The sequence below is a fragment of a genome, unplaced genomic scaffold (genome assembly GCF_019419815.1).
Source record: "Pyrus x bretschneideri cultivar Hongxiangsu unplaced genomic scaffold, Pyrus_bretschneideri_v1 Contig20, whole genome shotgun sequence".
Lineage (NCBI taxonomy): Eukaryota > Viridiplantae > Streptophyta > Magnoliopsida > Rosales > Rosaceae > Pyrus > Pyrus x bretschneideri.
Genome location: NW_025999502.1, coordinates 826,432 through 898,520, shown reverse-complemented (window position 1 = coordinate 898,520; position 72,089 = coordinate 826,432). Strand labels below are relative to the sequence as shown.

Sequence of the window (72,089 nt, the reverse complement as noted above, 5' to 3'; positions counted from 1 at the left end):
GAGTTGGAAAATTGTGTTTGAGTGAACACAAGGTTTATTCCCCTGACCAAGAGATGTATTAGGATTATGCAATCATCGCTGAGAGGCTAACCTCTAGACCCAAGTAATGAGGTTTTTTTATCTACATATGAACAACAACAATGTTATCATACGCAACTTTCGTACAAGAAAGTGTTCAAAGATAGCTGGAAGGTGTCTAGTTAGTAGTTTTTACTTCTCATTTGTGCTCCCATGGTGACCAACGCCAGTTCCCAGCCTTCCACAAGATGCCCATCATCAGTAGCGGAGCTACAGTGGGGGCATTAAGTACCCATGACCGCAACAACTCAATTAATCCTCTTTGTTAATTATCTTTTCTCCTATATTTTCTTCTTTCTCTTCTCTTCTTCTTGAAGCCTGAACTCAAATCTCCTTTTAAACTTTGTAAAATCTAAGAAAGAACATTCAACTTGTTACACTTTTATTAAGGCATATGTTAAAATCACTCTCCACCCTTGTTGACAAAATATCTTCTCCGTCCTTCTTTATTGTTTGAACTCTTCGTTAAACTAAGAGAACACATCATCAACAATATAAATAGAAGTATGACCAATTTTTTTGAAGCTTATATTATGACCTCATTATTGTAGAATTCTGACTCCGCCACTGCCCGTCAGCAAGCCCAATGTGAAGGAACTAGAAGCTAGCTAGCTAGCATATCTATATGAAATGTGAAGTACTAAACTTTTATTTGTTAAACTTGGATAATTACTTCTAGTTGATCATATGTGTTAGCTAGTAGTAGTGCACTGGTAATAAACTTTATGCAGAAGACTTGTTTCATTTTGTTGTGTTTTTCTGTTAACTGTTTCTTCCATATTATTATGGCAATATGTGCTCACAAAAATGTGATTTTAGTTGTCTAGATTTAGAAGTGAGGTGTTTCATTTCTAATGTCGTTGCTTCCGAATAGAGCATGTCAAACTGCTTTCCTGCAAGCCATGGGCATTGCTCAGTTGTTCATCTGTGTGTATGTTTATGGCCATATAGGAATGTGTGAATGCATCTAGATTTACATGATTCATGAACCAAATAATTGATCTTCAATTTCTACTCAGGGTTATTATAAAAGAAATTATTTTCATTGTTTATAAAGAAAGTTGAGATTGTATCATAAAACTAATTGTCAATATGGGAAACAGCTGAATTCTTTTTTTCCCGATGTGGATTCATACTCTCATCACGCTCTCACATGTAGCGAATTTTCAAGTCTAACACGTAGATAACACAAATTGATGTGCCATGGAGTACGCATGGTAGTTGGGTTTTACACATAAGACAACTTACTCTAATACCATGAATAAAGTTGAGATCTTACCATAAATCAATTGGCAATATAAAGAGTTGTCAAATTACTTATAAACACATGTAAAGTTCCTTTTTTTTCCAATTTAAAATTCATACTCTCAACATTTTTAGTTAAAAGAGCTCTATGTGGTGCAAACATCTACACGCATTTTAAATGTGAAGCGAATTCCACACCTGCTTAACCTTAAGTTGTACTACAGATACACTATGGCAGACCGCCGGTCTGTAGTCGGATCGGAGCAACAAGTGGTTCAACTCGAAACGAAAGTGTGTCACATGCTTTGAAGTTATTCCTCTCCTCCTAACACTTGGTTCGGCTTCGGCTTTCGGCTTTCGGCTTTCGGCTTTTGCTTTTTGGTTGGCCCACCGTTTTGACCCATATTCTACTTTGGTCTTGTTTCAACCCATATTTTTAACGAGGAAGCAGCAGGCCGACGCGGTTTGCATCCCTCCACTAAAATCTTCCCACACAGAATATTAAAGGTTTTTAAGTCAAGACCAACCAAATAATATTTACCTAACCTTCAAGTAACTAGCCATCCATATCTGACTTCTTACATTTTGTGGCACGCCCATTAGTGCTTCTGGTTTTTATAAAAAAGAAAATGTTTTTGTATAAAATATTTAAACGCGTTTTCTCGTAACTGAGAACACTATATTTACTCAATGACTTTCACTAATTATGATAACTACACACTTTTTTTTCTATGCATCATTGTTTAATTATGTGTATACTGTTGCCCAAAAAAAAAAAATTAGTACTGCATGTTTTTCTTCCATAGGGATTCCATGACGCAGCTTGGAGAAAATTTTTGGCATGTTGGGGATATCACCCGATTAACCAAATGTCATAATAATATTAATTGAAATTTTTTTTCAAGTTTCAAATATGCCTAAGTTATAAACAAGTTAATACAGGATTCCTTTGCTCATCTCTCTTCAATATTACTTTATGGGCCACTATGGAATTTGGCTGCCCAGACTCCAGAGAGCCAAACCAACTTGTGGCACAGGTGGGAACAACTTGAACTCTAGAACTCATCCTTTTCCTATGGATTCTAGGGATTTTATGATCGTGATCGTTCATCGTACATTGTATATCGTATGGTTAGTTTTCGTTAAGTACCATTTATATTTAATTTTAAATTTTGAAATGATTTCTATATCGTATGGTTAGTTTTCATTAAGTACCATTTATATTTAATTTTAAATTTTAAAATGATTTCTGACCGCACGATATACGATGAACGATCACGATTACGGAATCCTTAGAATCTCCAGAAAAATAATTCAACAAGGATCCTTTTCCCTTTTTCTCTAGTTAATCATTACGCACGTGTATTTGTTTTCTTATAGTGTCCTCTTCCTCATTTTTTTAATCAAATATTATAAATCAAATCATGAATTTGGAAATAAGAAATGATATTATGTAAAAAAGAGTGTTATAGGTATCACATTTGGATAAGGTTAGCTCTCACTTATGCATGAGCCTATAGTAGAGAAGCGATATAATGTGATATCCTAGATACATTAAAAAATTCTTACAATTATTGACCCAAGCCATTAGCATTAGCATTGGAATCCGCGACAATCATTCTTGGTACCAATTTATGCGACCAAACATGAGAAAATAAAATAAAATTAGTTTTAGTAACTTTCCTAGCATTACTAACCATGAAAATGAATATAACATCCCTAACTTCTATATGCACGAACTTTTCACAATTACGTAACGTTTTCTTGATTAAAGGAAACGTTTGTTTTGAAAAATGATGTACAACATCAATTTTTCTTATATGGTAGTATTACTAAGTGATTCAGAAAATCAACTATTTAGATATTGCATAGAAACTAATAAAATTTTACAACTGTTAAATTTTACATAAAATTCGTACCATTAAATATGGTATAACATAGTATTATAACCAGATTTGTACAACACATAAAATGTATAGGTATTATAATTAGGGAAGTGTTATTGACACTTCAAAAATCTCATTCTACACTCATCACAAATGTATTTTTCTTTCCAAATATAGAAAATTTGGAGTGTAGAATGAGATTTTTTAAGTATCAATAATAATTCTTTATAATTATATGGATTATATACATGCAAAGAAAACAGTTGAAAAGGGATGGTTTAGACTTAAGATAGATTAAAAGCTATACACTTTTGTGGAAAAATATCAATTCGTCGTGGGTTGGACCATGGGCGTCAACATTCAACTTTTGAAGGAGACTAGCGCACAGAAACGCAATTGCAATTTTCTCTAATCAAGGGGAAAGGCCTCCACCAGATGAACCCACGACCACACGAGATCCATTTTCAAGAATTGTGCAGAGTGAGAATCAAAGATGTAATAATTTAAAAATGTGTGTCTTACTTTTAATTGTCGGATCGGATAGATCGAAGAAGATTCACAATTTTTATACTCTAAAACATTGTAAACTTTTTATATCAACAAGCGGCCACATTTTCAACATTGATAACACGTTATTTTTAAAAGAAGATTGAAAGTAAATACTACAGATATGGATTCAAAGATTCAAAGAAATTGTGAACGCTCAACATTCGACCTTAATTATAATAGATGGTTATTTAACTTTTTTGTTGTACTTTTTCCTTACTATTGAATTAAAATTAGATGTTAAGCGATCATAATTTCTTAAATCGTAAGCTGAAAAACAGAACTCTCTCTCTATATATATAATTAAGAATATCCTCTTTTTTATATACGAAGGGATCATCATCGTATCATTCATGTGTGTCATACTCAACTCGGCCAACTCTTGAACTGTATCTCACAATAGTGATAGGGATATTAATTTACTTTGCTTGGACCGTGAGCTCTCCAACTTTTGCAGCAAATTGATGGGCGGTCTATTGCTATTGGCAACAACATGCTAGTTGCTATCCCGTCACTGCTTTGGATTGGTAACCCTTGGGTAACACGATAGCGACAGGTGGCTAATGAACATCTTCATCTTTAATCACCGCAAGCTTAACATAATTTGTAACACTTGATATCTGTTGCATTAGATTGAACTCATGTAAATGACGAGTTATCTTACCTTACAAAGAAAACTAAAACTTAGATGCTTCAAACTCTGATATTGGTGTATGGTGTAAATATAGAAATGTTATTACATTTGAGCTTAATGGCTATTGATTAAAGACAAACACATTGTAGAGGAATTCTTATACAAAAATAGTTTGTGGTCAATTCATAGAATTTTCTGCTTATAATTGAAATTAATTGTTTATATTATTAATAATTATTTCTGCAAAAGTACTTAATAAGATAAGAGATCGTTTAGTCATCGAACTGTATAAAAATTATGATTGGAGTCTGTAAAAGTATTACAAACTGTCTTTTTATTTGCTCCAATTGACTGATTAAACGACTTTAGTTTTAATTGATTTTTTTAAAATATTACCTTTACAAATTGTTTTATGACACTAACAATTATGATCACAAGTGCGAATCGGTCACAAACTGTTTTGAGGACTTCCTTCGTAATTTTGTGGAGCCAAAGTACACTTTTGATATCGCATTTGTGATGGGTTCACGAAAATGTATTGGAAAAACCATACAAATATTGGAACTTAGTACTTCTCATGGTGGAACTTGGTACACTGTTGATTAAATGATATCACATTTATAATGGATTGAACGGATCACGAAAATGTATCTGAAAAAACCATGCAAATATTGGAACCTGGTACACCTTCTCATATTGGAAAAATGTGATTTAATTTTGGTAGAACATTGGTTGGAAAACCTACAAAACTATATTTAAATCATTTGAAATTTCCTTTTCTTTTCTTTTTTTCTTTTTTTTTTTTTTAAAAAAAAAAAGAAGGATTAATTGATGGTTTCGAAACGATAGTCCATCCTTTCGGGGGCTGGAAAGATTCATTGAGGCATTTCAGGCTCCCTCTGAACACCATCATATGATTTACTATCGCTAAAATCGAACTCAAGACGTATTGTATAAAATACTAGACTGTTATTTGTTCACAACCACTAAACCACCCCATAATAGATGAAAAGTTCTTTAGTTTCCATACAAATGGAAGCTTTTGGATCCTTAAGAATTTAAACAAACTTGGGCAAAGCCTTTAGCCAAGAAAATAAACTCACAAAATTTGAGGCAATGCACATAAAAAATCTAGATAAAGACAAGTGGAAACAAAGGTTGGATTATCCCAACAATCTTGAGAAAGTTTAACTTTTTTGAGAGATTTTTCAGTGTGATTGGAACACGGGAAGGTACATCACGTGTCATTATACAAATAGTAAGATATGTGTGTTAAAAAGTTTATAACTTAAAAAATAAAATTTTTCAATATTTATATAAAAACACGTCGTGTATCATCCGTATTCTGATCAAATGAAGAAATTCTCAATTTTCTCCTTTTTGAAAGAGAAGGCCAGGGCAATGCCTCCGCATTTCAGCCATGAAATCACACGATTGAGAGTCCTTATGTCAAGTTTACGTTCAAGACAAACCCTAATGCACCTCTCAACGAAAAAAATAAAACCCTGCCTACGTTTATGTCAATGTCTACAAACACCCCAAGGTATCTTACAGTGACCCTCGTCACATCATACATCTATTCTCCATCTTCCCTTTCAGTGGGCTCCACCTCTTTTCAAATGCAATCTTGCCCTTGGATTGCCACATGTCTTGTCAATATCAAATAATCGAATCTCAACCACAAATAAATTTTCGGGGTAGCTGGACCTTACGTGATTTTCCAATCGAGCATTTCACACATTTCACATTTTTTGTGAGAGTAAACCGTCGATTTTTCTCTTAAATTTTCACTTAATTTTTAATTTTTTTTTAAATTTTTAATTGAAAAATTAATGACTTAAATTAAATTGTTTTGCCGATTTTCTCTTAGTTTTTTTTATTCATTTTATCCAAATTTCTATTAAAGGAAAACACGTGCACAACATGTAAGGGTAATTCGATCGCTTCGTTTTTTAAAAGAATTGAAGACCTTAGATTTCTAAAATTTTGACCTATGCAAATCTGTGTAATTCTATAGCTTTTGTGTCTGAGATTCTAACGAAATGACGTTTTTGTTCTCAAATGAGAGTCACGTGATGTGTACGTGATAAAAATTAACGTTAATTTGTATGAAATCTATAAAAAACTAACGGCATAGAGGAAATCGGCCAAACATATTATTTGCCTTCTACTTAATTTACAACACATGCATTTTTATTTATATTTAAATAAAATTGAAGTGCTATAGATCAATGACTTGGGCTAGTTATATATAACAATATACTCAACATTTTTATAAATTATAATTTTCTTACATTTTTTGGAGTTGATGCGAAGTATTTGAGTCTGCGAGTAAGTAATAACTTGTCAACATAGAGTCCTTATTGTTGAAACCAAAATATTTCTTGCTTCTTCAGCATGTTTATAATTTATTGGCATGTGACTTTTAACATTAAAGAAAGCACTGCAAACGTACATGCATTAGCTAGCTATTAGAGATTAAGTATCTATTTTCCTAATGTCATCTCAAAAATTGATATGCTTCACTATTGATGTAGTGTTTTGTGTCCATACAATTTTTATCAAGGATCATTGTAAAAAAAAATAATCTTGTTAGAAACACTTCTATTAAGTAAACTTTTTTTAATAATACGAGTAAACTTGATGTAAGTCCAATTTTATGAGTTGTTATTGGGTTTAATTCACTTTGTTAGATTAGGTCCATTAACTGATTATCCACATCAATTTTTTTATCATTATCCTTTTGTCAAACTGTGATAAATATCATCCCTTATCATAAGTTTATATTTTATTCAATTTGATGATTAAATATAAGAATTAAATATTGTTTCTCATTTTTCGTGCTCTAATTCATATCTCAATTTTTCTTCTACATCCATCAAGTTTAATTAGGTTACCTAATCTATGTTGCAGGTACTATATATATTATGACACACCCCGACCGAGGTAGGAGCGTGCTGGCCGTCACACGAAGGCGACGTAGCCATGTGCACGTGCGGAAGCTAATAGAGTAGTAATATAAAAGTACGAATAATTAAAAACTAGCATTCTAGTACTAGGATAAGTGCTAGTTAGTGTGATACAAATTCAGAGCAGGTCTATAGCAGTCCAAATAAAATAACAACCGTAGTACGCCCGAAGGCGAACCTACAATGTAGAGTGTCTGTCAGAACGCCGAAAAGCTCGCAAGGGAAACCACCGCAACGGCTAAGCAACTAGAACCTGGAGGGGCGCAAAACAAAAGCGTGAGTGGGCAAAAACAAAGCTCTTTGAAAACCATTTAGCAAAACACAATCTAACCCCTCGCCGTAAAACCTGTATACGTCCCAGAAAATAACATATGTACGTATGTATAGATATGCTCAAACATGCTCAAGGGTATGCCAACATGCTCAATATATGCTATGACAAAATCTCCTAATGATATGCAAGTGCTCAGGTGTAAGTCGTATCAATCACACAATCCTCTGGCAGCCGGAGTCACCTAACGTGACCTGTACGGCTGTATATAGAGCTCAACTGTCAATCTCAATAACTAAACCTGCCCACGAGTCGGAACCACCTAAAGGGTCTGTACGACAGGCCTGGGTGTAACATGTATATACGCTCTAGTGCTACGATCACGTGAAGGCTGTGCGAATAATCGCGGGTCACCTACGAGTCGGAACCACCTACTGTGGTCTGTACGACAGGCCTATGCACCTAACTTGGATCCAAGCTGAGCGTATGGTGCGGGAGGTGAACAACACGTGAAGGACTGTGCCCTACTCTGGGCAGAAGCACTAACACCGGGGGTGCAGGTTATGAGCTCTCTGATCATCTCTAACCACTATTTAATGCAATCGTTAATTAACGCTTACCTGGCACTTACCTATGCCTCCACAGCACCCACACATAAATATATATATGACATATGCATATGTATATGTACGCCACAAATGATGCATGCAACGATGTATAAACGATAAATAATAAAGTACATGGCATAAGGCAAATAACCCTTTTTAAATCAATTTCTGGGAATATAAATGTATATAGGTATATACGGAAAACAAAAGCCCACTCACTGGTATGTAGAAGGGTCGTAGCCCCCCTGCCTCGAATGTGCACGCTCGTCCTCGGGATACGTGTCACCTGCAACAACGATCCAAGTTCGGCCAACTTTGAAACTAAGCTTTCCCGACGTCCAAATTCACCCAACGAAGCGTTCCCAAGCTCCTTGAGGTCTCTCTAACACAACTACAAGCTTAAAAAGCCCAAAAACACAATGTATAAAACTTGCATGAACAGTACTCAATTCGGCCATTGTTGAATCGACGTGAAAACGAAGTATTCCTCACCTGAAAATGGTATGGTTGAGCTCGCCTCGACCTTACGAGTTGAATGGTGTAGCTGGTTTCCACGATCTGTTAGGATTGTGTGGGTTGTGGGTTTGTCCGTACGTTTTCAAAGGGAAGGAGGAGAAATGGAGCTCGGGGGAGAGAGAGAGAGGAAAGTCAGAGGGAGAGAGAGATAGCAAGTGTGAATGTGTGTGTGTGTGACCCCCACAACTGTCCACACCACACAAAACACCAAAAACCTAATAGAACAAACTAGGGGTAAAATGGTCATTTCACACGTACGGTTCGATCGTTTCGGGACGGGATGTCACAACCTTCCCACCTTAAAAGAATTTCGTCCCGAAATTCAAAACAACCAAACAGCAGCCCCTACTGGCCAAAGAACAAACGAGGGTACAAATCCCTCATTCGACCTTCTGTCTCCCACGTAGCTTCCTCGACGGAATGGTTCCTCCACAAAACCTTCACTAATTTCACTGTCTTGTTCCGCAGAACCTTCTCCTTCCAATCGGTAATCGTCACCGGTTCCTCGTCATACGTCAAGTCTGGATTAATTTCTAACGGTTGAGGAGGTATCACATGAGATGGATCAGCAACATAGTGTCGGAGCATAGACACGTGGAAAACGTTATGCACTCTGGCTAGCTCCGGAGGTAACTCCAACCTGTAAGCTACCTCACCAACTCGCTCCACGACCATGTATGGTCCGATGTACCGTGGACTTAATTTTCCCTTCTTCCCAAATCTTACTACACCTCTCCACGGCGAAAGCTTCAAAAATACCCAATCTCCGACTTCGTACACCCTGTCTGTAGCATGCCGATCCGCTAAACTCTTTTGTCTGTCCTGTGCCGCTTTCAAATTAGTCTTGATTACTTGGACGTTCTGGGTAGTCTCCTCAACAATCTCCGGACCTACTAAGACTCTTTCTCCGACTTCTGACCAACACAACGGTGTGCGACAAGCTCTACCATACAAAGCCTCAAATGGTGCCATGCCAATACTTGAATGAAAACTATTATTGTAGGCAAATTCCATCAAATCCAACCGCTGGTGCCAAGCATCACCAAACTGCAACACCGAAGCTCGCAGCATATCCTCCAAAGTCTGTATAGTTCTCTCTGACTGTCCGTCGGTCTGTGGATGATACGCCGTACTATAAAGTAATCTCGTGCCCAAGGCTTCTTGGAAAGCTACCCAAAACTTCGATGTAAATCGTGGATCTCGATCCGAAACAATACTCACAGGGACACCGTGGTACTTCACAACCTTCGAGATGAACAACTCCGCTAAACGGCTCAAAGAATACTTCTCTCTCACTGGAATAAAATGAGCCGACTTAGTGAGTCGATCAACGATCACCCAAATGCCGTCAAAGCCATTATGTGTACGCGGCAACTTGTACACAAAATCCATGGTGATATTTTCCCACTTCCACTCGGGAACTGGAAGCGGCTGCAACAACCCAAACGGCTTCTTCCTTTCTGCTTTAACTTGCTGACAAACAGCACAACTGCTCACATACTCGGCTATCTCCCTCTTCATACCAGGCCAATAATAAAATGGTCGAATGGTATGATACATTTTAGTAGCTCCTGGATGCATGGCGTAAGCCGAGATATGTGCTTCATCCAGAATTTCTTTCTTTAAATCCACGACATTCGGCACGAACATTCTACCCTCTAGCATCAACATGCCATCCGAATCACGAACTCTGAGGTCTCGCCTCCTTCCTTGCTCTTGAGCTTGGATTAATTCTTGAGTCTGCTCATCAGCTACTTGAGCCGCAAGCACCCGATCGACTAAGATAGGCCTAACCTGAAAATTAGCAAGTAAAGCCACATCTCGATCTTCAACTTCTAACCTCACTCCTGTAGCCCGCAAGTCCGCCAAAAGAGGAATACGGCTTGCATACAACGCATTAATGCGGCCTTGAGACTTTCGGCTAAGTGCATCAGCAACTACATTCGCACGACTAGGGTGATAATCAATCGTACAGTCGTAATCGCTGAGCAACTCCAACCACCTCCGCTGACGAAGATTAAGTTCCTTCTGAGTAAAGAGATACTGGAGACTCTTGTGATCTGTAAAGATCCTGCACTTTTCTCCGTAAAGATAGTGTCTCCACAACTTCAACGCAAAAATAATAGCAACCAACTCCAAATCATGTGTAGGGTAATTCATCTCATGAGGTTTCAACTGCCGCGAAGCATAAGCAATCACCCTACCCTGCTGCATCAATACACATCCCAAACCATTCAAGGAAGCATCGCTATAAACCTCGAAATCACCGCTATCGTCTGGGAGTGCCAAAACAGGTGCATGAGTGAGACAATGCTTCAACTGTTGGAAACTCTGTTCACACCTATCATCCCACTCAAATTTAACATCCTTCCTTGTTAACCTCGTCAGTGGTAAGGCAATCACCGAAAAATCCTTAACGAATCTCCGATAATACCCTGCCAATCCAAGGAAACTTCTCACCTCGGTGACGGTTCGCGGTTGCTCCCAATTCTCTACCGCTGCAACTTTCTGAGGGTCAACCAAAATACCCTGAGCAGAAATGACGTGCCCCAAGAACGCAACTTGGTCTAACCAGAACTGGCACTTGCTAAACTTAGCATATAGTTGGTGTTCCCTCAACCTCTTTAACACCAAAGTAAGATGTCGAACATGCTCCGCTTTCGACTTAGAATACACCAGAATATCGTCAATAAAGACAATGACAAATCTATCCAAGTAAGGCTGGAATACTCGGTTCATCAAATCCATGAAAGCGGCTGGTGCATTCGTCAACCCAAATGGCATAACCAGAAACTCGTAATGACCGTAACGAGTCCTGAACGCCGTCTTAGGGACATCATCCCTACTGATCTTCAGCTGATAGTAACCAGACCTCAAGTCTATCTTAGAGAACACGCAAGCACCTCTCAGCTGATCAAACAAATCATCGATACGAGGCAAGGGATAACGGTTTTTAATCGTCACCCGATTGAGTTGCCTGTAGTCGATGCACAGTCTCAAGGTTCCATCCTTCTTCCTTACGAATAACACTGGAGCGCCCCAAGGTGAAGTACTAGGCTGAATGAATCCTTTATCCACTAATTCTTGCAGTTGCCCTTTCAATTCCCTTAATTCAGCAGGTGCCATACGGTAAGGAGTCAACGAAATAGGATTAGTACCTGGAAGCAACTCGATAGTGAACTCCAAATCTCGATCTGGTGGTAATCCAGGCAATTCCTCGGGAAAAACATCTGGAAAGTGTCGGACGACCCTCACGTCCTCAACACCACAAGGAGGAACCTCATCCAACACCACATGGGCCAAATACCCCTGACAACCCTTAGTCAACAACTTTTTCGCTCGTAGCGCCGAAATAACACCATGTCTCACCCCACTCTGCTCACCAACAAAGGTAACCACGGGTAGTCCAGGACGACGAAATGTAACTACCTTCCCGTAACAATCAATATTGGCACGATTGGGGTGCAACCAATCCGCGCCCAAAATCACATCAAAATCCACAATATCTAACGGAATAAGATCAGCGGGCATAACCACGCCCTCCACTATCACTGGACAACCTGGGTACACGCGATCCACAATACATCTCTCCCCTCTAGGCATAGCGAACTCTAAATCATACCCTAGGGGTGTGGGGCGAGGTTGCGTCACTTGAGCAAATGTATGAGAAATCACAGAATGTGTAGCTCCACAATCAATTAAGACTCTAGCAAAATAACCAAGAATATTTAACGTACCCATAATCAGATCCGGGTTGTTTTGAGCATCCTGCAAAGAAATGTTGTGTATACGCCCCTGGCCCTGCTGCCGTCCACCACGACCTCGGTTCGCCTGAGCACCACGACCCTGCATACTACGCCCCTGACTGGGCTGACCAGTCTGTCTCGAAGACCCCGCACTACTGGTAGCAATCTCTCCTGTCTGAAACTGTCCTCCCTGATACCATTGAGAAGTGCCGGCTGGAGCTGGAGGATACGGCATATAGCCGCCCGAATACTGAGGGTAACTACCCTGGGAGTAGGGGTCCTGGGGATACTGATACTGCCCCGGAGCATAAGGGACAGCATCGCCCTGATAGTGGTAAGCACCACCTCGACTCGTCTGGCCGTAGCTACTAGGACCCTGGATCTGCTGGAGTGGTGCAGGTGGTGGCATAAAGGTCTGCTGTGGTTTCTGTTGCTGCTGGCCCTGGGGACAATGTGCCGCTCTATGTCCCACCTGTCCACATGTGAAGCAACCGTTGCTACCACGTCTACACTCACCGAAATGCCGGTTGTTACACCTACGGCAAACTGGGGCTCTGCCTCGCCCACCATCGCCCTGCCTCTGGCCTCTAGCGCCACCAGAAAATCTACCTCCACGACCCTGCCCAGTGGCACTGAAGCCACCACTCGAAGAACTAGAACTAGCTCCACCTCTCTTGAAGTTCTGAGTCTGACGGGGCCCAAGCGATGCTTGACCTTTACCTTTGTCATCTTTCTTCTGGTTGCCGTCCTTTTCTTCATCAGTATCGCTCGACATATTCTCCGAATCTTCGATCCTCAGCAGTATCTCATAGAAGTCCCGGTAAGTCTCGCTGTGGATTGCAGACGCCATAGAACGCCATTTCTTCCTAGTGCCCAAACGGAAAAGACGGAGCATCTCTGCCGGATTACCAGCGACATCAGGGTGGTAACGGGACAAGTCCGTAAACTTACGGTAGTACTCATTCGCTGACATCTTCCGCTGTTTCAGTTCGGAAAACTCCTGTTTCTTACGGTCAATATACTCAGGGGGCACATACCTTCTCCTAAACAACCTCGTAAAAACATTCCACTCGACCCTCTGATCCGGAGTCAACCTACGAAGCTCCTGCTCCCACCAAGCTGCCGACTCCGTATCAAGAAACCAAGCGGTCGTCTCAACCCATCTCTCCATAGGCAAGTTCCCCTGATTATGTAGCACCCGAAAAGTCTTCTCTATGTGTTCTAGCCAGCGCTCCGCGTTCTCGGGTCCCTCACTGCCCTTAAACTTATCCAACTTCAGATTGTACATAGTTTCCAGAGGAGTCCTCTGGGGAGGGCGCATCACTGCCTGAAGGGCTGTAGCAAAAGCTTCCCCCAATTGAGTAATATCGGGGAACATAGGCTCAGAAGAGCGACGGGGTTCCCGACGAGGCGGCATAGTTCTGACAGAAGACACCAAAATTATTAGAATACTCACAAGGACACAGGACTGCCAAACCTAGGCTCTGATACCAAACTGACACACCCCGACCGAGGTAGGAGCGTGCTGGCCGTCACACGAAGGCGACGTAGCCATGTGCACGTGCGGAAGCTAATAGAGTAGTAATATAAAAGTACGAATAATTAAAAACTAGCATTCTAGTACTAGGATAAGTGCTAGTTAGTGTGATACAAATTCAGAGCAGGTCTATAGCAGTCCAAATAAAATAACAACCGTAGTACGCCCGAAGGCGAACCTACAATGTAGAGTGTCTGTCAGAACGCCGAAAAGCTCGCAAGGGAAACCACCGCAACGGCTAAGCAACTAGAACCTGGAGGGGCGCAAAACAAAAGCGTGAGTGGGCAAAAACAAAGCTCTTTGAAAACCATTTAGCAAAACACAATCTAACCCCTCGCCGTAAAACCTGTATACGTCCCAGAAAATAACATATGTACGTATGTATAGATATGCTCAAACATGCTCAAGGGTATGCCAACATGCTCAATATATGCTATGACAAAATCTCCTAATGATATGCAAGTGCTCAGGTGTAAGTCGTATCAATCACACAATCCTCTGGCAGCCGGAGTCACCTAACGTGACCTGTACGGCTGTATATAGAGCTCAACTGTCAATCTCAATAACTAAACCTGCCCACGAGTCGGAACCACCTAAAGGGTCTGTACGACAGGCCTGGGTGTAACATGTATATACGCTCTAGTGCTACGATCACGTGAAGGCTGTGCGAATAATCGCGGGTCACCTACGAGTCGGAACCACCTACTGTGGTCTGTACGACAGGCCTATGCACCTAACTTGGATCCAAGCTGAGCGTATGGTGCGGGAGGTGAACAACACGTGAAGGACTGTGCCCTACTCTGGGCAGAAGCACTAACACCGGGGGTGCAGGTTATGAGCTCTCTGATCATCTCTAACCACTATTTAATGCAATCGTTAATTAACGCTTACCTGGCACTTACCTATGCCTCCACAGCACCCACACATAAATATATATATGACATATGCATATGTATATGTACGCCACAAATGATGCATGCAACGATGTATAAACGATAAATAATAAAGTACATGGCATAAGGCAAATAACCCTTTTTAAATCAATTTCTGGGAATATAAATGTATATAGGTATATACGGAAAACAAAAGCCCACTCACTGGTATGTAGAAGGGTCGTAGCCCCCCTGCCTCGAATGTGCACGCTCGTCCTCGGGATACGTGTCACCTGCAACAACGATCCAAGTTCGGCCAACTTTGAAACTAAGCTTTCCCGACGTCCAAATTCACCCAACGAAGCGTTCCCAAGCTCCTTGAGGTCTCTCTAACACAACTACAAGCTTAAAAAGCCCAAAAACACAATGTATAAAACTTGCATGAACAGTACTCAATTCGGCCATTGTTGAATCGACGTGAAAACGAAGTATTCCTCACCTGAAAATGGTATGGTTGAGCTCGCCTCGACCTTACGAGTTGAATGGTGTAGCTGGTTTCCACGATCTGTTAGGATTGTGTGGGTTGTGGGTTTGTCCGTACGTTTTCAAAGGGAAGGAGGAGAAATGGAGCTCGGGGGAGAGAGAGAGAGGAAAGTCAGAGGGAGAGAGAGATAGCAAGTGTGAATGTGTGTGTGTGTGACCCCCACAACTGTCCACACCACACAAAACACCAAAAACCTAATAGAACAAACTAGGGGTAAAATGGTCATTTCACACGTACGGTTCGATCGTTTCGGGACGGGATGTCACATATTAGCATATATACTATTATAGATTTATAAATGGATGGAAGAAGAAACTTCTTTGAACTATTTAAAAAAATGATAGATAGATTAAATTTTATTTATTTTCGTAGATACATCTATCATAGTTAAATGTGTTTTATCAACCTATGATATGGATATTATATATGATGACATATAAATTGTCTAGTAGCCATCTTTCATGGAAGTGATTAAATTTTCATATTTTAGTATTTAAATTAAATATATGAGTAAAGATGCATAAATTATAAAAAGGTAAATTACACTTTACTATCTCAGGTTTGAGATCTATTGCAACTTCATACAACATCTTCAAAAAATTCCACTTTCACACCTCACATATTATTTTATTTCAATATAATACATCCGTTACATTTTCCATGCATTGGTCCGTTAAGAGCTGACATGACTGCCAAATTTGTGCCATATGGCAAAAAAATAATTTTTTATATATTTAAAATATTGTAATAATTTACCCTATTTATAAAAAAACCCAAACCCACACCTAGATCCCCTTCCTTCCCCCTCACCTCTCTGCAACCCCCACCCTCTCTTCCCTCGACCCACTTTTCTCTCCACCTCTCTAATGGCTTCCTCATCCCTATCCCTCCTCTCCCCCCACAATGCCTTAAGAAGCTCGTCATCGACAAGGTTGTCGAGTATGTCACATTTGGAATGTTCCTTGACCTCGGCATTGGCTCCACCACCTCCTTTGTGGTCTCCAATCTCGGCGAGCTCCTCAAATCCGGCAAATTGAAGGACATTATTGGAGTCCCGACTTCCAAACGCACAGAGGACCAAGCTCGCTAGTTGGGTCAACAGAGCCGATATGGTCGACCTAAATCTCAATTTGGTCAAAGGGTGTGGTGGAGCTTTGCTAAAGGAGAAGATGGCGGAGGTGGTGTCAGAGAAGTTTGTGGTGGGTTTTGGGTTTGGGTGGTGGGGGGGGTTGGGTTGGGGGGGGGTGTTGCGAGGGAGGTGGGGGTGGGGTAGGATGGGATGGGGTGTTTGGCTTGTAGAGAAAGGGAAGGGCTTGGGGAAGAAGATGAGTTTTTTTTATAGGGTAAATTATTATAATATTTTAAATGCATAATTTTTTTTTTGCCATGTAGCACATATTTGATAGCCACATCAGCATAAATGTGGATTCCATATTTGCCATGTCATCACTTAATAGTTTACTTAACAGATTTTCTAACGGATGTATGAAATTGAAATAAAATGATAAGTAAATGTATGAAATTGAAATGTTTTAAAGATGTTGTAAAGAATTGAAATTTACCCCAAACCTGAGGGGGTAAAATGTAATTTACCCATTAAAAAAATTTAATTAAAGTTGAAAAAAAATTAGACTAAATCCAACAGCAACTCAAACTAGGAAATTTTAACGAAAAACCACATTTTTACCTTTCCTAATACCATTCACTTACACCTTTAATTTTCATTTTTCATTAAAACTAAAGTTTTTTTTTGACTTTTCGTTAGTTTTCCTCAAACTTTTGAAACTAGATCAAAGTACCCCTAAAATAGTTTAGTCCGAACATTATGGCTGTATAGAGGTTTTAGTGTAATATACAAATAAATTACCCTTCTCGAGTAGTACTAAGTGGACTAAAAATGTAGATCACATTTACAAATCAAATGATATATCACCAATAAGAAATGAGTACGTTAATGAACACTAAAGTAATTATTCAATTATCAACTTTCATGTCGTTTCGTTTTTTATCTATAAATTTAGTATGAATTACTTAATCCCTGAGCTTTGGAAGGAAAGATCTAGAGAGGATCTCTTTCCACCCTTCTCTATCATAAACCCAAGTGAAATTAATGAATAAATACAGATATAAAAATGCAAGGGTGTTTTAGTAATCTGGGAGAAAAATCAATGGGCCATACAAATTAATTTTGCAAGAGAAGGGAAGGTCACAGTTTTTAAGCTGCTTCATTTACCCATTTCTTGATCTCTCTCTGCTTTTTGGTTTCACAAATTCAGGTATAAGAGAGAGAGACAGAGAGAAGGAGTCAAGCAAGGAGAGCTCATCGATCCTAAAGACTCTCTCTCTCTCTCTCTCTCTCTCTCTCTGGGCTTCTGCAGTAGTGAATACAAAAGCCAGCGAAAGACTCTCCCCTTCACAAATCTGTCGCCATGATGTCCTTGAATAGAAGCTGTTTTCTGGTAATATAAAGCAAACCTATTTGTCAGATCACAATTTCATGCGCACCCACTTCACAAGATTCAATCACAAAAAGATAAAATCCAATTAAAATTCAGAAGGAAAAAAAAAAAAAAATCAGTTTATGGGTCTTCCTTTTTCTTCTTTCCCACATTGAAATTTCAAATCTTTCCAACTTTCTGATTGCCAATTTCTTGGTGAATGAAATTTCCATTTCTGGGTTTTCTTTTTCTCTTGCAATTTTTCGTTCATTTTTTTTATAATTAATTAATTAATTTTATTGCTTTTGCAGGGGAACCCGGGCATTTCTGGGTCTTCAAGCCCGTTCTCTCAGAGCCAGAAGAGGCGGTCAGCATCGCTAAAAGTGGTGGCTGTGGTCCCAAAAGTCCGGACAGGCGACCGAAACGGTAGCGTTGTGATGGAGAACGCATTGCAGGAGGTGAAGGCCGAATCCGAGGTGGTTGAGCTGAAATCTACCGTCCATGGTGGGGTACAAGACGTGTACGGTGAGGATACTGCCACCGAGGACCAACTCGTCACGCCTTGGAGTATCTCGGTTGCTAGGTGGGTGAGAGCAAAGATCGATTATGCTTACGATTGTTATTGATATTATCATTGTTTACTGTTATTGTGGTGTGGTTGTTTAAAATTATTTTAGTTTCGATGAAATCTATGTTCTTTTTGTATTTGTGGAAGTCGCATTATTTTATGTTATTTTAAGTGATATCTCTACATGATGTGTGTTGCTTGCTGAATTGTTTGAGCAGCTGCTTGATTGGTTAATTTGTGTCACCCAATGGTGATCTTGTACTTGTAAGTTGGAGGTTTTAAGTTGGACACCCGTGGATAACTGAGTTTGATATCAAATTAATATAGTTGTCCATTGTGTTGCTTAGCCTAAATCGCCCACCTCTTTATGTAAATATGTCGTTGAAAAAAAAAAAAAACCCAAATTAGTTAATGTGTGTGTATGTTTATATTGACTATGAATGAAGTTTCATAACTACCCGAACCGAGACCTCCATGAGAATCACTTCATAGTTGTATCTCTAACTAATTATGAATTTATATATTTGAGATATCACATATTTTGTAAATTGTTTTATTGGAACCTTTATGTTTATTTTTTTAATATATCGAATGAATTGCTGATTTGGTTCCTTTCATAATTAATGTATTCTGGGATTTTGATAGTTTTGGATTACATCCTTGATTGTGAATCCGTGTTGGATGTTACAAATGCGATTTTTCTGTGAGGAAAGTAATGGATAAATTAATTAAGTAATCATTTATGTTTTGGGCTCTTTCAGATTGTTGTTGATGGCTTTTTGTTTTTGTACTTGTTAAATTTTTTGATTTGGTTCTTTTACTAGGTAACTGAATTCTGGGTATCAGATTAGCCATGTACGAAAAAGTAGTAGTGACACATAGAAACAAAATGTCATTAAGAATCTTTAACAAGCTGCCAGAAAGAAAGTCTAATGCAACCTTCTATGGTTGTGCTTCGCTTGCCATATTGGGGGTGGGGCCGTGATTTACATGCAGCATGATAAAAAAGCTCCACGTCCACCTCATTCAGGCGGAATGTGTTGAATAATTTTCTGGTGAAAAAGACGTGTTTTGTTTGCTCATGATGTTTTCGTTCCTTAGTTTAAGTTGCACGAATTTTCCCTTTGGGGTTTGTTTCAAAGAAATGAAAGGAATTAATTTTACGTAATATGCAATTTTGTTCCCAACCTCTCAATGTAGTTCTGTGGTAAACTTTATATATGTTAAACAGAAATTCTCTTTGCTATTTGTATTTTTGGCACCTTTGTATAAATCACTCTCTTGGCTTTCCTTGCAGTGGATATACGTTGATACGATCTCCACACCACAACAAAGGTCTTGCTTTCACAGAGAAAGAGAGAGATGCCCACTACTTGCGTGGTCTTCTTCCCCCAGTTGTTATTTCTCAAGAACTTCAGGTCTTCTAATCAGCTTGTACATGCTTTCAGAGTTCCATGCTTTTTGTATACTTATTTTATATGAAAATGATAATCATTTACACTTTATCTCTAATCTACTTGACAGGTTAAGAAAATGATCAACAGTATCCGTCGGTATCAAGTTCCACTGCAGAAGTATATCGCTATGATGGATCTTCAGGTTACCAATAATCATTTCAATGAAATTTTCGTTTGAGACCCCAACCTTTTGCTGCTGAAATGGCGAGATTTAAACTTTCAATTACGTATGCTTCCAGGGGAGAAATGAAAAGCTATTCTACAAGCTTCTTATTGAACATATTGAGGAATTACTTCCAGTTGTCTATACTCCTACTGTCGGTGAAGCTTGCCAGAAATATGGAAGCATCTTTACGCAACCACAGGGTCTTTTCATAAGTTTGAAAGAAAAGTATGTTTCATTGCAATTTAATTTTGTTCTCTACTTTGATGGCCACTTCCAAATTGGGTTGAAGCTTATTGCTATCCTTTTTTTCCTTGCAATCTCTAAGGGGCAAGATTCTTGAAGTATTGAGGAACTGGCCTGAGAAGAATATTCAAGTCATTGTTGTCACTGATGGAGAGCGGATCCTAGGGCTCGGGGATCTTGGCTGTCATGTAAACACCATTAAATTTTTTTACTAGTTGTGGTGATAAAAGACAATATGAGATACCTTGCCTTCAAAGAGAATATTGCTTGTTCTTGCTGTACTCCCTGTCCCTGTAAGTAGTCAACTGATAACAATATGTGATATTTTCTCAGGGAATGGGTATTCCTGTGGGTAAACTTGCTCTATACACGGCACTTGGAGGAGTTCGTCCTTCTGCTGTAAGTATCTGTGATGACCAACGCTATTCCTTCTAGTGGTGCTGAGTTAAAAATCCATTGTATCTCAAAGTTACTGTAATGCATTTCTTTTGTTCAGAAATATGTTTAGAAGTCCTCGACATTTGAACCATTTATCTTTAATATTGGTTCTAATATGATTTCTTTGCCATGTTTTTCAGTGCTTGCCTGTAACCATTGATGTTGGTACAAACAATGAGAAGCTGTTGAATGATGAGTTCTACATTGGGCTGAGGCAAAAAAGGGCTACTGGGCAGGTTTATGATATGTTTGCTTTACATGTTTAGTGTTCGAATCATTTGAGATGAGTGTTTTTTTTTTTTTTTTTTTTTTTTTTTTTCTGCCTTACCAAAGTGGGGTTTTCTCTTCTTTCTTTAGGAATATGCCGAACTCCTACATGAGTTCATGACTGCAGTCAAGCAGAATTACGGGGAGAAAGTTCTCGTTCAGGTATTTGGTAGACAAAGTCAGTTTTCAATTATTTGGTTATTGCGCTGAACTTAGTCATATTTTGTTTTTACTCAAGCGTTCCTAAGTCCATTTGTCATGCTCTGTAGTTTGAAGACTTTGCAAACCACAATGCTTTTGAACTGCTTGCAAAGTATGCCTCAACTCATCTTGTTTTTAATGACGACATTCAGGTAAGTTGCAAGAGATTTTTAATAATTGTATTTGTAGTAATTATTATGAGTAATTGAGGAAAGAACATCTCTAATGCTTGTGTAAGCAATTCATTCCAGGGGACAGCGTCCGTAGTTCTGGCCGGGCTTCTTGCAGCTTTGAAGTTAGTAAAGGGATCTTTATCTGAACACAGATTTTTATTCCTTGGTGCTGGAGAGGTGAGTACTATCCTTAGTCAAGGGATCCTTTTCATTAATGTTAAAGAGTAGTAGAAAGGGCATCCCGCAACCAACACTCACCTCTTTTTGATTTTTTTTTTTTCATGTATAGTTTCTTTGGTCCTTGTTCTCTAACCCTTACTGATGTCCCATGTGCTAGGACTTTATGGTCTTGTCTCACTCACTTGTTTAATGGTTTCAGGCCGGCACTGGCATAGCAGAACTCATTGCCCTTGAAGTTTCCAAGCAGGTTATAAGCTACTTTTTGTTTCTTTTACTTTGTACTAAAAAAGATGCTCAGTATTAATTGTAAAGAAATGTATTAGAATAGTTTTTGATGCATAGCACCTGAATTATTGCAGACAAATACCCCAGTGGAAGAGACCCGCAAGAACATTTGGCTTGTGGACTCAAAGGTACGGGGAGCTGATCTAAATTCTTTCTGTCCGCAATGGAACTTTGTTTTCTTTCCAAGAGTTTTCATGTGGTAAGAAATTCATTTGCAGGGATTGATTGTCAGTTCTCGGCTGGATACACTCCAACACTTTAAAAAGCCCTGGGCTCATGAACATGAACCAGTCAGGGAACTTGTAGATGCTGTTAAGGTGTGAAATCTCTGTCTCTCTCTCCCTCTGTCCACTCTCTCTCTGTCCACTTTCTCTTTCCATCTTCAAACACACAGAGATGCACATTTGTTGACAGTACACAAACAACATAGTAGGGCATATAAAGCCGAAGTTTTTTAAGCGACTAAACTGTTTCTTCCTTTTTAATCAGTCAATCAAGCCAACGGTGTTGATTGGAACGTCAGGAGTAGGAAGAACGTTCACTAAAGAAGTGGTTGAGGCTATGGCCTCCCTGAATGAGGTAACTCTTTTCCATAAATTGTTCTTTAGATTTTTATTGTGTTTGCCAGCATCCATACGGGGACCAGAAGTTTAGAATTTCTTCTGTTCTTGTTGGTATGGATTTGAGAAATCAGTTTGTTTAATTGCCATGCTGAGAAATTGCATGTTACTTAATGGCCTTAGTGCAAAATTGCATTTCTTCTCTCTAGAAGATAAGGGCTGACCGTTTCTTTTTGTAACCTTGTAATAGAGACCTATTATTCTCGCTCTTTCCAACCCAACATCACAATCTGAATGTACTGCAGAAGAAGCATATACATGGACTGAGGTAATTCAACCCTTGCATGTTTTGCTTAATATTGTGTAATTCAGGGTACACGTGATGGTTAGAGACTGACATTTCGTTTCCTTTCTCGTATTTCAGGGTCGTGCCATGTATTGTAGTGGAAGCCCATTCCCACCAGTTGAATATAATGGGAAGGTTTACTATCCCGGCCAGGTATTAAATTCTAGAGAAATCCGATTATGTCCAGAAATAACATATATAACACCTTGTGGAGTGACTTTGGCATTTATTTTGTTGTCATTCAGGCAAACAATGCATACATCTTCCCTGGATTCGGTCTGGGTTTAATAATGTCTGGTACTATCCGTGTTCATGACGACATGCTTCTGGCAGCCTGTAAGTGCACAAAAGACATTAATGTAAAGGATTTTTCATTTATTTAAGCTTTTAGACCTTATGCTATGTTTGTTCCTTGGAACAGCGGAAGCGTTGGCTTCAATGGTGACCCAGGAAGATTTTGACAAGGGACTCATATACCCTCCATTCACAAACATCAGAAAGATTTCGGCGCATATTGCTGCTAAAGTAGCTGCGAAATCATATGAACTTGGTTAGACTTTTTTCCTGGGAATTTTTCTCGTCAGGTTTTAATGCGACCTAACTGCCTGATATTGGGCGCATATTGCTGCTAGTGCTACTAGGCCTAAATGTCTGGTATTTTTCATTTGGCTTTTGTAGGTTTGGCTACTCGCCTCCCCGAGCCAAGAGATCTGGAGAGGTATGCTGAAAGCTGTATGTACAGCCCTTCCTATCGAAGTTTCCGGTGAAGTGTTTGAAGTTATCTCGGTTGGTTGTACTGGGGTCAAGAACTAGAGTTGAAAAGGATCGATTATTTTGTCTGTTTTGATTGTTTATTTGTTTCTGGTTTTTGCCTTCTCATTGGTTCTGTTATTATGTAACCTATATGGTAGATGAGAAGAAGCATCGGTGCAGTGCAGGTAGTTGGGTTGGGTCAGGAGTCAAATTATAGTTTGAAAAATGTTGCAACCCTCAATTTACCTGGAATAAACCTCAAGTTACTCTTCATCCCCAAATTTTCCACTGAAATGACACACAACTTAACCACAATCAACAAAAAATGGCTTTGCACACTTTTTTCCGTGTTGCGTACTTTTGTTCATTTCTGCCCCTTTATTTTCTTTAGCTGTGACCATTTTCATGGGATAAAATTTAAAATATAAGCTTTAAACCTCTCTAAATCATCTAGAACCATTGGGCTGAAATAAGCATTGAGGAGAAAGTATATCTTAAGACAAAACTCCTTTTAGAAATTATGTGGCTTAAATTATTTTCGAGCCATCAAATTGTCATATTTCAAATCATTTTTTGTTTTTTTACTTATAATTCAACAACTGTGATCAAAATGAGATCAAATTTAACGATAAAAAAAGGATTTGACGGCTCAAAATTAAATCTAACGTCTAAAATAATTTTAAAAAATTTGTTAACATCAAATTTCACCTAAAACTTCATATATACCTATGATTTTGTATGATTTTTAATTATTTATTAAAATGTTCACAAAAATAAATTAAGATAATCTACATAAATTTTATTTTCAAAAAGGTTACCCAAAAAAAAATAAAGGTTAAATTAATTTAATAATTTCGAGCTTAAAATTTTAAACCTAACTATTGGAGGAGAAAAACAATTTGTGGGTTATGACTTAAATTTGTAAGTTTTATTCTCAAAAATTGACGATGGTCTAAAGTCTATAAATAAAGTGTATGTTTTTTTTTAATAGAAACTTTTCTACGGTTTTTTTTTTTTTTGAAGAAATTATTTTCCACCTTTTGCACCTAAATTTGAATTCATTTCCTCATAATTGAGAGTGGCTTAGTATATAATTGGTTTTGTCAAAAAGAAAATGATAAGAGGGAGGAGAAATAATTTCCAGAAGAGAGGATAATTACCAAAGAAATAATGCAAATTTCTGAGCCAGAGCCCACAAGTTATTTAAGTGTAAGATTGTCAATGCACTTAGTATTTACTTGGAAAAGGCTCGCGTTATTCACACTCCTTTTACTTCCTACACATCCTTTAATTTTTGTTTATTGATAGCACCACACCTTAGAAAAACAATAAAAAATGTACAAAGATACTTTCTCGATTAGATATCATACTCGCACTACAATAAATATAACCAAATGACTAATCGATATTAGATTTGTCCTCAAAAGTGAGCTGGTTTAATTTGTGAATTCTTTTTTTTTTCTTTCCCAAACAGACGCCACATGTAGATTGTCACAGGAAGCAAAGAAAGCATATATCCAAATCCTCGTTCACACAAAAATGTTTCTTAATTCTCATTTTTTCTCTGTTTGTGAGAGCCTCTCTCTCCATCTGTGAGGTCCTTCTGACACAGTGGAAGTTGTAAGAAAAGGGATCACGAACGGTCTCCCTTGAAAGAACTCCGGAATTCCAGAAAGTTGTGAGAGAAACTCTCGTTTCTGAATTTGTATTGATTCAAAAGCTATCCATTACAAAGCAAATGAAGAGATTATAAAGGCTTGTTTCAAGCAAATGAAAGGACAAGCAACAATAAATACTCATTGATCAAGAAAGACCCTCTAAATGACTAGGGACGTTTCTAAATTGTTCGCATCATCAAGCAGTTTTTGTATTTCGACATCAGTCTCATCTCCTTGAAAAGAACTCGTCTTCGAGTGATCAGGATATAACGGAACATCATCAGGATAGAAAGGATGCAGATCAGCAACATTGAAAGTGCTAGAAATCCCCATTGACGATGGCAAACCACCACATAGGCGTTGTCATTGATTTTGTGCACAATCTTGTACGAGCCAAACTTACGAGGTTGGAGCTTACTATATTAACCAATGGGAAAATGCTGTTTTCGAAGGAACACCATGACCGAATCACCAACTTGAAAAATCTTGGAGTGTCGGTGTTTATCAACAGCAACCTTGTTTTTGGCATTCGTTTGAGCAAGTATCTCGGCAACTTCGTTCTTCACTGCTTGAACCCTTTCAACCATATGTTCAGCTGCAATACTCACTCCTGGGCCATGAGGAAGCCCTATAAGATCCACCACATGATAGGGAACTGAAGTATAGACAATCGAAAATGGTGACTTGTCGGTTGCGGTATGCACACCACTATTGTAAGCAAATTCAACTTGAGCAAGCACCAAATCCCATTGCTTGGGTTTATCGCCACAGACACAACGAATCATATTACCCAAAGTCCGATTGGTCACTTCAGTTTGTCCATCCGTTTGAGGGTGGGCAGTGTTACTCCGATTCAATGTCGTTCCAAAGATCATCCACAAAGTCATCCAGAAGTAACTAAGAAACTTGGAATACCGATTAGAAGTAACGGACTGAGGAACGCCATGAAGACGCACCACCTCTCGAAAGAACAATTGACCAATGTGAGATGCATCAGATGTCTTACGACAAGCAACAAAGTGTGCCATTTTCGAATACTGGTTAACCACCACAAATACTGAATCGACTCCACGTTGGGTTCGGGGAAGACCCAACACAAAATCCATAGATAAATCTAGCCAAATATCAGTAGGGACAGGTAATGGCATGTACAAACCCATGTTTTGGGACTGACCTTTGGAGGATTAACAAACGAAGCACTTGTGAACTATGTTGCCAATAACGTCTTTTTTGAGTTGTGGCCAGTAGTATCACTCTGCCAAGCTTGCAATGGTTTTATCACGCCCAAGATAATCACTTAAACTACCACCATGTAGGTCTCGAATAAGCTTCTCCCGCAATGAACATTGTGGAATGCACAAGTTATGCCCCTTGAAAAGAAACTCATCAGTAATGTGAAAGTCAGAATGAGGATGGGAGCGGAGACACCTTGCCCAAATGTCTTTAAAGTTGTCATCCTCCTCATAAATCTCCTTCAAGAAATCAAACCCCACAATCTCATTACTCAAAGTCACCAATAACTGGGTTCTCCTGCTCAACGTATCGGCTACTCGATTAAGCGTATCAGATTGGTGCTTGATAACAAAAGGAAATTTTTCGAGATAAGTCACCCACGCATATACATCTTGTCAATACTTTTCTGATTATTGACCCACTTCAGTGCCTGATGGTCAATGTATAAGACAAATTCATTCTGAACAAGGTAGTGCTCCCATTGGTGTAAAGCACGAATGACAACATAAAACTCTTGAGCATATGTACTCTATTTTTGCCTCGCTTCGCTGAGCTTCTCGTTGAAAAATGCAATGGGACATTTTTCTTGAGATAAAACAACTCTAATACCCACTCTGCTTGCATCACATTCAACATCAAAAGCCTTATCAAAGTTGGGTAAGTTGAGGACGGGAGCAGAGCATAGCTTTTCTTTAATTAAAGCAAAGCTGCTGTCCTGTTTATCACCCTAAATAAAGTTGCCCTTCTTCAAACATTATGTCATTGTCACTACAATGGTGCCAAAGTTCCTTACGAACCGTCGATAAAATGTTGCAAGGCCATGGAAACTTCGCAGTTCAGATACATTTTTGGGAGCTAGGCCAATCCTAAACGGCTCTTATCTTCTTCTTTTTCTACATGGATGCCATCTGAGCTCACAACATACCCCAGGAATAGTAGGCGATCGATGAAGAAACTGCACTTCTTGAAGTTAATGTACAGTTTGTTTTCCTGAAGGATGCGAAGTACTGATAGGAGCATATTTATGCGACTTAGTTAGGTTATTTCCTTGCATTTATGTTGTTAGTTCTTAGTTATTTTAGTATTTTAAGTTATTTTCGTGTGTTTGTAGGTCCAAATGGTAAAAGTGGCAAGAAAGTGCAATTTAGAGCATTTTGGGCTTGGAATAGATAACACATGCTTGGAGCAAGGTGGATGGACGAAATTGAAGACCAAAGAAGGCTAGGAATCTGCTAAAGAGATGGAAGAAATTAATTCATGACTTGGAAGAAAAGGAATCAGCCACAAAGTAGGAAACATGAGTCAAACTTCCTTCTTTTGACTTGGTCAATCCTAATATTTTCCTACTTATGTTCCAGCTATCAAGGCGGTTCCTAATTAATTTAGGACACTTGAATATAAGTTGTAGAAGCCCTAATCCTAGTCAAAGAGGGATGCCGCACCACCTTACCCTTTTCCCTTTCCCTTGCCGTGCAAGGTGTCCCCTTTCCCCTTTCCAAGTCCTTGCCGCAACTTTCCTATCTTTTCCCCTAGGATTCTGATTTTAACTACCCTTTTTCCTTAAGGATTTAGAGTCCAAATCCTTTCCTAAAATTAATTAGGGTTTCTTCCTTCTTAATATATATTCCTGCCGCAAATCCGTACACCATTCAGCAACCATTCATCCATTCTCTCCAACACACAGCCGCACCAATCATTCTTCCCTTCCATACACCCATATCTGCACCACCTACCATCCATCCACCACAACCTAATTTCACACCCATTCACCCTTGTGCCGCATCAAAAAAGAAGGAGAGAAGACCCTTTGGAGCCATGCTTGCCATTCAAGATTGTTGGATTGTTGGAGCGTTTCTAGGTGTATTCAATCTTTGTTTTCAATGTTTAATTTAAGTTTTCTTTGTTTTGTTGTGAACATGAGAGGCTAAACTTGTTTTGGCTAGAAGAGACTTTGAAACCATGATTATATTTGCAATATGAATTGATTAACTCCAATTGTGATTTCATAAATCGTGAATGCAATTTGCTTAACTGTTGGATTAAGAACTTATTCTTGTATGTTGATTAAGGGTGCACACTTAGTTTGCATGCATGAATTTGATGCTAGAATATAAGGGAGTTTCACATAATCGTTATGAACTTATATTCACAAGTAGTGAAGGTCGCTGGTCACGATCGTGTTAAGTTAAATTCCTGGCATGAGTATCATGATGTCATAGTTATGAATGCCTTGTCAATGCTTATGATTTTCACAAAGCTTAATGATCTTTGATTGTATCTCTATTATGTTGTTCATGTATGGAACTTTTGAAGAATAATTTGGTTGCTAATGCGTATTCCATCCAATTCAATGACTTAAGGAAAATCTAAGGGTTAATTAGTGATGTTCATGGTTTATTGAGAAAGCAACTGGAAATCAATTTGTATGCAAGTGTGTCATGTGTGGAGAAGGACCCTCTAGCTAGCTAATCACCCATCAATTCACCCAAATTTGTATTCATTTACTTAGTTTATGCAATTTACTTGTTTTTACTTCAAATTCGTCAAAACCCCAATCCCCTTTGCTTTCTTGTGTCAAAATAGCTATACTCTGTCCAATTTGTGTTTTTAAGTGTTTTGAGTCAATTTAAAGTTAGAATTCGTCCAAAGTAAGTCCTAGTGTTTAGTTTGAGTCTTTTTTATTGTTTTGTGCTGTTTTGAGTCTCTTTAGTTTGTTTTGAGTCATATAAGTCTAGTTAAGTGTTTTTAAGACTAATTTTGTGTTTTTGAGTCAGTTTTAAGTAGATTAGCAATCTGTAACATCCCACATCGCCCAGGGGACTGATCCTTAAATGCATATTCCCATCTCTACCTAGCACGAGGCCTTTTGGGAGCTCACTGGCTTTGGGTTCCGTAGGAACTCCGAAGTTAAGCGAGAAGGGGGCTAGAGCACTCCCAGGATGGGTGACCCTCTGGGAAGTTGCTCGTGAGTCCCCAAAAACAAAACCGTGAGGGAATGGTAAGCCCAAAGCGGACAATATCTTGCTACGGTGGTGGAGCGGGCCCGGGAAGTCGTCCCACCCGGGCCGGGATGTGACATTTGGTATCAGAGCCTAACCCTGGTCGTGTTGTGCCGACGAGGACGTCGGGCCCCTAAGGGGAGAGTGGATCCTGTAAGCTTTATATGTATATTTCCATCTCTACCTAGCACGAGGCCTTTTGGGAGCTCACTGGCTTCGGGTTCCATAGGAACTCCAAAGTTAAGCGAGAAGGGGGCTAGAGCAATCCCATGATGGGTGACCCACTGGGAAGTTGCTCGTGAGTTCCCAAAAACAAAACCGTGAGGGAATGGTAAGCCCAAAGCGGACAATATCGTGCTACGGTAGTGGAGCGGGCCCGGGAAGTCGTCCCACCCGGGCCGGGATGTGACACAATCCCTCCTAATCCCCGGCCTAGAACGATCGTTACTTACATCTTTACTACAATTGTCAACAAGGGGGTTTAATTTGAGTGATATTATATATCACATCAAATTTTTTGGCGCCGTTGTTGGAGATTATCAAGTTGCTAATCCCCCGTTGTTTCTTTTTGTTTCTTTTTCGTATGTTTTTATTTGAGTTGCTGACCTTGCTTTGTTTTCTTGTTTTTTAGGTACTAGTTTATGACTTGAAGTTCTCAACCTGTTCGTGAGCACATCTTTGACTTTGACGACGATTTTGAATGAACTTTGAGAAGGAAGAGGAATGAGCCAGAACCTAATCCATCTAGTTCTAGCTCAGAATATGATTTTGAGGAGGAAGAAGAGGCCATGGCTTAAGTGGAAGAAGAAGCACAAGTCATGGCAGCAGATAATCGAACAATCAAGGAACTTTCAGCCTCGGGATTGGACAATGCCATACCCCTATGCATTCAATATCCAAGGGCAGCTCAAGACAAGACCAATGAGTTCGAATTGAAGTCTAGCTTGCTGCATCATATTCCAAAGTACCATGGGCTGTCCATGGAGGATCTAAACAAGCATTTGAAAGAATTTGAAGTGGTTTGTTCAAGCATGACTCCAATCAACGTGGATGACAACATTTTGAAGATGAAAGCTTTTCTATTCTCTCTTTTGGAAAAGGCTAAAGATTGGCTCTATGAATTAGCACATGGCATTGCCACATCTTGGGAAAGCATGAAGAGAGCATTCTTAGAAAAATTCTTCCCCAAGAGTCATTCTTTTGAGGAAGAAAATTAGTGGCATTCAACAAAACCAAGGAAAGTCATTTCCAGTGTATTATGAGCATTTCAAGACTCTAGTTGCATCAGGCCCTCAACATCAAATGAAAGAAGAGCTTCTAATTCAATATTTCTACAAATGACTTATTCCAATTGAGAGACAAATGCTAGATGCATCAGCGGGAGGAGCTTTGGTTGACAAAACACTAATTGATACCAAGACCTTAATTGCCAACCGAGCCTTGAATGCACAACAATACAAAGAAGTTGGATAAAGGGACACCCCACGGCAGCAATCACAAGTGAATGAGGTGAGTGCAATTTCTGAAATTCAATCTCAATTGGCTAATCTCACTGTTCTTATGTCACAGGTTGTTAATGGATCCAAAGTGCAAAAAGGTAGTGTATATGGCGTGCGCACCATGTAAAGAAACCCATATAAGCAATGCCTTCAATTGATTGAGAATGGAGGATGGGAATCTATCCATGCCATAGGCTTTCAAGGCCAAAATCAGCCCATATATGATCCATACGCAAACACTTACAATCCGGGATGGAAAGATCATCCAAACATGAAGTGGAGGGAGCCTTAACAACCTCAACACAAGGAGGATTTCATACACCACCCCCTGGGATATTTCAAAGGCCATTCACACCAATGTAACCTCAACCACCTCCGGTTCAAACAAATTTAGGTACATCTTTAGATAATGATAAGGTTATTCAATTATTAACCACTTTGACACAGGGAGTACAAAATCAAGCTAAGGAGTTGGATGAATTGAAGAAGTAAATAGGGCAAATGGCAGAATTCATGGGCTAATTTAGAAAGCAAGGAAAACAGCCTAGTTCAACCATTGTGAATCCAAGATGAGGATTTGAAACCGCCAATGCTATCACGTTAAGAAGTGGCAAGGAAGTTGGAATCACCCCACAACCACCCAAATCAAGCCAAAAGGAGGATGAAAAGCTGCTGCAAGAGGAGGAGGACAAAGGCAAGGCCAAGGCAAGGGTGGAGCAACCCTTGCCGCAACCACTCAATGCCCCTAAGCCGTCCAACAAAGGTAAGGTAAGTCCAAATTCAATTGTTTCTAATGTTATTCCACCAAATGTGCCTTTCCCTCGTAAATTTTTGCAATCAAAGAAAGAAGAAAGTGACAAGGACATTCTTGAGACATTTAGAAAGGTGCAAGTCAATATCCCTCTCCTTGATGCAATCAAACAAGTTCCAAAGTATGCCAAATTCTTGAAAGAGCTTTGCACAACAAGGAAAATGATTTCGAACAAAGAAGTGGTACATGTAAGTGAAAATGTCTCTGCCATGTTGCAAAGAAAGCTGACACCTAAATGCAAAGACCCAGGTAGTTTCACTATCCTTTGTGTAATTGGTAATACAAGGTTTGAACATGCTATGTTAGACTTAGGTGCATCCATTAATGTCATGCCTTACTTTATTTATGCATCTATGAACTTAGGAGAGCTTAAAAATGATGGAGTTATTATTCAATTAGCCGATCGTTCTAATGCATATCCAAAAGGAGTTTTGAAAGATGTTTTGGTGTAGGTTGACCATTTAATCTTTCCGGCTGATTTTTATGTGCTTGAAATGGAAGATTCGACCTATTTTTCACCATTGCCACTCCTACTTGGAAGACCATTCATGAAGACAGCCCAAACCAAAATTGATGTGGCCAAGGGAGCATTAACAATGGAGTTTGGTGGTGATATAATTAAATTCAATGTTTCTGAATCTAATAAGAATTTTAATGATGTTCACCCTTGCTTTGTCATTGATGTGAATAAAGATATAGGGTAGGAACAATCAGCACCTATCAAGAAGGTGCATTAAGAACCACCATCGAATAGGGAATTGGAGTGGCTACCCTAAAAACACCCAATCTGGCTGAGATGAGCCATAGTGAAATTGTTGGCAGTGCTGCCACTTTTGAGCCTCCATCACAATATGTTTGTAAGTCTCAATCCCAATTCCAATTCCCATTTCAAATAATAGGTTGTTACCTTATTTGGTGCAAATTTTCAATCGATTTCAAGGTGGTGGGAGTGTTTACATGGACTTTAGGAAACCCAACACCACAATCAGGGAGGATCACTATCCCCTTCTATTCATAGAGCCTTATTATGAGAACTTTGAGGGGCATGTTATGGAGCATGTACCCTTCCATGCCGTGGGCTCTAATGGAGCTTAAAAGGAAGTATCGTTCGACTGGAAGACGTTAAAGCAAGTGCTTCTTGGGAGGCAACGCATGCATTTGAATAAAGAAGACCTAGGCATCTCCAACAATCCACAACCAGATTTGCATTCCTAAACCTTTCTCCTTATTGCTTTTACTTGCCATGATAGTTATATTTGTTAGTTTATGTTATTTGATTGTTTGAGTGTGAGTCTTTGTTTGAAACATTGAGGACAATGTTTGGTTAAGTGTTGGGGGGGGTGGTAAACAAGCTGTTTTGCATGATTTTCGTGGGATTTTATCACCTATCACTTCTAATGTTGTTACTCACTGTTTTTAAGTGTTTTTAGTATGTTTTGAAGTGTTTTAATGTGTCTTAGACAGAAAATACGAAAATTTAAAAAAAAAAAATTTGGAAAAACAGTTTTGAAAAACCCAAAAATATTTGTTTTAGAGTTGTTTTTGTGTGTTTATTTGTGTCTTAGGGTACCTTCCAACACAATGATGAGGATTTGGTTTTTAATTGCATGACTGTTAAAGAGAGTTACAAACATGGATGGAAGTTTGATTTGCTCTCTGGTTTATGCTTAGTTGTAGTTGTTGTTTACAAATTCACATGTAATCACAAAGAAAAAAAAAATCAGTTTTTGTAACATGCTTGAAGGAAGGAACTCAACTAACACTACAACCCTAAGAGACTTGAGCCTAAACTTTGTTTGGAGAGTATTAATCTGTGATTTCTTATTTTCTAAAGTCGTTGCATGATCTCATCATTTCTTTGCTTGGTTGTTACTTAGAATGCATTTCATCATTATAGATCCAAATATTAGAACTTATGCCCATTTCATTCAAAGCATGATATTGAGTGCATAGCATACAATAAGATGAAGTTGTTTAGTTAAACCAGAGCCGGAAAGCCTTACCCTTTGCATATGTATTGTAGGTTTAACCCTTTTGAGCCTTATTTAGCCTATTTTCTTTGTTAGCCACATTATCCTTACCTAGCCTAGAATAGGACTATCCATACCCTTGTTCTTAAAGGATAGTAAAGCATGACTTAAAGGGAATTCCTTTTGATCAACATTTTGCAGAAAAACAAGTGTGGGGGAAGGGTTTTCATTGAAAAAAGAAGAAAAACGTGAAAAAGAAAAGAAAAAGAAGAAAAAAAAAAGTTGAGAAATAAGTGAGAATGAACTCACAAGTATTGGTTGTTGAAGAAAGGGTCCAAAAAGTTTGAATTTGACCCTAAGTGTTACATGAACTTTCCCCTTGTGTTTAAGTTAGTTTCTGCCATCAAAAGTGAATTCTAAGTGTTTATTTCATTACTTTGCTTCCTATTGCTTTAAGAACCCTTGTTTATCCTTACCTTTCTTTGTTAGCCAATACCCTAGCCCCGTTGCAACCCTTAGCCTTCTATCTTGATGTTATGTGTTCAATATGTGGAGTTTGAAATTGGTATGAGCATATGGAATCCCTGGTTTTCGTTCTAAGTAGTAGCATTCCATTCATGAGATCATACACATGTCATTAATAATTCCAGAAAATGCTTTCTTTGTTATAATATATGTGAGTATTAGTCTACATGTTGACATCAATCTTCTCACTTATACTTAGTATAGGTAGTGTAGTCAGAAAATCTGTGTGAAAATAGAGAGAATATCTTGTGAGGAATTGAGGAAATTCTCTAAGGCATGTTACTACATTCAAAATGTTGTTTTAATTGATTAAATGCGAACTAGTAAGTGGTAACTATGGTTAAGTGTTTGCTCAAGTATAAAGAGAGCTAAAATCTGTGGGAGTAGTGATCTTTAATATGTCATGTTCATTGGAAACCCCTGAGACAAATGTTGGAACGTCTAGAGTGTGTTTTGTTTTGCTCGAGGACTAGCAAAAGCTAAGTGTGGGGGAATTTGATAGGAGCATATTTATGCGACTTATTTAGGTTATTCCTTGCATTTATGTTGTTAGTTCTTAGTTATTTTAGTATTTTAAGCTATTTTCATGTGTTTGTAGGTCCAAATGGTTAAAGTAGTAAGGAAATGCAATTTGGAGCAATTTGGAGCAGTTTTGGGCTTGGAATGGATAGCACATGCTTGGAGCAAGGCGGATGGACGAAATTGAAGACCAAAGGAGGCTAGGAATTTGCTAAAGAGATGGAAGAAATTAATTCAAGACTTGGAAGAAAATGAATTAGCCACAAAGAAGGAAACATGAGTCAAACTTCCTTATTTTGACTTAGTCAATCCTAATCTTTTCCTACTTATGTTCCAGCTATCAAGGGGGTTCCTAATTAATTTAGGACACTTAAATATAAGTTCTAGAAGCCCTAATCCCAATCAAAGAGGGATGCCGCACCACCTTACCCTTTTCCCTTTCCCTTGCCGTGCGAGGTGTCCCCTTTCCCCTTTCCAATTCCTTGCCGCAACTTTCCTATTCTTTTCCCCTAGGATTTTGATTTTAACTACCCTTTTCCCTTAAGGATTTGGAGTCCAAATCTTTTCCTAAAATTAATTAGGGTTTCTTCCTTCTTAATATATATTCCTGCCGCAAATCCCTATGCCATTCAACAACCATTCATCTATTCTCTCTAACACATAGCTGGACCATTTCATTCTTCCCTTCCATACACCCACATCCGCACCACCTACCATCCATCCACCACAACCCAATTTCACACCCATTCACCCTTATGCCACATCAAAGAAGAATAAGAGAAGACCCCTTGGAGCCGTGCTTGCCATTCAAGATCGTTGGATTGTTGGAGCGTTTCTAGGTGTATTCAATCTTTGTTTTCAATGTTAATTTAAGTTTGCTTTGTTTAGCTGTAAACATGAGAGGCTAAACTCGTTTTGGCTAGAGGAGACTTTGAAACCATGATTATATTTGCAATATGAATTGATTAACTCCAGTTGTGATTTCATAAATCGTGAATGCAATTTGCTTAACTGTTGGATTAAGAACTTATTCTTGTATGTTGATTAAGGGTGCACACTTAGTTTGCATGTATGAATTTGATGCTAGAATATAAGGGAGTTTCACATAATCGTTATGAACTTATATTCACAAGTAATGAAGGTCGTTGGTCACGATCGTGTTAAGTTAAATTCCTGGCATGAGTATCATGATGTCATAATTACGAATGCCTTGTCAATGCTTTTGAAGAATAATTTGGTTGCCAATGCGTATTCCATCCAATTCAATGACTTAAGGAAAATCTGAGCGTTAATTAGTGATGTCACGGTTAATCGGGGGTGTTGAGGTTCATGGTTTATTGAGAAAGCAACTGGAAATCAATTTGTATGCAAGTGTGTCATGTGTGGAAAAGGACCCTCCAGCTAGCTAATCACCCATCAATTCACCCAAATCCGTATTCCTTTACTTAGTTTCTGCAATTTACTTGTTTTTACTTCTAATTCATCAAAAACCCAATCCCTTTTACTTTGTTGTGTCAAAATAGCTAGAATCTGTCCAATTTGTGTTTTTAAGTGTTTTGAGTCAAGTTAAAGTTAGAATTCGTCCAAAGTAAGTCCTAGTGTCTAGTTCGAGTCTTTTTTATTGTTTTGTGCTGTTTTGAGTCTCTTTAGTTTGTTTTGAGTCATATAAGTCAAGTGTTTTTAAGACTAGTTTTGTGTTTTTGAGTCAGTTTTAAGTAGATTAGCAACCCCTCCTAATCCCTGGCCTAGAATGATCCCTACTTACATCTTTACTACAATTGTCAACAAGAGGGTTTAATTTGAGTGCTATTATATATCACATCAAGTACTTTTCTCAAATGCTCTAAATGGTCTTGCTTAGATTTGCTATAAATCAAAATATAATCAAGTATACAACAACAAATAATCCGATAAAAGGATGAAGCACCTGGTTTATTAGTTGCATGAATATGCTAAGAGCATTGGAAAGACCGAACGGCATCACCAACCATTCATATAAGCCATCTTTACTCTTGAATACGGTCTTCAATTCGTCTCCCGGGCAGATTCGAATTTGATGATACCTGCTTCGCAAATCAATCTTAGAAAATATTATGGAGCCGATTAACTCATCCAACATGTCGTCCAATCGGGGAATGGTAAAATGATATTTGATAGTGATCTTGTTGATGGCTCGGCTATTAACACACATTCTCCATGTCTTGTCTTTCTTGGGCATAAGAAAAATTGGCACTGTACATGGACTAAGGCTTTCATGAATGAAACCCTTTTCTAACAACTCCTCAATTTTCTCCCGTAGAATCTCACTTTCTTTTGGACTCATCCTGTAGTGTGGCAGATTTGGCAAGCTTGCCCTAGGAATGAAGTCGATGTGATGTTGTATATTCCGCATGGAAGGTAACTCATTCGGAATATCATCACTCACCAAATCCTCAAAGTCTCGTAGGATTGATTGAACCTTGTCCAGAATCTGCAACTTTTGGTATTGTGCAGTTATGAGGTCTTTCATGACCAAAGCACAAATTACTTTAGTGTCTTTTCTTCGGCTGTAACATCGCGCTCGGATGTGATCAAGGTAAGGAACTTATTTGGATTATCAACTTTTATGGCAGCATCAGTTGATTTTTCATTAGGGAACATAATGATGCGATGCGATCCCCAAGTGAACTTATATACATTGTTGAGACTCTTGTGCATGACATCTCTATCCCAAAGCCATGGTCTAAGCGATACATGAGTCACATCCATGTCTACTACATCACAAACAACTTCCCCCTTGTAAAACTTCCCAATGGAGATGGGAACCTTACAAGTTTCAATCACCGTTTCCGTCGGGCCTTTCTTAATTCACCCAAATGAATATGGGTGCGAATTTTTCTCAGTTTGAAGGTGAAAGTGCTCCACGACCTTACTCGCAATGAAGTTTTCACAACTACCTCCATCTATTACCAATTGACAAACTTTGTCCCGAATAGTGCACTTGGAGCAAAAGATTTGATGACGTTGATTTTCATTGTTGGGTTTGGAAGACTTCTTTCAAGCAAATGAAAAGACAAGCAATAATAAATACTCATTGATCAGGAAAGACCCTCTAAATGACTAGGGACGTTTCTAAACTTTTTGCATCATCAAGCAGTTTTTGTATTCCTACGTCACTTTCTCACCTTTGTGTGAATGTATCCAGTTTTTGAAGATTCATGTTGCTATCAGTTTTAGATGTGGCTAGGGTCGGTGGCAATCCCATGGTTCTCATCAGTTTTTTTCTTTTCTTTTTCTTGTTGTTGTTTGCTTGCTTATCTTCCTTGTTTCTGTCCGGTTATTTTCCTCCTGCCATCATCACTATCCTGGCCTATTTTCCTTTTGAGCCTACCATTTTTAACCCCAATTCCACATCAACCGTTTCCTCCATATCCCTCCATCATATTCATCAATGGGTTCGATCATCTTTCCAACCTTATTGGTCGAACAGGTCCCCTTCTTGCTCGTGAATACCAAGCAATTCATTAAAATCTCTTCCTAACAACCATGGAAGAAAACAATTTGCAGCCAATTGTCTCATAAGATCCCATGAGTTTTGGCGTTCATCGGTTACCGGGTGCTCGTAAAAACCCGTGAAACGCCAATGAAATGCATCTCCAATTGCCCCAATTTCATAATCAATGTATTTCTCTAAGCAAGAAAGGATTCTTATATTGATGTCACCTATCCAGAATAACCTAAGGCCGCCTGATTGCCCATTCGAATTTACCTCAAACACTCTTCGAAAACCCAACTTCACCTTCAAACCATTTAGTATCTTCACCTTACATTTGGTTTCACACAAGAAAACCAATTTGGGATCATTTTGTCGAATAATATCCTGCAATGCCTGAACTTTTTGAGGGTTCATAAGCCTTCGGCAGTTCCAAACTAGAATATTCATGGTTGTCAGCGAGGCTGAGCTCCGTTAGCCTTCACCGATGATACTTGTTTTGTTCATTATCTTTGCCCAACAATCCACACTTCTTTGCTTCTTCCAACTCTTTGGTTGGGTTGACCACCACCTCATACAGTTGGTACTTCTGCTGCCTGAGTTCTGTATGGTTGGTCACCAGAATTTTTCGTTTTCAAATTTGATAGGTGGAAAGGAAGTTTGCTTTTAGGGTTTAGCGCAAGCTTTTGGTTTTTAGTTGGTGGAGTATAGACTTCCACGTGACGTCTATTTCCTTTACCAAAGTCAACGTTGTGCTGGAACCAGTTAATGGAAGTCCTTCTGGAACTTTCATGTATATTTCCGTATCTAGATCACCATAGAGATACGCAGTTACTATGTCTATAAGCTTTTGCTTTTTGGTTGGTGGAGTATAGACTTCCACGTGATTCTCATTCTACTACCTAATCAGTTTGGTAGTTTCCGAAAAACTGAATATGCAGCTTATAGACGTAGTAACTGCGTATCTCTATGGGGATCTAGATGCAGAAATATACATGAAAGTTCCAAAAGGACTTCCATTGATTGGTTTGAATAGTTCTAGACCACGGAACACTCTCTCAATTAGGTTGAGGAGGTCACTTTACAGATTGAAACAATCCGGGCGGATGTGGTATAACCGTCTGAGTGAATATTTGACAAGTCAGGGTTATGTGAACAACGAATTATGCCCATGCGTGTTCATAAAGAAGTCACATTTCGGATTTGCAATCGTTGCAATTCATGTTGATGACATGAACTTTATCCGGACTCCTACAGAGCTTGAAGAAAGTGTTGCACAGTTGAAATCGGAATTTGACATGAAAGATCTTGGGAAAACTCAATATTGTCTCGGCTTGGAGATTGAGCATGGTTCGAATGGAATCCTAGTACATCAATCAAACTACACCCCAAATGTGCTGTGTCGTTTTAATGAGGATAAAGCAAAGCCTTCGAGTATACCTATGGTCGTTCGGACTTTAGATGCTAAACAAGATCCTTTCCGTCCAAATGAAGATGAGGATGAGATTTTGGAACCCGATGTTCCTTACCTAAGTGCAATTGGGGCTTTATTGTACTTGGATCAGTGCACTAGACCTGACATATCCTTCGTTGTGAATCTATTGGCTATATACAGCAATGTGCCCACACGCAGGCATTGGAATGGTGTTAAAGATATTTCCCGCTACCTCAAGCGTACAATGAATTTGGGCTTGTTCTATACCCACGAATCTCCGAGTGTTGCCACCCCCTATGGTTATGGGGTTAATTCTCCCCTTGTTGGTTACACAGATGCTAGATATCTGTTTGACCCACATAGGGCACGTTCTCAAACGGGTTATGTCTTTATTGTTGGAGACACCGCTATATCTTGGAGGTCTACCAAGCAAACGCTAGTTGCGACTTCGTCGAACCATGTTGAGATTCTCACCTTGCATGAAGTATCACGTGAGTGCTTTTGGCTGAGAGAAGTTATGGAACATATTCGAAGTACTAGTGGTCTTACATCAGTCATTGACCTTCCTATGACGATCTTTAAAGATAATGCAGCATATATCGAGCAATTGAAGAAGGGATACATCAAGGGAGACAACACCAAGCACATAGCGCCGAAGTTCTTTTACTCACACCAGCAGCAGCAGCATCAGAACATTGAAGTCAAGCAAATCTGTTCCCAAGACAACCTGGCCGATCTATTCACCAAGTCGTTACCCAAATTTACATTTCAGAAGCTAGTCCAAGGAATCGGTATGCGTAAATTATCTAAGTTGAATCGCATATAATTCTCTTATTTAGAAGTTATGTCTAACTCAGGGGGAGTATCTAGAAGCATACTCACATGATCTTAATGTACTCTTTTTCCTATGATTATGAGCATTTTTCCCACTGGGTTTTTGCTACCTAATGAGGCACCCATCCTGGGATGATCATACTCCGTTGAGTTCACTACTTTCATCCTGTTTGACGTTTGTTGTAGACATTATGCATACTTCTCACTTTTCTTCTTAGTCTATGGGTTTTCCCTATGCCTTGGGTTTTACTATAGCAAGATTTTGTGAGTTTTACTACAAATGCATACTTCACTTAAATTTGAGACTTGTTATCACTCGTTATGCCGATGACTTCATCAACTACTTTACCTTATCTGCTGAAGATCTGATGTGATGGTTTGTTGAGTATTTACACACTCAAGGGGGAGTGTTGCAGTCATATTTAGAATATGAATGTGTAAATCCTAAGGAATCTGGAAATGTATCTTATATTCCTATTAGGAGTAGATTACCTATTAAATGTTATAATCCTAAAGGGAAAGGTTTTTACCTATCCTACTACTATAAATAAAGGCACAATGGAGTAAATCAAACACACCTCATAATTAAATCACTCTCTCTTCTCCCTCAATACCGCTGGCCCTTTCTCTCTCTAAACCCCTAGATCGTGCAATCAAATAGGCCTACAACAATTAGAATAATATTGTTCTTCACAAAATTATAGCAAAGAAAATAATATACCCACATAATTATTAACATATTTTAAAAAATAACTACTAATATATTTTAAACATAAAATAAAAGGAAAACTAATGAAAATGGCTTGAAAACTTTGAGTTTTAATGATAAGGACAAAATAAAGGGTAAAGTGAAAAGTACCGTGATTGAATTTTTAGTGTAAAAATGTGGTTTTTTGTTAAAGTGGACAATACCGTGAGCTTTTTGTTAAAACTCCCTAAAATAAATACATATAATTAGCATGGGTACATTTAGTAAAATTAAAAATGGGTACAAATAACTTTAAAAATATGGGTACAAATACAAATAAAACTTAAAAAATATGGGCACAAAAAGAAATTAATATATGAGTACAAATTAAAAGTGAAAAGAAAATTGGGACAAATTAATAAAGGGTTGCAAATTAAAAATGGGTACAAAATAAAAATAAAAATATATAAACAATTTAGCCATAAATATTAAATATATCAAATGTAACATTTCTAACACTAAATGAATATATTTAGAAATAAAAAATATTTTATTATTAAAATAATTAATGATGTTTATTAATACATAAGGACCTTGATAAAAAAAATTGAAAAGGAATAAAGTTTTAATCAATGGAGTAGCAAAAAGAAGGATGGGAAACTAATTTTTCCTTGTATATATATACATATTACATCAGTTGACTTTGTAAAGCCATAGAAGGAAAGTATTAGAATACAATACAACAGTAAAGACAGAGACTGAGTGAATCGTGCAGCGCAACAAATCACGTCCTAATGGTAGATTTGTTTGCTTGATTTGCTAGACCTGTAGTAATCTCTTTATCCCCCCTCAAGCGAAACGGAACAAAGTGAAGATTGAGCTTGGAAATAAGGAGAATCGTTTGCGAGATAGTCCTTAGGTGAAGACATCGGCAATTTGATGTTGTGAAGGAATATGCCAAGTGGCAAGGACCTTGTGAGCAATTAACTCACGAACAAAATGGTAGTCAATTTCTATGTGCCGAGTGCGGGGATGGAAGATTGCAGCCATTTGAAGAGCGAAGACATTATCGACATAAATGCATGGTGGAGTATAAAGAGGAAGACCAATCTCACAAAACAAATAACAAAACCACCATAGTTCAGCTGCTGTGGTGGCAAGAGCGCGATGTTTAGCTTCAAAGCTTGAGCGAGACATCATGGATTGTTTTTTAGCAATCCAAGTCAGAAGGTTCGGGCCAAGGAAAATGCACGCACCACTAGTGGATCGACGATCATTAACAGAACCAATCCAATCAGCATCAGAGAATCCACGAAGAGAGAAGTCCATTGAGGAATAGAAGAGGAGACCATGCGCAACGGTGCCCTTGATATAGCAATAAACGCGCTTGACTTCTTGAAGATGAGTGGTTTTCGGATTGTGCATGTGTTGACAAACTTGATTGACAACATAGGTAATGTTGGGGCATGAGAAACTAAGATATTGGAGCCCACCAACCATACTACGATATGTCTCTGGGTCAGAAATTGGATCACCATCATGTGCAAATAATCGTGTGGGTGAGAGGAATGAAGTGGGATGACAGACGCTTTTCCAAGATAGTCCAAGCATCATAAGCATAGGTGCAAGGGATTAGAATAGTTTGGATAGAGGATATGTAAGTAGCCTTGATCCAACTAAGAACGAGTTTGTCCCTAGAATAATGGGGATTGACATAGCCATCTTCAAGCTTCTTCGGTGGTTTACAATTGATAGTCACGACATCTTCCATGCCATGAATTTTAAGAATATCCTGAAATTGAGATTGCCAACTAAGATAATTGTTGCGGTCCATGGGAGTGTTGATTGTATGAGAGATGTTGAAAGTGGTGGGAAAGGAGATGGTAGGGGCAATCATGGTAGAGGAAGATGAATAAGAGAAGGTATGGGAAATTGAGGTAGCAGAAGCCATAGAGGATCGAATAAAGCGCTAGCTTGTGGAGAAGGCTGATACCATATAGAATTTGAGATTGGAAAAGAAAAGTATGAACACAAAAGAGCAGAGAATATGTGAGAATAATTTGTGATTAATTTACTTGATTATTTGCATTATCACAGATTGTATATATATACATATTACATCAGTTGACTTTGTAAAGCCATAGAAGGCAAGTATTAGAATACAATACAACAGTAAGGGCAGACACTGAGTGAATCGTGCAATGCAGCAAATCACGTCCTAATGGCAGATTTGTTTGCTTGATTTGTTAGACCTGTAGTAATCTCTTTACTACAGCTGCTCCTGGTTTGGGAAGTTCTTCTGATGGTGATGCCATTGGCATTGTTGTTAATCTTGTTGGTGTTGCTGATTTGTTCAAGGTGTAGTGGGATTTTATTGAGAAGCAATGGAGAAGTTGGGACATAACAAATTAGCATGTTCTTGTATAATTCTGAAATCAGTATTTCTTGATGGTAGCTTCATATCAAGCCAAAAGAGACCACCTGCATGCATTGGATGGCCAAGAGTTGCTTTCCTCTGCGGACTATACTTGTCAATTATGCTAACCTGAAGATGTATGCGAGTTTGGTACGGTAACCCGTACTAAATTTTCAGTTTGGCAAAATCTATTACTATTACTGTGCCAAACTTTCGGTATACCGAATTTTGGTATTGCAAATAATTCGATTGGTATGGTATGGTAATGTTAATTGCTACTTTTTTAAACATATATATTTATAGCATGTTAAACATAGTTATGGCTTGGTAACTGACAACATCATCTTGTTTGAAGACATGTTTATGGCGCTTGGCAACGGTGAACCAAATTATTTTTTACTTACAACATCCAGATCGCACCTACTCCTTCCATATTACAAAAAGGTTCATAAACCCAATTAACCTTATGAAAAAAATCAATTAACAGAGTGTGGAGTCGACGGTGGAATGGGAAAGTGTTCAGAGAGAGAGAACCTGAGTTACTGAAGGGATTTCTTTTCTTTCCTTTTTTTTTTTTTTTTTTTTTTCTTCTGTCATTAGTTAGGTCGGGGGATTGAATCAAACAAATATTATAAATATATATATATATATATATATAATTATATGTTTACGGTAATGTTGTGGTAATGGAATTGAATACAAAATCCGTACCATCAAATTAAATTATTTGGTAAAGAAAAAGAAAAACTAATTGTGAATTTTTTAAAAATTGTATTGGAGAACATTGTACCAAACTTGTCATTACGAAATTTAAATATAAAACTTCTCACTTACATGCAAGTAAAGAAAAATATTGCTAAACTGTTGTAGTAAGTAATGAAAATTATTTATTAATATCTTTGCAACATTGACAAAAAAGAATATCCTTGCAATAAAGTGGCTTCGCAATCCCCTGTCCACAAAGTGACTTCGTAATAAATATCCAAAGAAATATAATATGGACAAAAGAAGAGTAACAATTTCGTTTACATATCGATTAATCGAACGTATGATGGAATCAGATAAAAAAAAATAGTATGATGGAAGAATATGAGAGAAAGATGTACCATAAGAATAAGTAAACTATTGGAATTATGTTTGGAACATGATAAATCACATGTCTTGAAAAAACTTGTGTGTGTATCGGAAGCACGTTATGTAATGTTTATTATTCTCCATATGATAATTTTAGTAGGATAATAAAACTACATAGATCGATTTTCTGAATATGTCCAGAATATTACGTACACTCGTCTTTAACTTAAAAGTAATTTTTATACCTTGATTTAAGAGAGGATTTACAAAGTAGATAGTATACATACATAGAAAATTAATTAACAATGTGATGGAAGATTGGACTGCAAGAATGAGTTTGATATCAACCATAGATGACTAATATTGATTACACTCACTTCAAATATAAGTAGACCTGGCAATTTATTACACGACCCGTTAACACGACACGAAAATAACGGATTTCGGGTCAACACGATAACTAATCGGGTCATTATTGGGTCACACGATAATAACCCGTTAATAACGGGTCCTTAACAGGTTTACACGAATGTGACACGCGGGTAACCTGTTACGACACGATAAGAAAAATGCTATTTTGATGATTTTAATTTTTTTAAACTACTAAAAAAAAACTTACTATAAAATGCAATAGATATAATGAATATGTATATATTGTTTATTAATTATTATTCTATTATTATTTTATATAAATTTTAAAATTTAAGTTTTTTTTATTTATTTATTTTTATAATATATTATAGGCAAAGATTGAGATTAAAAATCATAAAACACATTAAAAATAAAAATATCAAGTAATTTAAAAATACCAAAAACATAAAAAAAATTATAATAATTAATTTCCCGCCTAATATTTCAAGAGTTTCATCCATTTCCCACCTAATATTTGGGAAATTTTGCAACCTATATCCATCCATTTCCCGCCTAATGTTTAACCCAAAGACAAAAAGTAACCAGCTTTTTTTTTTTTTTTTTTATCTCTTATAACATTTTAACTTGAATAAAAATAAAATACGTAATAAAAAAACATAAAAGTAATTTTATTATTAAATATCATCACATACTAATTGAAACATAGTCTAATTAACACTTAAAATATATAAATAATTAATATATTTATTCCAAGTCATCAAAACGATAAGATTCACTAACGCTTAAAGTTTATTTATACTTTCATTAAGTATAACATCAATGCGTATCCCATCAAAATGATGAAAGTATGAATAAACTCTTAAGTGTTAGTGAATTTATCGTTTTGACGGGATAAGTATCTTACAAAACTAATTTCAACAATCCAACCGTCAAACTTGTTTATACATGCTTCGAGATCGCACACTCCAAAAATTGCAAAAAACAAACATTCAGAGATGAAGTAATGAGACAAAACTTTTCAACGGTTGTAAACTGGTAAACGAAAAATCACGATTTAACGGTTATTTTAACTCCGATTTTGATGACTTTTTACAGCTACACTCCTTGACCTTATATGAATACAATGAATGAATTCGATCTTCAATTTAAAATATTTACACTAGTGTATACCACAAATCTTATGTTATACTTAATGAAAGTATAAATAAACTCTTAAGTGTTAGTTAATATATCGTTTTGATGGGATACGCATACTATGAAACTAATTTCAATGATCCAACCGTCAAATTTGTTTATACATGATTCGAGATCACATACACCAAAAATTGCAAAAAAAAAACATTCACAGATCAAGTAACGGGACAAAACTTTTCGACGGTTATAAACGAAAAATCACAATTTAACGGTTATTATAACTCCGATTTTGATGATATTTTACAGGTACACTCCTTGACCTTATATAAATACAATGAATGAATTCGATATTCAATTTAAAATATTTACACTAGTGGATACCACAAAATCTTATGTTATACTTGATGAAAATATAAATAAACTCTGAAGTGTTAGTGAATCTATTGTTTTGATGGGATACACATCTTAGAAATTAATTTCAATGATCCAACCGTCAAACTTGTTTATATATGCTTCAAGATCGCATACGCCAAAAATTGCAAAAAACAAACATTCAGAGATCAAGTAATAAGACAAAACTTTTCGACGGTAATAAACAAAAAATCACGATTTAACGGTTATTTTAACTCCGATTTTGATGATTTTTTGCAACTATACTCCTTGAACCTAAACAAATACAATGAATGGATTCGATCTTCAATTTAAAATATTTACACTAGTGGATACCACAAAATCTTATGTTGTACTTGATGAAAGTATAAATAAACTCTTAAGTGTTAGTGAATCTATCGTTTTGATGTAATATGCATCCTACGAAACTAATTTCAATGATCCAACTGTCAAACTTGTTTATATATGCTTCGAGATCGCATATGCCAAAAATTGCAAAAAAACAAACATTCAGAGATCAAGTAATGAGGCAAAAACTTTTCGATGGTTATAAACGAAAAATCAAGATTTAACGGTTATTTTAACTCTGATTTTGATGATTTTTTACAGCTACACTCCTTGACCCTAAACAAATACAATGAATGAATTCGATCTTTAATTTAAAATATTTACACTAGTGGATACCACAAAATCTTATGTTATACTTGATGAAAGTATAAATAAACTCTTAAGTGTTAATGAATCTATCGTTTTAATGTGATATGCATCCTACGAAACTAATTTCAACGATCCAACCGTCAAACTTGTTTATATATGCTTCGAGATCGCATACGCCAAAAATTGCAAAAAACAAACATTCAGAGATCAAGTAATGAGACAAAACTTTTTGATGGTTATAAACGAAAAATCACGATTTAACGGTTATTGTAACTTCGATTTTGATGATTTTTTACAGCTACACTCCTTGACCCTAAATGAATACAATGAATGAATTTGATCTTCAATTTAAAATATTTACACTAGTGGATACCACAAAATCTTATGTTATACTTAATGAAAGTATAAATAAACTCTTAAGTGTTAGTGAATCTATCGTTTTGATGGGATACGCATCCTACGAAACTAATTTCAACGATCCAACCGTCAAACTTGTTTATATATGCTTCGAGATCGCATACGCCAAAAATTGCAAAACAAAAAAACATTCAGAGATCAAGTAATGAAACAAAACTTTTCGACGGTTATAAACGAAAAATTACGATTTAACGGTTATTTTAACTCCGATTTTGATGATTTTTTGCAGCTACACTCATTGACCCTATATGAATATAATGAATGAATTCGATCTTCAATTTAAAATATTTACACTAGTGGATACCATAAAATCTTATGTTATACTTGATGAAAGTATAAATAAGTGTAGATTTTTAAAAATCTCATGAACAATGTTATTTATTTGAGTGAAAAATTAATAATAATAAGTGTGAAAAATGTAATCACACGTAATGAAAAACTTTACAACGTTCATTAAGGGGTCAACTCCGAAATTTAGTATGTATATACTAATTTAGTATTATGTTTTACATTTTTTTGGGTCAAATTATGTTTTTCTTTTCATTTTTATTGATTTAAAATATAATTTTCTTAACGGGTAACTGGTCGGGTCATATTATCTGATAATATTAACGGGTTGATTTCGGGTCGGGTCATATTACCTGTTTACTTTAACAGGTATTACACGACACGACCCGTTAAGCTATCGGGTATGAAACGAAAACGACACGAACACGAGAAACACGACACGAATGCCAGGTCTAAATATAAGTAGGTGACAAACTTGGGAAATTGTTTTAACATATTAACCATATAAATACATGCAAGCAAAGCCACAGTCTCTTGCATGCTTTTGATACAAACAAGATACAATATATTTGCAGCAAGAGCTACATTACAAGTAAGGCATAATGACATAGCTATAGGCAATACTACTTGATTATATCTAAATTTAACTGATCAAGATAATCAAAAGTCAAGGGCTTTAACACATGAGCAGCCTCCTTCTCTATCAACTCGATCTGCCCTTTCAACATGTGCATGTACACAATCCAGTCACCATTACCAACTGGACTTGGCATTGGCATCACATACCCGGCAGTGCCTCCCCACGGGAAATGGTAGGACCCGAAAACTGGCGAGCCCCACCCAAAGTCCACCTTCGAAACGGGGAACCGCTGGCCAGACGACACAACAAAAGCCGGTCCCTCATCGCTCCCACAGCCGTATATTTTGGCCAAGCCTGGCACAGGCCTATGTGCCTCAACCCAATCTATCAACCCTAAAAAATGCTCCTTAGTCACAGCACATTCCAAAAAATTATGGACTTCCTCAGCCACCCAATTTAGTGGTTTCTTAGTTAGGTCTTCAACTTTTTCCCCACCAAATGGAATAGACAGCACATTTCCAAAGTATGTAGCCATTAATGTTGAATGGTCGTTTTGGTAATTTCCGTCCCTTAATCTTCTCCGTCCATCAACAACGATGCCCATTTTACATATTTTTTGGGCACGATCATTACTAGTTTCACTTTTTGCTACCATTTTCCACAAGAATGCACAGAAACACTCAAGCTTGGTCCTTTTGCAGCCATTGGAGGTAGCTAGGTCTTTGAAATTTTTAAGCTGCTCGGCAGTGACATAGTATATGCGGCTGATGAGATGGTCATGATCATCTGTAGTACTGCCTTTACTGGGAGGTGGCAACGCCGTGACGGGCACATACATGTTGTTAAGGGAGGGATCGATGTGACCAGGTCGACGAGGGTTAAGCAAAGAACGACGAAAAGTTGGGTGGATAGTGAGGGATTTGGACTGAGCCATCTCTGCCCATGACACCAGAAACATGTTGGTTGAGTAGGCATCTGCTATGCGATGATCAAATGTGCATGCCACCACTATGCCACCACACTTAAGCTCAGTTGCCTGCAATTTAATTTGTTCCCATAATGTTAGGAATTAGAAAATATTGTCCGTCTCACATTGTGGTTGGAAATAATTATCAAAGCAAACCATCCATACATAGAGAATAAAAACTTGGTGAGTGCCCTGTAGATTAAGTGGCAGGAAATGTTTGTTTAAAATATGTCTCATGTTAAAAGTTCATATTCATAATTAGATTCCATAACACATTACATATTTCAACTACACTGTAAAAACATTCGAAACCTGTAACATGTAAATGACATGAGATAATAAGACACAGACCTGGACAGCCAATATGCCTTGGTTCTTGTTGGGCACCAATTTGCCCTCAATGCTCTCATCAGGGTCATAAAGGTTAAGCTCCTTAAGCTCAACATCTGCAAAAGCTTCAGCGAAATCAACACCGCGGTTGTTGCATAGAATCTCGGGCTCCCCGACAGAGTTCGGCACTACCTCACCAGAGAAGGCGTAGAAAGTCACAAGAGCTTGAGCCATGGCCTTCTTCAGAACCCCAACCATGGACCCAAAGCTCATGCTTTGCTTATTATTGTAGCAAAAGAAAACTCCCACGTCCAGAGGTGGCAAAAGCAAGTCAAGGTTGGAGAGTGGTAGCCAATGCTCTTGCAATGGCATGGCAGCTGCTACCACTTCTTGCTTGCTCATAGTCACCTTGAACTCTCCTCGCGCCATGGTTTAGGTTTTGTTAGCAAAAGACCAGAATAGAAGTACTAAATTTATAAGGAGGAGTTGGAGAGTAAAATGACGTTATAGCCAATTGGATTAAGGGGACGTTTGGGAGTAAAAATAAGGAAGAGCTGGCTAGGTAGCTAAGACAACTACCCTCAACATTTTACTTACTTTTGTTAGGGAGAGTGTAAAGACAAAAAATTAAACTGAGAGACGTGGTCTTTTTGAGTAACGTATGTGGTGGAACTGGTTCATGTTTCAGATGGGGGTCAGCAACAACGACAATGCAGTTGGCTCTATGTTCAGAGATACATGAATCCCTCGATATTTTTATCTTGGAAGTACAAAGATTTTGATTTCTGTGAATCAGATGTTGATTAGGATTTAGTCATGTTTATTTTGTGATTTCAATGAGTCATTTCTACACGCGATTGACAAAAACGTATGCTTTCAATGAGCCATGCACTGTACCCTTATCCGGCAAAAATGGACTCCCTGGCTAGTTTATTGTATCATCACAATAAAGTAATTTTTACTTCTTGTGATAGGGTCTCCATTAGACCCGGCACTTTCTGACACGACACGAAAACAATACGAAAATAACAAGTTTCGGATCAACATGATAACTAATCGGGTCATTATCGGATGACCCGTTAAGAAAAAAATTATTTTGATAATTTTAAAGTTTAATTACTAAAAGATTTATTATAAAATACAATAGCCATATTAATATATACAATATATTCTATATCAAATATATAGTTTTGTATTATTATTCTATATAAGTTAAAGAAAAAAAAAGTTTTAGTCATTATTTATTTTTATTATGAGAGTTCCTTATCATCATTACTAGAATAAATTTTACTTAACATGTTGTTGTCCAAAATTAAAATAAACTAGTATAGTATTTGTATATGCAAGAATTAAGAAGACATACATACAAGTATGAAAAATGTGAAAGAATATATAAACACTTGATTCGTCATTATTCCTCCATGAGTAGATAATGGTTATGCTTACAGTATCGTTTAGATTTTTAAAATCCTCCAAACCCTCATGAATAATGTTTTTTATTTGAGCGTAAAATTAATAAAATCAATAATAATTATTGTAGAAGTGTAAAAAATGTAAAAATATATATAATCACTCATAGTGACAAGCTTTACAACTTTCATGAAGGGGACAGCTTCGAAATCCAACATTATAATCCATAAATCTTAAATTTATATTTAACCGTCGATTGTTATTTACGCTTTATTTTTCTTATTAAATTTCATTTTTAAAATTTTCTTTTTTAAAGACATGATCATCTGGCGGATGTAAAAAGATGAACAGTTCAGATCTTTGATATCACGTTTCGATATATTATGGTTAACTGAAATATGAGTCGATGTCATATAGTTTGTAGAAACTTTATAAACATCAAGCAATATTTTTATTAACCGTAAAAACTCTGAACATAAAATCAACGATCCAAATCGTTCATCTCTTGCATCCTCTAATAGATCATATTTTCAAAAAAGAAAATCCGAAAAAACAAAATTTGATGAGAAAAATGAAGCATAAATGTGAACAACAATCAACAATTAAATTTTGATTTATGATTTATATGATTATAGTGACGAATTTCGAAGTTGAGCTCTTCACGAAAGTTGTAAAACTTGACATTATGAGTGTTTATATATTTTTTTTCTATATTTTTTACACTTCTACATTAATTAAAAAATTATTAAAGACTTTTCTTAAATAACAGCAGTAAGATAAATTAAAGTAAATCTGTACTGTTAGATTCTATTTCACTTAAATTATTAGAATTTTTTTGAACGAGAAAATCCCTTCTCTATTCCATTATTTTCCAATTTTACCATTTGATCAAAACAAAAACCCTAATCCCCTTCTGTCTCCCCACTCCCGTAACTCTCTCTCCCGATCCCGCCGTCTGTTTTTCCTAGCCCTTCTCTCCCGCCGTATGTTCGGTTCTTCCGGTAGCCTCTCTCAGTCTCTCTTTTCTCCTCCCTCATGCAGTGGACGGAATCATCCTTGTCATCTCTGGTCGTCTCTACATCTCTTCATCTCTGCATCTCTACATCTCTGCATTCTCCAGATTCCACTCCAGGTTCGATTTTGTCTCTACATCTCTGCATCTCCTTTCTCCGTAATTGCTCCATATTCGTTCTTGATTAGATTGTTCAAGCCGATTAGAGATTGGCATCTCAAAATGGGGGTGCCTAGGGGTTGGAAACGTGAGCCTGCTTGCGATATTCCCATTCCCTTGAACCAGATGCTGAGCTTCCAACCGCTGATCATGAAGCTGCTGCAAGTACACATATCGCTGCTGCATCCTCTTCCAAGTTCCTCCAACTAATTTGATTCTGGTTTAGCTGTTGAGAATGTAGGTAAGGAATATGAGATTGTGCATCAAGAAAGAATTGCCGCTGATGATCATATCCCACTTATAATACAGACAGCCCAAAAACTCGATTTCCTGAAACCCGACGTCGCCTCCCAAATTCATTGGATCGTTTTCACATCGCCGCCGACCGCCCGCTACAAGCTTCTTTGAAAGGTTTCTCTCTCATTTCTCTCTCTCTCTCGCTGCAGTTTCTTAGATTTTGATTTTTGTTGATTTTTTGGTTTGGAATTTGGGTTGCAGAGAGTGGTTTCGATATGGAATTTGGCGTCGGTGAGAGAATCAATCAATTCATGGCTACTTTGCAACCGACGAGGGCTCGGGCGGATTACGATTATCTCATCAAGCTTCTCCTCATTGGCGACAGTGGTTAGTCGTGGTTTATCCTTCTCTGTTTGGTTCCTGAGAAAATTTTGGAATTGCGAATCGGAAGTTGGACATTCTGAGATCTTAGGTGTTTTTCCTTTACGTTGGTATTTCTGGTGGCCAATGTGCTTTGCCTTTCATCCGAGTGAACAATTTTTTTTCAATAAAAAAAGATAAAATCGTTATTTCTGAACCCATTTTTTTTTTTTTTTTTTGGGTTACAAAATAGTGGACAAATAGGGTAATATTTAGTTCTGTCAAGTTTGAAAGTTTGAATGCGTGCAGTTTTTGGTAAATTTAGTGTTTAGGGACCTGTATGTGAGTGTAATTAGATGGGTTTGTTTGAAAGATGCAGTTTTGGGTTTGACATCAGATTTTACAAAGAGCATTCAACCTCTGGTGGGGTCGGTGTTTTGGCGTCGGTTGAGATTATTGCTTTGGAGGATACGTTTTGAAATTGCTTTGAGATGGATAAGAAGTTTTAGGATTTTTTTTTGTTTGGATGGGGTATCCTGGATCTTGTGCGTTAAAAATGGTCTAATTGTGAGGATTGCTTTGAAGACAATAAATCAAGCTAAGATTCCAATACTGTTTTCCATGATGATTGAGGAAAATTGAAGGGTTTGATTGAAAGAAAATGGGCAAGGTTCCAATGTCCTTAATTTTGCAAATCTTTTGAACATTTGATATTTTGTAATGTTCTAATGTTTTATTTTTTATTTTTTTCTGCTCTTATTTTGGATATGTAAATATATACCTAAAAGAAAATTGCGTTTTTATGTTTTGAATGTGACAATATGGTATATATATATACTTATTTAGTATTATATTTTTCATTTGATTATTTCTTGGTTTAAAATATATTTTTCTTAATGGGTAACAGGTCGGGTCATATTATCTGTTAATATTATCAGGTCGATTTCAGGTTGGGTCATTTTACCCGTTTATTTTAACGTGTGTTACACGACGCAACCCGTTAAGATATCGAGTATGACACGAAAACGATATGAACATGGAAAACATGACATGAATGCCAGGTCTAGTCTCCATGCAGTGTACAATAGCCATGACGGCTACATTCTAAAAGATTGTTAATGAGCTAACCCTAATTCTTAATAGGCAGAGAAATAAAACTCTAATTCTAATGGGCTAGGCTCAAAACCCAACAATAAAATAAACCTCAATATTATTATAGAAAACTTTATGTTAGATCTTTTTTTTAATACTTAGAAAATATGACTTTTAACTATAACCATGTGTAAAATTAAAGTTTAATTTTCGTCCGTTGGTACATTTAGTCACCTTATTTATTTATTATATTTTGATGTTTTATTTCTCGTGTTCTTCCAAATTTAAATGTATTAATTACATTTAATTATTTTCATTTCATTCATCATAATATATTATTGTAGATATTTAGGTAATCTAATTGTTTTTCATGTAATATATTCCGATACAATTTGTGTTCTTTATTTAGATAAATTAATTTATTTAATATATTTGGGTATATCTATTGATATAGACATTTAGGTACATTAATTATTTATAGCAAATTTTGGTATTGATAATTACGTACACTAATTCAATATAATACATTTTAATATAATACATTTCGGTACTTACATTTTGGTATTAACATTTAGGTACATTAACTTAATATAATATATTTTGATACAAATATTTGGTACATACAGTTCTGTACAAACATTTATGTTCATTATAATATATTTTGGTACATACATTTCTGTATAGAGAAGTCAATTTAATATATTTCAGTGTCTTTTTTTGTGCACTTACGTATTTAAATATTTTTCTTATGTGTCACTAATTTCTTTTGATGTTTTTTCATTTAGGTTTATTTATAATTGGAAGAACTAAAATGTGCGTATTAATAAAATCAACATTTATAATGTGGAGACATTAAATAACAAATATAGAATACGAATTTTAATAAAGTACACTTCAAAGGATTAAATCAATATGTAATCCAACACTAGATTTTTATAAATTTAATCTTTTCACTGACTAATAGTCAAAAACCCCTTTTTATTATCTTCGGTGACCCAAGTAGCATACATTTCCAGCAAGCCAAAAGGACGATGTATCATCTCCGCATGTTGGGCATTGCCATATAACTTTTGGTGCTCCATCCATAAAATCATTAATTGTCCACATCATTGCGGCTCTTAGAGTGAACATTTCCGCTATGGACTTATCCTACGTTCGTACACCATTTTTTCATAAATCTATCAACTCATCAATCAACGGCCACACATAAACTTCAATGTAATCTTGGCGTAAAAGGGAAATAATGCAACATCTTATTCAGAATCTTGTCCTTTAAATATCTTGCACTTTGGACATTTATCTACCTTCTTGAATTCATGGTAAAACACTACACAATTGTTTGTGCATGCATGCATGGATCTTGTCATATCCCAACCTAAGATATTTTAAGATGTTCTTTGAGCTAGAATGATTTGTAGGCAATGCATTGGGTTTCAGAAGCATATGTTTAATAATCCCCATCATCATATTGTAGTTCCGATTGATCATATTAACTCTACTTTCATGTGCATGAACTCTACAACGGTTGGTATGAGAGAAAAATCTTCTAAACTAGGGGTACAAGTCTCGCTTAGCTTCCTTCAACAATTTATCGTACTTCTCAAGATCTATGGGCAGCTTTTTGTCCATATTGAGTGAAGCATCATTCAATATGTCCATCACTTGGTCATCATTAACACGGCTAGATGAAGAGGGTTCATGCCTAACTGTCCCACTCCTAGAAGACGTTGACAATGTACTAGGCAATTCTTAATGATAAGTCCAATTGGAGTAAATGTTTGCCATCGTATTCATATACAAATGATATCAAACTTCTTCCAGTATTGTCCAAACACAGTTGTTATATTTCATGGAATGACACCTCAAATGATTTTTGAGCACTGACATAGTTGCTTGCAAATTGAATAAAGTTGTCGATCACATCCAAATATTGGTCACAACTTATATCTTTCAACTTGATTTGTCTATTGCGCTTGTTTTTATAAAAAAAATTCATCATATTGATTTGATATAAGCTTCATTGCCCCTTTATGCGTCAAGTAATGATCATATCCCATTCGAAAGTGCACTTTATGTGTTGTGGTTTGTGATTCACACGACTATTTTCAATTGTAAAAAATTCAGTAGCATCTCCCTAAGGTTCCCCAAGTGCATGATGTAGATAATACAAACAAATATCTAGTATGCACTAGAAGAACAATAGGGGGATACAACCGAATTTTCCCCAAACAAAACTTAGCCACATTTACCGCAAACCCTAAACACATACTAGTGCATTTTTGAACGGGACAATTCAAGATTCAATTAGATCGCGGAGCAATATACTGCATTTACATACGCATCCAACAAAATCTCAAACGGGTCAAAGGTTTTTTTATTAATTTATTATACGAAGTTAATCAGCATAATTAACTTCATGTAAACAATTATGAAATTTAACAAATTTCACATCACGATTTCCTAGACTAAAGTTGCGCAAGTTAAATTCGCCTAATCTACATTTGCTTTCATAACACATAAACTCAAAATTTCATATAACACACAATTTCAACATATATAGGTATCACAATTAAATACTTCAAACTTACATTTGATAATTAAGAGACAAATACGTGCATTTCCTTTAATTTACTTCAAAACCAATCATAAACCTACAACAATCAAAATTAATTAATCATACATTCAAATACAAAATTATTCAACAAATAAAAACACACTAACATCGTCGAGCAATGGCTTCACCATTGGTTTTTTAACACATCATCATGGTCCTTTGCCCAACGACCTACAATAGTAAGCAGACAAATATGTTCCTCGGGCAAAGGGACCTAGCTAATGAACTAGGAGTTTGTACCACAAACCTCAAGGTATTGTTGTGACGATCCGTCCCTAATTTTCTATATAATTTCTCCCTGAGTGTGCAACTTGACATTTCTACCCCTATTGGCAAAGTGACATGGATGTAGTTATTGAGGGTTTATTTTATTTTTCTAGTAGCTTAATTAAATAGTACTCGTTGTTACGATCGCATGAGCGCGAGTTAGACCCAAATTGGACTTGTAGCGAAGAAGTTATATTTAGTGAAAGTACGTTAACAACGGGTAAAATTGTACACGTGCGTGTTAATTTTTCAATGCTAGAAGTACTGTTTTTGATAAGGTGAGCCAGATTTTATGTACATTTTATATTGTGCAAAAATCTGAAATCTTATTCTTCATTCTCTTTAAAACCTGTCTGTGACTTACCATGCACACCAATTAAACCCTTTCCTCAAATCTCTCACCTAATCAGACAACATCCCTCTCTTTCTTTTCAACCAATCAGAAAGTCTTCTCTCTCTCTCTCTCTCTCTCTTTCATCTTCTCCTTCTCTCTCCCTCGCCCGAGCCTCTTCTCTTTGCAACACACATACACCGCCACTAAACTTCATAGATCGAACCTAAAAATCCCACCTTCGTGATCTTCTAAACCTCACGAACCCAACCATACTCATCGATCACGAAATGGACGAGTTTTGACTCGTCAACTCGGAAGCTCCGACTTGATGAGTTTTCTCTGATGAGCTATCATTCGAGTTACAATGTTTTGGGAAGCCTAGAAGCCGCTACTCAACTCCCCGTGTCCATTTACCTAAGTTGGGAAAGGAGCCAACGTCGAAACACGCAGTTTCAAGGAGATGAAACTAGGGCCAAGACTTTCGAGCTAACTTCAGCCCATCTCCGTCCACTTTTTGGACTTCCAAAAGGTATAGACTTTTTCTACTCTTTATATGCTTCATTTCCATATAAAGTACGTAAAAAATGGTTGAGAAATGAAAAAGATATGAAGTTTTAAAATTTTTATAGAATCTAGCGAACCATATAACGACGATGACAGCGGAGGACGGTGGCGCTGGTGACCGAAGAATTGGAGAAAAAAGGGAATATTCTGTTAGAGTTGGCGAAATATTCTTACGCCGTTAAGGTAACGTCGTTAACTTAAATGGAATAATCTGTCAAATCTGACAAAATATTTCGTTTGGCAGAAGCATGGCCGCATGTGTGGCCATGACTTGGCGGCGCGTGATGGCACGTTCGACTTCTGGCCAGCAAGTGCTTAACATATACGGGTCCGTGACGTCGAGTAGAATGTTTTGGTATACTTAAACCCTCCATTTAAGCAAACTATGAGGGTTTTTCCTAGCCTTTTTGTGTATGTGTTAATTAACTAATTATTATTAGTTGTTTCGCACATAGGTGAAAATTATCTCGAGGACTTACAAGGTCAAGCGAGGCTAGGAGGCTACGCTCCGACCATATATAGGTGAGTGGGCATTTGTTTTCGTGTGTGTTTATATACATACATACATACATACATACATATATATATATATATATATATATATAAACTTTATAATTTCCACAAATGCTTTTGAATTGATTTATGCATATCATGCCAGTATTGTTTTTAGATTGATTTTATGCCATGATTTATTATCTTATAAGAATTGTTATACTGTTGTAAAATGCTAAAATAATCCTACGAAATGCATTGGTAAGCTTACTATGTTGATTGGAAATTATTGAATGGTTATGGCATGTTTATATTTTGTAGTCTGCTTATCATTGCTGCACCCCGGTGTTAGTGCTCGCCTGGGGCCAGGGCTAGTCTTTCACATGTAAGTTTACCTTTGCACCGCACACTCGCCTTGGATCCAAGTAGGTACCAGTCCTATCGTACAGGTTGCATTAGGCAACTCTAACTCATAGGTGACCGCGATTATTGCTAGTCTTCACGTGATTGTAGCACTAGAGTGTACCTATACATTACACCCAATCATGTTCATATCAGAAACTATCTGCATGAACTCGTGTGCTAGTGTAAATTGATGAGCACCTATTTTCATTATGCCATTGTTGAGATGTTGTAGTTTGTCGTATTTCTGGCACTATTGTTTATATACAGTTGATTTCATACTTATATGTGGTATGATTTTCTGGAAACTGTACATGTTTTACAGCGAGAGATTAGTAAATTCGGAAAATAAATGTGTTTATACACCTTTGTTTTTGCCCACTCACCCTTCTGTTTTTCGTCCCTCCAGGTCTTAGATAGATGAATTCTCTGTGGCATACGAGGAAACTCCGACGGATTTTGACATACCTAATTAATTGTAGAGAGCCTTTCCCGGTTGAGTGTTTAGTACTTAATTAGTTTCGACTGCACACTCTTTTGTCGTATGCACTCTGAATATTTCTATTATATGTGTTCTACCCACTATTGCATACTCACTTTATCAGTTTAAATAAGTTCTAGTTTCGGTTTTAATTTATTCGCATTTTCACATCACTTATACTTTTGGTTACGTCATCTTGAGGTGACGGCCCACATGCCTCGACTCCGGTCTTGATGTGTCAATTGCACGCCAATTTTTTTCTCTCGGCTCCAAAATCTTGCTCAACAGATAAAAGCTTGCCTGACAAATACATTTTGTTGCGTAATGGTTTTTTGTAAATCCTAAACGTTGACCAGATTTTCCTTACGAATTGAATATCTCGTTGGGTAAAAGACTTTTAACCGATGAAAACAATTCCGTTGGGCAAGCCCTATTTTTTCTAGAAGTGTGTTGCTCAAGAATTCATTTTTCTTCCAAATTAGTAGTACTCTTATTTGTACCATAATTCCATTAAGATAATATAGATGGTTAATTAAATAGTAATTTGTGCTAATTTATTCAACTTGGTTACAATTTATTCCAATTTATTCAATTTGGATAGTCTTGTGAAAGTTTGAATATATAACATACGCATGTTAACTATATATCCATACGTATGCCATGAAGTTGAACAGCAAATTAAATCAGTATATATATAGTTATGTGAGTTGTTTGACTGTTTTTGCATGACAATTCCTTGCAAGAATAAACATATTTTAATTTTAAATTATATATGACTAATGGTGGATGAGGCAGAAGAGGAAGCTAAAAATGGTGAAGGTCGTGGGAAAGAAGATGAGACCAAGAACGAAAAAGATGAAAGAAGTAGAAGTTGAAAGGACCCCATCCCCAATTCCTCGCCCACTTCCTTTTTGTTTTCTATGTCGTCCAGAGGCATTAATCAAACCCTATTTCGATGTTCAATTTTCCTCCCATTCCACCTCTCTTGTTCCTAAAAAAATACAAATAAAAAATATATAATTAAATTCCTTTTTTTTCTTTTTTTTCCTTTTATAAAAAGGATACGATAGTAGATTTTTTTTCTTTAGTGATATGATAGTAGATTCTCCTTTCCCTCCCACCGATGTGGGATAATGAGATTCCAACACACCTTCGTACGTGAGACCCTATTTTATGAGTCACACGTGGAGATCCACACATTGATAACCACCAAATCACATGCGGGGCCAAACGAGGATCCACCAAATTACATGGTAACTTTGGCCTATGTGGAGCCATGTCAGGACTTACCGATCATGTGAGGCCAAAGAGGACCCATCCAATCACGTGGCAGTACGAGCTCGTCCCCTTACTCTGATACCATATAGAATTTTTCAGGTCGACGGGCTGATGGCCCAATAACACCGATACTGTCCCTACTTTACCACCTACCTAATCCGTTAGGTGTGAAGTTTTATCACAAAAGACCTCGGTATTAGTTAGAGTGAGTAATTATATTTAAATTGCTTTTCTCTTTTCCCTCTAACCAATGTGGGATAATGGGATTCCAACAATTTTCTTCGCGATTCCTCATGCAATCTTAGGAGGATATGTAGAGCTTCGGTTCTATGTTCACACCACCACCTTTCGGCTCTCGTGTTCGCACCACCACCTTTGTTGGCCCGTGTTGGTCTTTCCCCCTGTTCGCCTTTGTTGGCGATGTTGGCCGTGAGATTTGTCTTCCTGCAATCTTCCTTTAGCTACAGAGTCTGTAGCTTCTTTAATATGCGGCGACGATCGTTGTTGTGGTGGTCTCGGAAGGATGCAGCAACCTTTCTCTTAATTAGATCTGGGGTTTGTGTTGGTGTGATTGCAGGACATCGAAGGGGGCGACTGATCGGGTTGCTCGTGGCATGGAGGGAGAAGTATGCGGCGGCAGTGAGGGCTACAAGTACTGTAGCTGTGTTAGGGTTTTTCTGTTTGGTTTTTCATTTATTTATTTATTTTTATGCTGGCTTCAAAACTGTTTTTGGGCCATTTTGTGTTTTATGGTCCATCTTCTTTTTGTATTTTTCTTCTATGTGAACCTTTTGTTTTGTTATTAATGCTGTTGGTAATAAATTTATTCTTTGGCCAAAAAATAAAAAAAATCCACGTTCACGCACACACACCCAAAAGCCTCCTTCAGGGATTCCTGGAAGTTCATCTCTCCATCCAAATACACACCAACATAACCTACTTTATTTATTCTCTCTCTCTCTATCTCTCTCTTTCAAAGTCTTGCACAAAATTCTCTCTCTTTCTCTTCAAAGTCTTGCACAAAATTCGAAAACAACAGTCTGCAAAGCTTGACTTTGCTTGCTTTATTCCTTCCTCTCTCACCTCTCATCTCACGTGTCCGTACAAATCAACTTTGACTTCTTTGTCCTCCTATGGTAATGTTCTTGATTTCTCATTCGAAGTTGTAATAAAAAATGATTTGAAATTTTTGAATTTTAATTAAAATGATGAAAATATATTGTAAATGAATAGGAGCTGAAGTGATTTTTTAGAGTAAAAATATTATTTTCGTTAAAAATAAACAATACTAAAAATGTTTCGTTAAAACTATCTTAAATCTATGCCCTTGTGATCCATGCTCCGAGGCAGACCAAATGAAGAGTACGAATAGGATAATGAATTGTTTTTTTTTTTTTTTAGTAAGGTTTAAACTAAATCACAAAATGTGTCAACAATAATTTAGTATAAAATTTGTTATTTACGGTAATTTAGTATAAAAATGTATCACTCGGCTGTAGTGCAAAATAAAGTAATGGATGGTTAAGATCGTAAGAGATGTAGGATGTGGTTTTGTCAGATTATTTATTTTATTTTATTTTATAAAGAAGTGATATTATCTACACTAAGAGGAAATGAGTAGGCTTAGCCTCACAATGGGTAAACAATAATTTGGTTCAAATTCTCTTTTCAAGACAATCGAACATAAAACCTCTTACTTACAAGTGAAGAGAAATACAAGTAGACCGTAGTATTGAGTGGCTGGTTCAGTCAATTATAACCACAAAACATCATCACTTGGAGCATCATTAATGAAAGATGCAAAATGTCTTAGAACATGCATTGTACATTTTTTGTTAGTCAGAAATTTCTCTAATGCACAAGATGTAAAATACTCATCTCATCAAAGAAATGTGAATTTACATCTTCATAGAGCAGACCCCACTAGTCAGAATACCACTTTTTTTTTTTTTTTGAACAATCAATATTATCTACACTAAGAGAAGGGAGTGGCTTAGCCTCACAATGGACTAGCAATAATGTGGTTCAAATTCGCATTTGATAAGAATCGAACCTAAAACCTCTCACTTACAAGTGAATAGGAATACCACTAGACCGTAGTACTAAGTGGCGTTAGAATACCAAGTTAATATTTGTAGAATTTATATTTACATTTCTTGAAAACGTTAAAAATGAGATGTTAATGTGACTTTCACGTTTTAAATTTGCATGTCTAGAGTCGGAGTTGGCCAAATCCTTGTCATCCACCATCCAAAATTTGAAAAAAATTATTTGATCCATCTTGTATTCCATCCATCCATCTAGCACCGGTGTTGACCTCAAACTATTGGTCATTCTCCACAAATCATATAGTTTTATCTTTACACGTTACGAAACCTTGAGACTTGTAATTGTGTGCATGATTGGATAATTTAAAAATAAAAAAAAGTTTAATTGGATAACCTCCTTAATTTTAGGTATAGATAATTGTGTGCATGATTAAATCACATTATTGCTAGCTAATTGTGACGTTAAGTTCATCCTCCTTTCTGTTACGGTAGATAATATCTTTTGTTAAATTAAAAAAAGTCATAGCCTAGACAATTGAAAAAAAAAATTGTTCATTAATTAATTGAAAGTAATCATACTTGTTACTTGGTCTACTACTTCATGTGAAGTTTATAATATGGTTAAATAATAGAGTTGATGTGTTTTACGTTTATGATATACTAAAAAGGAAAAATATAAGATGGTACTATCCACACATCCACATTTCTTGTTAACTCGTATATTTTTTTATTGTTTTCAATTCATTTAATTTGACACCCATAAATTGAGAATGATGTGTCTAGCACTATACAAAATATATACATATGTTTTAATATGAGTAACCACATGCGATTTTCTTTGAGTTACCTGCATCGACATGCTTACTTACATACTCTATCAACGTTTAATATGTCGTAATGAAATCTTGTTTGTACTTAATAACAAAAAAAATCATGTAGTAAGCATGACCGTATTAAAACTTTGTCAGAGCTCCAACTCGATTGAAAGAAAAAGAGTACAAACAATTGTAGGTGTATCCACAAAGACTTGCAGATCTACAAACCTTAATTAGCATATATTCTCTTTGTGGATTATAAAATTTAACATTGGTGTGTCCTTTACGGCAGGATAATGATTCAACCATTCAACTTTTATCCACGTGGCATATTTTGCATGGCCAAAGAATATTAACGTGGTCATGTCGTGTCCAAATTAATTTCCAAAACCTTGAAAGCAATGCCACGTATAATTTGACCATGACACTAAATTGCTAAGCAATTGACTAATCAAGATAGAATTGCACCAAAATAGCCCATCTTCTTCAATTCCATCGTTTTGGCAATTTGGTCAGATGGAAAACGTGTTTTGTATCTTAAGTCAAATAGCACCAAAATGTTTAATTAATTTAGGATTTAAGATTAACCTTGGTTTTTGTGGTTTATATCCAAAATGCTTAATTAATTTAGCAATAATGTGGTTTATATCCAAAATGTTTGATGGACCATTTAGTACTATGGTCTAATGGTATTCATCTTCACTTGTAAGAGAAGTCTTATGTTTGATTCTCGCCAAAAACGAATTTTAACCACACTTATTATGAGGCTAAGTCCACCCCCAGTCTCTTAGTGTAAATGATATTGCTTGTTAAAAAATGAAAGATGTTATCCAAGTTGACCCTAAATATTAAGATGACATTATTGTCCCTTCTCCCAACCTATTTGGTAAGTTCAAAGCAAAATTTGTATTCCACTTTGTTTTATTCTACCCTAATTTATTTTTTCATTTCTACACAAAATTTTGACAATCAAATTGAATAATTCAGATGAAAACAAGAGACAAATCAAATAAGAATACGTAGGGTGAAAAATGGTAATTTGATTATCGTTTCCGCTTATTCTAACGATAAAATATTAACAACGAAAAATCGGTTTTTTAGAATTCATAATATTAGTAAATTTAATACAATGTGTTCTTGTTTTGTGAGTAATATTTGTAATCCGTTCATTCTTATTTTGCAAATAATATATATGTTAGATTAAATTTAAAATTTAAAATTGAATACAACGCACCATTACATTGCATTCTAAAATAATTTCGTGATTTTGATTTAATATCCAAAATGATACATGATTACCTTTATCTCTTCAAGGATATTCTTAAGAACATATCAAAATCCTCATTTTTCTAACCAACAAAAAATAAATAAAAAAGAACAAAAAAAAATCAAATAAAAAGTAGAACGTTATTCAGGTACAGAACCGTATTTCAGGCTCAATTATCGCGCGCATTATAAGAGTAATTTTCAGTTTGTTGAAATAGATTCAGTACATACAAAAAATGATAATACAAATAATTAAATACTTAAAAAGAAAAAATTCAACCATTTATTATAAGGCGCGTAGGATCGCGTCCTTGACGGTCTAAAAATCCCTCCAATTATAGAACCACCGCGTCCTTCTAATCCACCATTTTATTCAAATTCCCCAAAGTACCCCTAGAACTTTCCCCAATAAATTCGTCTCTCGTCGGTCTCTCTTTTAACACACAGAAACACAATCTCTTCTTTCTGTCTCGCAGCTCGCTCCCTCGCTCGCTGATCCCTGGCCCGGCCCGACCCGAACCGAATCGCCATCGCCGAACCGGCCGAGTCGGGCACAATGACTCGGCGGTGCTCTCACTGTAGCAACAACGGGCACAACTCGCGCACGTGCCCGACACGTGTAGGGTCCTCCTCCTCGTCCCCCTCCTTATGCGGCGGCGGAGGCGTGAAGCTGTTCGGCGTGAGGCTCACCGATGGCTCGATCATTAAGAAGAGCGCAAGCATGGGGAATTTATCCAGTGCGGTGGTGCACTACCACTCCTCGTCGCCGAACCCGGACTCTCCGAGCTCCGACCCGCTCCATGACCCGGTTCACGTTCCCGACGGTTACTTATCCGACGACCCCGCCCACGCCTCCTCCTCCGTCAATCGCCGCGGCGATCGTAAAAAAGGTAATTTCCGTTTTCCGAACTTATTTCAATTTTTGGAAGCAGAAGGCGTTGTATTTGATTGATGTTGTTGAATTTGTTTGTTATATTCGCATGCATGAAGTTGATTCTATTGTTTTGTTCGGAGTTAAGTCAAAATTTTGATGGAATATTTGAAATATTGAATGAAAATTGAAATTAATCTGACGGAATTAGATTATTTTATACGTATTTGTTGTGTTTATTATGTATAGCTTTATTCTAAATTATGCAAAAATCTGTTCGTTTCTTGAGGAAGATGAGCCGTTCGTTTCATTGTTTCATCTATGTTGACTTGGTCTTTGTTTGTTATCCTTTTGCTTTTCATCGGTCTGGATTGTTTTCAAATAATGGGTTAATTTCAAGTCGTAATCTTGCTGGAACTCGTCAGTTCGTGGTTTCGCGGTTCATTTGAAGTAATTTACATCGTTAGTGCACTATGCGTGTTTTTGTTTGTGTTTGTAATGCTTTTGAGCTTGGAGTTTGGTGGTCTTTCAACAACAGGAGCACATGCTTGCACTTTTACCATGCCCCGACAAGCGAAGAGATGGATTCAATTTTAGGGTTTTAGACGATTCATAAATTCTGCCGAAGGCTGCGTTATAGTGCCTCGAATAATGCTCTGACAACAGTTAACATCCTCTTGGAAACTAGTAATTCTTGCCTGCCACCGGTAGTGTACAACTGGTGGCAGGGAAAGGATCCCAAAACACTGCCAAAGTCTTTCTCTAATAAGAGCATAACTTGTACTGGGAGTTCATGGGTACACTACGTGAATGTTGATGTCCTGTCTAGGATAATAGTTGAAATATTTGGCCCTGAATGGAATTTAGATGAGGTAATGTTTATGGTCCTTGGTTTGCATTTCGTGTTTGGTGATGGTATCGTGCTAAGACAGTTACTTTCCATGCCACATCAAAATATCCAAATGTTTGACTTTCATTACAGATTGCTCATTTTTTCCCTTCTGCTGACTCATTTGCGCTAAGACAGTTTCAAACGATTGGTAATACAATGCATGGTTGAAAAGAAATCAAAAGATTACGAGTACAGGGCCCTGCACGCGGAGGAAGCAGGGTATTTATTAATGTTTTCCTGTGACTTGTGCATGCTTAAAAACCTCAACTGTAAGAAACCTTATTGTTTTCACTCTTGTTGTTTCCAAAGCCTGCAAATGCCCATCTAATGTTTGTAACTGTTTCTGTTATCACATCAGGTCTTGAATTGACAGGTTGTTGCTTGCATAAAATCATTGTAAAATGTACTATAATTGTCTCCAAGCCCACCATGTTTTGCAACCCAATCTTACTTGTTGATCAATTCTTGGGGTTTATAATCAATTTTTACTGGCTTTGGTTCTCAGGAACGCCTTGGACAGAAGAGGAGCATCGGATGTTTTTGATAGGTCTCCAGAAATTGGGGAAGGGAGACTGGCGTGGGATAGCACGGAGTTATGTGACGACTAGGACTCCCACCCAGGTGGCAAGCCATGCCCAGAAGTATTTTATTCGACAGAGTAATGCTACACGAAGAAAGAGGCGCTCCAGCCTTTTCGACATGGTTCCCGATATGGTATGTCTTACTCCATGATTTATTTTTCTTTTAAAATATTCTACTCACAATTGTGACCATGCTATCAGACACAGAATATGGTTTTCTATATTAGGCATCTTATGGTAAAGATGCGCTTCTCTTTCATTTAAATGATGAATGTATTGCCAAAAGATGATCGATCGCATGGGTTTAGCTTGTGTTTATCAATTCTGGCTTCTGAGCTATCTGACCTATCACTATGTAATTTGGTCAAATAAATTGGTGTTCGGTTCTGTGATAAAGGTTTGATAATGATGCAAAAACTTGCGATTGAATTGTTTGTTATTTGTTTTCCAGGCTATGGATCCACCTCCTGTGCCAGAAGAACAAGTTTTTCTGCCTTCTTCTCGGGAAGGAGAATCTGAAGATGCAAACTCACTACCTTCATTAAATCTTTCCCTCAGCTCTGAGACCAAACCCATGGAAACCACACATGAAGAAAAAGTAATAGAACTTGATCAGGAGCCTGCAATGGGATCAAACGGTTTCCCGCCAATAGCTCCACCTTACATCCCAGCTTATACGTCCTACCCTTGGCCATATTGGGCACCAAGTGCAGGGTTCTTTACAGAAATGGTTGGTGAGCTCTCTCATCAACCGGTCTTAAGGCCGATTCCTATCGTTCCTAAGGAGCCTGTCAATGTTGATGCGCTGGGCATGTCTCAGCTCAGTCTTGGAGAGACGGAGGGAGGACTTAAGGAGCCTTCACCTCTCTCCTTAAAACTACTCGGAGAGCCGTCAAGGCAGTCAGCATTTCACCCGAAAGCTCCAGCTAGTGAGCCGGACGTGAGCAAAGGCAAGAGCAGCGCGATCCAAGCAGTCTGAATCTGGCGAAATGGAGCGGCATCTCGGTCTTCTTTTCGGGCTGTTTTGTACTTTTTGTTGTGCACTAGTCTGAAGGCTTATAAATAACATAGGCTAGATAAATTTCGTTGGAGAAAAGTTAATTCTTTCTAATTGTAAACAGCTAGAAATTTGAAACTGTTACGGTCCTGGTAACTTAGTTATGCCTTCAGTCGATGAAATCTGAATTTCTTGTAGTCTTGGCATACAATCTGATATAAAAACATAAATATTGATGGGAAAACATGCTTCATGCTCCAGTTGACGGGACCTTTCGGCCGGTGGACTCTTGCGTTCGACTGCGGAGTCGATTGTACGGAAGAAAAAATGCTCGGATACGAGAAAGTCTTCTCAGGCGTAGCCGACTGTGCGTCCTCTTCACATTATGTGGTCAAGTGTGGGACTTTGATTTTTTGGATTCAACCACTTCCAATCGACTCCATTTCTCTCTTTGATGGAGATTATGGGCAATTCTGACTGGATTTCTCCTCTGTCCGCTGACGTGCTCGAATTTGATTCCAACATCACTCAAAATATCCGCTATATCCTCATTCCTGTCGTATTCATCATTGAGTAAACTGCCAAATACTCCCCGCTCCCCCACCCCCGCACTTACCCCTTAACTAGTGCGAGGCTGCCGATTTTAGTGGATTTTAAAGAATTTGAATGAATTTGATTTGTAGATTTTAGTGGATTTTCATATAATTTTTTTATTGAAAAAAAAAAAGGACAAATCTTTTCCCCTTGCCCTACTGTACTTGATAGCCACTTTATCCCCTTCCTTTTTGGGTTCTCTTTCACATCATTACGGCTCCATCTCTCTCTCAATTGATAGATGAACAGAACTTTGGTGAGCTTTTGAGCACTACATCATCAACAACCATCACCACCGACTGCCCTTTTGCCAGAGGCATACAATGTAGTACTTCAGTAGTGCTTGTAGTACCAAAGACATTAAAAAATCAGAATGGCGAGAGAGTATTATTAAACAAAATCCTAGAAACTGTTACCTGCCTAATTAAGGTCTAGGGGTCATAATAATACAGAAAACTAGTATCAGAAACTGTTACCTGCTCCCTTGCACGCCTTGTAGTCAACCAAGCCTGACTCTAACTTCATTTTTCCATTATTAACCAAAATCCTATATATATATGATATATCCTTGAATGCTTCAAACTAATATTCTGTAGAGTAGGGATCAAAGATGTTGAACACTACATTGGGTTCTAATCATTGAGCATTGTCACGCCCCAACCTGCGAATAAAGACTATTCACGAGTTAGGATGTGAGCCATATCTTAGCTATAAAAATAAAATCTACAACCAAGACATAATGAAAAAATTTACAATAAAATTGATTAATAACTAAAACACAATACATCACAGCACAAAATCTTACATGATAAAACTTGAGTTTACCACATATAATTTATTGAATACACAGCGGAAATAAAATAGTGCATAAATTAATTCACAACAAAAAGTACCAACGAAATAATAATTGAAATGAGTAGCTCTTGCAAATACATAAAATATATGCAATGAGATTCATGAATGTACTCACTCCCTTTTAATCCCATTAATGTTGGATTTATTCTACATAAATCAACCATAAATGGTCTACTATATGTAATAGGAATGTATAAGTTGGAGATCAGTTAAGTTGCGATTTGATTTCCTTATATCAACCCTACATTAAGTGTCTTACATTATAAGTAGGTTTTGATTGAATCCTTAATAATATATGATTATGATATTTTACTTGAGAGCCAAATGAGAGTTTTAGTTTTTCCTTATGGACAGAATCTAAGACTTTTTGGCTAGTATATAAACACCGATCCCTGCTAATCCTAGACACGACAACTAAGGCTTCCCATAGAGCATTGTTATCAAGCTAGGAGTTCGCACAAAAGTTGGTGTTTTCTCTCGATCATGGCAAACGTATCAGAGTTGGTGTTCTCTCAATCATGCATTGGTTGCATGGCTGCTGCACCTTCAACAAGTAAGTGCTTCATATAAATTTATATAATTGTATATCTTGTGTTTTGATCATACAAACAATATGGATAACAATTGGTATCAGAGCCATTGTTTGTATGGTTAAAAAACCAATAAAGAATCAATACCGCATATGTTTTCGATTGATCAACCTGCATGTATAAAGTTATAACTATATTTGATGACTATCGAAAACATTCAGTGTTTGCATAGTTTTTAATTCATGCCAGTTTTAACTGTTCTGCATGATCATTAGTACTTCGGTACTTATAAGGTTGATATGGACATCATCTGCATAATTCAGTTAATCATATTTTCAAGCTACAACCGTTTATCGTGAGAGATTGAATCATGTAGTAAAGTTGTTGTTCATAAAATTGCATTCAATATATGATATAGAGACTGTTCTTCTTGCTCACAAGTGTTGATGGATCATATATGAATGGTATGACATGATTTATGTGCTATATCAGTAGTGAAGGTTCTCATCTTGCTCACAAGTGTTGGAAATCAACATGAAGGTAACTGGTATAACACATAAATCAATGTCAGAAGACATATTGATTCATCTTGCTCACAAGTGTCGAATCAATTTCGTTTTTATAAAGTTTTTGGGATTGGTTTAATCTATGCATGCATGTTGTATATATATTCAGTGATGAATGCTGTGAACACTGTTCAGACCCTAAGTGGAACAAACTACAAAAAGTGGAAACAAGACTTGGAAATCTGTCTGGGATTAATGGATTTAGACATGGCAACAAGGGAAGATTCTCCTCCAGAACCTGCTACAGATGCTACAGTTGATGTCAAATCAAATTATGAAAAGTGGCAGAAGGCTAATCGAATTGCTCTTTTGGTGATCAAGAAGTCCATGTCTGATACAGTGAAAAATTCAAGGAGTTCTTGGCATCTATTGATGAAAAATTCAAGGAGTTCTTGGCATCCCTAAGTCCGAGAATGCCAAGGAGTTCTTGGCATCTATTGATGAAAAATTCAAGGAATCAGATAAGGCAGAAACTGGGAATCTCATGAATGAGCTCATGTGGAAAATGTATAATGGTATAGGTTATGTAAGGGAGCATATATTAAAACTGCTAGATATTGGTGCAAAATTAAATGCTCTCAAGGTCCCTATGAGTGATCCTTTCTTAGTTCATGTGGCACTTCACTCGTTGCCAAATGAGTATTCACAACTGAAAAACACATACAATGCACAAAAGTAAAAGTAGAGTCTGAATGAACCGATTGTGATTTGTGTGCATGAGGAGCAACATATAAGGCATAAATTTTTTGAAAGGAAAGTGAATATGGTGACTGACCACCATAACAATACTACAAGGCAAGATTACAACAAGGGAGCATCAAATCACTCCAAGCTAGGTGCAAACAAAGGTTCCAAAGCTGTCAAAGGCAAGTGTTTTTTCTGCAAGAAGTGGATTGCCAAAAATACAAAAAGTGGATTGACAATGGCAAGGGGAAAGGTAATGTTATGATTTTTAAAGGTGAAGTTTTAGTTTGTTTTGAAACAAATAATATTGAATATGCTTGGGATTCTTGGTGGATTGACAATGGTGCTTCAATACACGTGGCAAATTCATTACAGGGATTCATAAGCAAGAGAGTGCCAAAAAGGGATAAAGTCTTAGTGATCGTTGGGAATGGAGGAAGAGCTGCTGTCAAGTTCATTTGAACAGTTAGAATAAAGTTAGAGTCTGGTTTTACATTAAACCTTGAGAATGTGTACTATGTACCTTCAATTCAAAGGAATCTAGCATCAGTTAGTTAGCTAGTTATGAAGAATTTTGCCTTTTCAATAAATGACAGTGGTTTTTCAATCTATAAAAATTCTCAGCTTGTTGGAAATGGTTTGCATGTTGGTGGGATGTTTAGACTGAATTGCAAAGAGTTAAAACATGTAGCACACATGGTCAGACAAAAGAGATTGAATCAAAATGAGACTTCCTCCACTCTTTGGCACAAAAGATTAGGGCATATTTCAATTGAGAGAATAAAGAACCTACGTAAAAGTGGCATGCTTCCACCACTTGAGTTTGATAATCCAGTTACATGTATTGAATGCATTAAAGGACAAATGGTGAGTTCACACAAGATAGATGCAAT

The 72,089-nt window shown here is 37.2% G+C and overlaps 4 protein-coding genes and 1 long non-coding RNA gene across 5 annotated transcripts; 4 read left to right on the top strand and 1 right to left on the bottom strand.

Moving 5' to 3' along the window:
• Positions 1-17,687: 17,687 nt before the first annotated feature.
• Positions 17,688-23,800, top strand: LOC103940187 (NADP-dependent malic enzyme). Its single transcript, XM_009350270.3, has 20 exons — positions 17,688-17,911; positions 18,202-18,473; positions 19,756-19,876; positions 19,983-20,057; positions 20,155-20,306; positions 20,407-20,512; positions 20,658-20,723; positions 20,903-20,998; positions 21,120-21,191; positions 21,299-21,382; positions 21,482-21,580; positions 21,783-21,830; positions 21,943-21,996; positions 22,087-22,185; positions 22,358-22,447; positions 22,679-22,756; positions 22,853-22,927; positions 23,020-23,110; positions 23,196-23,324; positions 23,453-23,800. Exons 1-20 carry the CDS (start codon positions 17,882-17,884, stop codon positions 23,539-23,541), a joined length of 1,926 nt encoding a protein of 641 aa, XP_009348545.2. The 5' UTR covers positions 17,688-17,881; the 3' UTR covers positions 23,542-23,800.
• A 24,588-nt stretch (positions 23,801-48,388) lies between these two features.
• Positions 48,389-50,258, bottom strand: LOC103940185 (coniferyl alcohol acyltransferase). Its single transcript, XM_009350265.3, has 2 exons — positions 49,817-50,258; positions 48,389-49,534 (listed from the first exon to the last, which is right to left on the bottom strand). Exons 1-2 carry the CDS (start codon positions 50,222-50,224, stop codon positions 48,542-48,544), a joined length of 1,401 nt encoding a protein of 466 aa, XP_009348540.2. The 5' UTR covers positions 50,225-50,258; the 3' UTR covers positions 48,389-48,541.
• A 1,711-nt stretch (positions 50,259-51,969) lies between these two features.
• Positions 51,970-53,841, top strand: LOC125477135. The gene is made up of 2 exons (XR_007258322.1): positions 51,970-52,787; positions 52,875-53,841. It is a non-coding gene; the product is annotated as an uncharacterized LOC125477135 (long non-coding RNA).
• Positions 53,842-65,059: 11,218 nt separating this feature from the next.
• Positions 65,060-68,164, top strand: LOC125477110 (transcription factor MYBS3-like). Its single transcript, XM_048583955.1, has 3 exons — positions 65,060-65,516; positions 66,895-67,103; positions 67,422-68,164. Exons 1-3 carry the CDS (start codon positions 65,183-65,185, stop codon positions 67,947-67,949), a joined length of 1,071 nt encoding a protein of 356 aa, XP_048439912.1. The 5' UTR covers positions 65,060-65,182; the 3' UTR covers positions 67,950-68,164.
• A 2,459-nt stretch (positions 68,165-70,623) lies between these two features.
• On the top strand, positions 70,624-71,191 carry LOC125477004. The gene is made up of 2 exons (XM_048583734.1): positions 70,624-70,867; positions 70,974-71,191. The coding sequence occupies exons 1-2, from the start codon at positions 70,624-70,626 to the stop codon at positions 71,189-71,191; spliced, it is 462 nt and encodes a 153-aa protein (XP_048439691.1).
• The last annotated feature ends 898 nt before the right edge of the window (positions 71,192-72,089 follow it).

What these genes read in the sequence shown, in the direction of transcription:
- LOC103940187 (XM_009350270.3), top strand. Translation starts at nt 17,882, where the DNA reads ATGATGTCCTTGAATAGAAGCTGTTTTCTG. An exon ending in TTTGGCTTGTGGACTCAAAG is followed by an intron (nt 21,997 to 22,086) that starts GTACGGGGAGCT and finishes ATTCATTTGCAG; the next exon opens with GGATTGATTGTCAGTTCTCG. An exon ending in AAGCATATACATGGACTGAG is followed by an intron (nt 22,757 to 22,852) that starts GTAATTCAACCC and finishes CTCGTATTTCAG; the next exon opens with GGTCGTGCCATGTATTGTAG.
- LOC103940185 (XM_009350265.3), bottom strand. Translation starts at nt 50,224, where the DNA reads ATGGCGCGAGGAGAGTTCAAGGTGACTATGAGCAAGCAAGAAGTGGTA. An exon ending in AAGGCATATTGGCTGTCCAG is followed by an intron (nt 49,535 to 49,816) that starts GTCTGTGTCTTA and finishes ATTAAATTGCAG; the next exon opens with GCAACTGAGCTTAAGTGTGG.
- LOC125477110 (XM_048583955.1), top strand. Translation starts at nt 65,183, where the DNA reads ATGACTCGGCGGTGCTCTCACTGTAGCAACAACGGGCACAACTCGCGC. An exon ending in CCGCGGCGATCGTAAAAAAG is followed by an intron (nt 65,517 to 66,894) that starts GTAATTTCCGTT and finishes TTTGGTTCTCAG; the next exon opens with GAACGCCTTGGACAGAAGAG. An exon ending in TCGACATGGTTCCCGATATG is followed by an intron (nt 67,104 to 67,421) that starts GTATGTCTTACT and finishes TTTGTTTTCCAG; the next exon opens with GCTATGGATCCACCTCCTGT.
- LOC125477004 (XM_048583734.1), top strand. Translation starts at nt 70,624, where the DNA reads ATGAATGCTGTGAACACTGTTCAGACCCTAAGTGGAACAAACTACAAA. An exon ending in TACAGTGAAAAATTCAAGGA is followed by an intron (nt 70,868 to 70,973) that starts GTTCTTGGCATC and finishes TCAAGGAATCAG; the next exon opens with ATAAGGCAGAAACTGGGAAT.